This window comes from Chanos chanos, chromosome 2 (assembly GCF_902362185.1).
Source record: "Chanos chanos chromosome 2, fChaCha1.1, whole genome shotgun sequence".
Taxonomy (NCBI): Eukaryota; Metazoa; Chordata; class Actinopteri; order Gonorynchiformes; family Chanidae; genus Chanos; species Chanos chanos.
The window spans coordinates 20,607,153-20,679,241 of record NC_044496.1 but is presented as its reverse complement, the minus strand read 5'-3'; the positions used below and the strand labels follow the sequence as shown (position 1 = coordinate 20,679,241).

The following is a 72,089-nucleotide window of genomic DNA, read 5'->3' as shown; positions in this document are numbered from 1 at the left end:
ACTTAACTGGAGGTAGTAACCTACTGCGGTGATCCAATCAAATTGCAGTTCACGCTGCCAACCTGACCAATCAGAGTGTTCCACTTCTTCTCTTCCACCACTCTCTGCAAAGTTCCAACCCTTTTAACCATTCACAAAAAGCTGCAGGCACCTTTTCATGTCTCAATTGTTCTTCATTGAAACTATTGTGCAACTCCTTTAGAGGAATTGGGAACTGAAACAGCCAAAGCGGTGTGTGCCACAGTGCATGTACCAACAACTTCCATTTGAAAAGATCAGACTGAACAAGTTACAAAATATGTCAAAATCTTGCAATATCATTGCATTCACTTAGATTACATTTAATATATGTTAGTTCTCTATCATTACAACTATTGCTCTCCAAATGGGTAAATCTTTAGAGAAAGCCATAATGTAGTGGTTGAATTAATTGATTGATATGGAAAGTATAGTTTCCATTCAACCACATTTGATACTTTACTTCAGTTTATAAATTCACCAGAGAGGTGCACTGGCATTTGGAGTATTTATTAAGGGAGCATTACACTCTTTGATACTCTGCATTTAATTGGGACCCGAAAAGCACGTAACCTTATCAGAAACAGCTCTCATCAGCATGGCAATTTAATTTCCTGGGTTTTCAGGTCAAAGTCCTCCAAAATACTCCATGACGTAACAGATTTTTCTAAAAAACTGAATGAATGGAGCACCAGAGAAAGCATACCTTCCTCTATCAGCAGCGTGAGAATTCACATATTCTTTAAAGAATCAGATCTCCACTTGGCCTCAACCAAAATGGGAACCCTTTTCCACCACACTGTCTGGCCCTCTCATGCAACAAACCCACGATCAGAGTGAAGAAAAAAGCTAAATGACCAACTCAGCTGTTATAAGCGGAAGGATTCTATAGGGTTGATGTAGGAGGTGGGTTAAAAACCAGAACAATCTTTGCAGGGAGCGATTACAATGACACATGCCTAGCAAGTCTGGAGTCAGTTTGTACATGCACACATCTGAAAATAGACATATTTGATGATATTCATTCCAACAAATGAAACTGAAGCACCACTGCATCACTCTGCACGGTGGAGAAATTACAATAAGCATGGTAATCTCCTAGTTCAAAGAATGCAGAAAGAGACAAAAAGCTTTGGAGAGGCAAGAGAGCATACACCACGTTTTTTATTCTACAAATCTTAACAAAAACAAAAACTGACACAGAGGAGGAAGCCCTTCAGTCTGAGCTACAGATATCTATTATCCATAAAATCCAATACAACTCTGATTCAACTCTGACTCCACATGAAGTTCTGAAGCATGATGGTTTTTTAAACTATATATATATATATATATATATATATATATATATATATATATATATATATATATATATATATGTGTGTGTGTGTGTGTGTGTGTGTGTATATATATATCATATCAGAAGTTGGTTGCTGTTTGCCCCACAGTCTTCTATGTTGTGGCAGAATGCTGGGGCATGCGGTAGAACGTGAAACAGGCCTTATGCTGTATGCTAGGCCAAGAGCACATGGCTTGGGGGAAAGCTTACGTGGGAGCATTACCCTGCCTAGTGTGTGGGCCGGGAAGCCTTTGTTGTAGATTATCGTCCCATGAGAACCCAGAGAAACAACCAGCCGCGGGGAAACAGGCTGCGCAAGGGAGGGGTGTGTGGAGACAGACATGCACTGCCCTAGGAATGCATATGCCCCCCCATACACACACATACAAACACACACACATACAAACACACATACACACACACACACACACACACACACATACACACACTCACACATACACACACACACACACACACACACACACACACACACACACATGTAAATACATTTAAACACACCAATGCACAACAACCAATTTTAAGAGTGTTAAATACAATGACAAAAGTGAAGCAACATCACAGGATGCATTGCTCTGCACAAAGCCACTTGTAGAACATGTGCACCATAAGACAATAAGGCACATCGGGCACTGAGGTAATTGCAGAACTTCAAGACAGATATTCTTGCCTGATGAAAGATCAATGCTTGAAATTCCATCGGATTTGGTCCTGCTTAAGGTAGAGTCAACGGCAAAAGTCTATTTATATGAAGGGCAAAAAGCTGGCTTTGACTAAAGCTTGAAGTTCATGAAAACTACATTCCACGGCCCGTTTGAGGCTATGGAGGAATACTGAAGCTCTCATTGACATTGCAGGAATAGGGTCTTACTGCCCTTCGGTCAGTATAAAGAATGGTTTCAATTCATGGTTACGAATTCATGTTATGATTAATGAAAACTGTGGAGGGGTTTATAAAAGTCTGAATGGGTTACGCACCAAGATAAGGGGCCAAAAGCCATTGGCTTCTCATAATGTCCACAACAACAATACTTATCACTTTTTCAGTGTTCTGGCATGACACCTTTAGGCTGTCTTTCTGTTACGCGGGCTGTCTTGTAGTCATCAACGGCAGCTTTTGCACCGATGCTCATGCGTCTAAAGGCTAACTCATGGAACTTCTTCCCAAGAATGTGCTGAGGTGTGTGGGAGTCAGGTTTTTGTTTTCACATGAGATCTGCAGTAACAGTTCTAACATGAGCGGTGACTGAAATTCTAATGCATAATTCACAGCAGGGACAGCAGAAGTCTAATGGCTAGGGCCTGACATTCTCTTATTCTCTTATTCTCTAGACTGAGTATACTGGTTTAGACCTCCCATTCTGTTCCTGACCTTCAAATGCAACTGGAATTTAAGCACCACCTAGCGGTACTGGGCCTGAACTACACCTCATACTTCTGAGGGTTCTAGTCGTGTGAGAGGACACTCATGTTCTCTGTCTTTCCCTGAAGCCGGTATTTTTTGAATATTGGTATTAGTTATTTCTATACCAAAACCTTATTAACTACAACCATCAAGTGATAATATACACACACATTAGGGAAATTCTGGTTGACTTGAAACAATATTTCTACTGAGTAGACAAAACACAGCCAGGACAGTGTGAGGAATAGGTAAAACATAAACAAATTAAACAACAGAGGTAGAACATGACATTCACAAGCTGCTGTCTGCACAGAGACATGATTGGCTATACATAAGGTGCTTATGATGCGATTAGCCATAAGAATTCTTCAGAAATATTTTTAGGGATTTAAAATAAGTGCATATGTCTATCTTAATTCAGCTTCCAAATGTAGGCAACGAGGTCATCCACATTCTCAGAACAATTAAGTAATAAAACTTCTCTGAACTCTGACTGAAACAAGCAAAACACATTATAAAGGAAATGGTAACCAGGGTGTTGTCCACTTTAATGATACCTATTAAGCATTCACAAGGCCATGTTATTATTAATTAAACTCATTTACTTTTTTGTTGGAAAGAGTGTAGTACTGCAAAGTTGCACAACTCAGTGTAAAACATATAGGTTTTCCATTACAATTTTCAGTAGTCATTTCTAAATTGCTAGTGATTATAAGAGACTACAGTTACGATATCAACAACTTGTTAGTTCTCTAAGTCATTAAGTGAGTTTCAGGTTTCTCCTATTTCACTACTAGCATTGACAACACTGAGTTTGGGGTTGTTGTTTTTTTGTTTATTTGCAACTGACCTCATACAGGGATAAAGCATTTGTCTGTGGAAGTAAATGTCACTAAATGTTTTCCTAAACTCATGGCAAATAATCAGAAACCAGATATGAACACAGCAGCAAAGTACCAACAAGTCCTCTTCATCTTACTGCGACACTGCCAACAGAAACCTTTACTTTGTTATGACGGGACGTAATGGGGATCATCTTTTTTTTTAAGTCATTTTCATTTTTTGCGACAATTTCATTTCATACAGTCGTTTTCCAGAGCAGTGACAAATGGCCCACATCTGTCACTCTCTGATAAGGACGAAATGTCCAACACCCTGTTTTTGGGTTGTTTTTTTTTCTTCCGAGGGTGTGCTTATAGTTTACAATGATATGGCACTAATGATGTCCTGACATAACATCCTCCATTCAGAGTCTGTGTTAGGGGTGAAGGAGCTGCGCTGCATGAGGTTCAGTATTGATAGCTGTGCCTGAGACTCTCTTCATTATCATAGCCTCCAAGACGTCAAATCAAATCTGCATCAGAGATGATTGAAAGTGACAGGTCTCAGGCTAAGGACCTGTGAGGCATTGTCTTTCACTGCATAAGAGGGAGAATAGTATTGTGGGTGCTATTTTAGCCTGAGCCCAAACATCTAGCTGTAACACTGGGGCACAGAGGAGAATGCAGACTCTTTCTTTCTTCTTTTTTTTTTTTTTTCAAATTTTTTAGTTTGCTCTTGTTACACCCACAAATATCTACTTTAGTGCGTTTCACCCCCCGGACATCACTTTAATGCCATATAAGAGAGAAGAAATGGGGTGAAGCAAAACCTATGGCCTGTTATAAGGAATATTAATAAACCACATGTATGCAAGTAGTGGCACAGATATTCTGATGATTCAGAGGTTTCTTCTGCCAAACATTTGCAATGAAGTGCCTGCTGTTCTGCTTGTGTGGGTGGTCATAATGGCATTACTTAACCCTACTTTTTTTCTCAACCCTGGCTGTATTGTGTAAAGAGCCCTAACTGGTCTAGGATCAGTTCCTGGAGGTGGATATTATCCTGAGTGATGGGACAGTTGAAAGCTCCATCTGACCTTAAGGAGCGTGCATGCACCTGAGTGTGCCGGGAGGTATGGGTGTTTCCACTACAGTCTCCACCTCTGGCCCACAGACCCCACAGGTCTATGAAAACAGAAGAAATAGGGAAAGAGCCATAGAGACCGTGAACCACCAAACACTGGGCTGTATCTTCCAGCTGAACCAGGTGCAATTTGTCAACCCAGGGGTCACAAGATCAGGCTCTTATTTGCTTAAACACGAACCCGAGTCATTTGTTTAAGGCCCATCTCCGCGCTGCTTCCATTTCCGTCTTCCAGTTATTTGTTGATGACTCAACTTTCAAAGAATGAAACAAAAAGAAATAGCAGTGGTAAAAGAAAAACACCTCCATCATATCCTGTTCACGTGAGCACGACAAGGACTTTCCTTTCTGTGTGGACAGGCTTATATTCCCTTCAAAGTTTTTTTACTGGTTTCATTCTTACAGAAACAACTCTATAGCTCAGAGTTGCATGGATTGCACTTACTGTTATGACTGGGTTTGAGGTGTTGACATAAGCTTTCATTGCTGAAAACAATGGGAATACTGGAGGTTGAGACATGATGAATTTTTGACTGGCATGGTGATTTTGAGGTGTAAAGCTTGTCTGAGTCTCAACCTAGTACATCCCTATTCACATCAACCCCTACATCCAAATTAGTTCACCTAAAATGTTTGTTTTGTGCTCCCTTTAATGCTCATAAACAGAGCTTGCCATACATAAAACGTGTCAAAGACACATGTTCACCAAGATAAAAATGTTCACATGAGTTAACAGACCTGCTAGGTGATTTAAAAGAAGTCAAAAAGAAAAGGGCAAGAAGTTTTTTTTTTCATTCTCATATCAAGGGGTTTTACCTTAAGTCTCCTCCAGCAGGCAGCTGTCAGAGGTGATACTGCACTGTTTATATTTATTTTGAACTGCCAATCAGACACCTTTAGTAGGAAATGAGCCATAGGTAAACACTGATAATACATAGGAGCCTGAATAGTAAAGTTCCGCCATCTTGGTGTCCACCCCTGTTTGAACAGTTTAGGGTCAGATGACTAATGGTATAAATATTTGTGAATGAAGGAGTGAGCTTGTGATATGGGAAAGGCTTCATTCAAGCATTCAAGGCTCCTGTGGTAACATGAGCCAATGGGAAGGGGTGGACTTAAAGGCTCATGCAACACAGACACTGGTTGTCAATCTTGAGAAACTGTAGATCGCTGATCAGAAGCACGATTGATAAGGTAAAATTAAAAAAAAAAAAAATTAAAATAATTTCCAGATTAGTGCATGACTGAGTGCAAGTTTGAATTAATACATGAATCTATTCATGCATACATTTTTTTTCTATTTCAACTGCTGTCCAAAACCTACATACCATACAGAAGAAGGCATGTTACAAAGTTATGAGAGATGTCACTCAAAATATTTAGCTAAAATAAAAACAAAATCTTATCATTTAATAAAACCTAAACCAAATATGATAAAATATTAATTTGAAAAAATGAAATGCTGACAGGACAATTCAGCTGAGTAGTTATGACCATTAGTTTGCATAAACTTAGGCTCTCATAAACAAACATGTATATTCCTCCAGTCCATGACTACAGAGTGAGTCTGTTTATGACACGAACATCTGCCTGCATATGGTTGACAGCGGTGTTTTGTCCTATTGTACAGTGTGAAGGAGGAAACCAAACTCCAAAGCCAGCTGTTGCCCAATGGGTGTTCCAAACCCTAGGGAACATTACTCTTCTCTTTGGCTCTACTGCTATGAGTTCTGAGGTGCAGTTTATAAAAACTGGGCCACAGTCTCTACAAACCAGCTCATTCCTGCACTCCTGCCTGACCTCCCCAAATTTAACCTTTGACCCGGAAGGCCAATATTAACTCTTGGCCAATTGTCTGGGGGCTCCCGACTTCCCCTGCGCAGTCCGTGAGAACATTCCTAGGGTGGTTGCCAGGCAAGGCTGGGTGTTTGAGCATTGACCTCCAATATGTCCCGGGTTACCCTTGATCTTCTTTTCTACCCCCACTGGCCCCGGATCCACACCTCCCTTGCCTGTCCTTTTTAGTGAGGCTACTGCTCAGTCTCAGACACAACACCTCCAGTCCTGTCAACTCAGTTCCTCTGCACCCTGAGCTTTATTTCATTCAGTTTTGAAAGTGTTTTTGAGATATTCCCAACAATTACAACAACTTAAAAAAAGAAAAAAAAGAAAAAAGTGCAGGCACCACCACATGCTTCAACTTATGACATGTCAGTCAGTGATTACCTGGGCATGGTATCACCTAGACAGTACATTATTTGAGCCTAGCTGACTTCTTTCCACATATTTCAAAATCTTCTCTGGCTTTTATCAAGTTTAGTTAATGATAACCGCACCCTGATATGGGAGCTGAGCTTTGATGTGTCACAGATTAACTAGAATGGAATTGCAGTGAGAACTCCATAATACTGAAACTAAAAGTGTGATGTGCAGTCACTGTTTTCATGTCCTTAGATATTGTGTACCACTGCTTTCATCATCCTTTGAAACATATGGATTTGTTAATCATGCAGTTGACATGCTCATTCATTATAAAATTGATGCTTGGTAAACCCATCCAGTCCTGTCAACTCTGTTTCTCCACACTGCTCCCTCAGGTCATCCAATCAACATAGAACACCTGTAGGCATTTCCTCCTTTAGCACGCACACACACTCCAACAAAAACACACCTAGTCACACACCACTGTGTACCTCCTGTGTTTCAGTGCAAGTTTACTCCTCTATAGAGTTCTCATACAACTAAAATTAGATTAGGGTCATTGGTAACTAATTTCATAAAATGACATCTTATACCATGAATAAAATAAATTACCACTGTTAAATGATTTAAATTTCATCCCAAAACATTCAAAGAAACTCAACACATATCTTTAATTGATACATAAAGAGTGCAATCAAAATAAACTGCATACTTTATTCAGGCTAATCTCCTTCACTCAGGAACAGATAAGAATGACAAGGCACACAATACTTTATGAATTAAACTTTGCCCTCAGTCAGCTGTTATGAGCTAGTTTTCACTTGGTTTTGTTTCCGTCATATGAAGGTGACTGAGGAAAGTTTTCTTTTGTCTTTCACTATCCCAGAGTGAAGGACCCGGGGGTGGAGACTTTGTGCTGAGTCACTGGTGTCTGGGAATGGGAACGACCTCGCACAACAAAGGCCAATGCCGCCATATCACTATGTGGGTGGATGAAAGACCAGTCGCTATCAGGACAGCACTAAGGGCAGCTGCACAGAGCTAAGAAAACACTGTCAGAACATGGACAGCAAGGCAAAAACAGCTATACACCACGTGGTTTTTTCTTATAGTCAGGGGGTAACATCTACTTCACTAAAGTTTCAATGATAAAAAGTTTCAATGACAAAAAGTTTCAATGATGAAATTAAATGCGTCTGCAGAAACGTTTAGTTTAACCATAAAACAGGGTCACAATACAAAGCAAACAAAATCAGTTTCACCACTGGGCTTCACGGTGGCTAAGTGGTTAGCACTGTTGCCTCACAGCAAGAAGGCCCTGGGTTTGAATCCCGGCCTTCCCAGGTCCTCTCTGTTTGGAGTCTTCCCATGTTTTTCCTCTGGATGCTCCGGTTTGCTCCCATCACAAAGACATGCAAGGATTAGTACTCCTGTCAGTGACCTTGACCAAGGCAATGGAGTCCCCAGGCAGCATACTAGATCAGGGGGTTAAATGCAGAAGCTGCACTTCACTGCTCGGTGTGTGACAATTAAAGTACATCTACTTCTACCTCTACCAGGGATTTGAGAACATCAAGTCCTTTCAGTAGCTCAACACCTTAACAATCATTGATATCTGAGCAGAACAATCCTGCACTGACAAATTACAAGCGCTAAATGAACATTAATCAGGCATTTAATCAATAATGCCAGAGTAAAGATTACTTATCAGATTTTTCAAAGGCAGAACTCTATTCAGAGTCTAAGGGGAGTCAAACTCCAAGTGTTTGTGAAACCCAAGGCGAGGTGAAGTATCAGAGAGCTCTATGGAAACTGGAATGCTTTTCACATTTTGTTATAACACAGAAGGAACAAACTGACCTCTAATCCACTGTCAGTTTACATACTTCATTGTTCAGTAAATTAATGTAACATATGAACGTATTTACTTGTGCATCTATTTCGAGATGACTTGGAATCTTACAATGCAATAACACTCTGAACAAATATTGTTATGTGGATATCCTGTTCATATTTTCTGTTCCATTCTGTTCTGTTCTCAGGTGAAATTCCAGCCCAAGCACTGTTATAGAAAGGTTTGCACGTTGTTGAATGTAACTATCAAAGCTAGCTGTGTAATCAGCCATGCCAATGGTGAGTGTGCAGCTTGTTAACTAGTTAATTTAGAACTACATCTAATATAAAACTACTTAGCAATGCCTCAAATCTTTGAAAATATGGAAATGGTTTCACCTAAGGTTAACCTGCTGTGTTTTGTGAAAAAACTGATATTTTACCCAAGACGTAAGAGGTAAGCTAGCAAAATTTGGAGCCATGCAAATAGTTAATCTCTACTTTAACTCTGGCACAACATCAAAAGGAAAAAAAAACTGCATAGGGACAAATCCAAAGCTGTAGGACCTCACTACCCTCATTTGAACTTCCTGACATTTTTGGACTTGCAAAAAAAAAAGTCTCATCTGAAACTAGGGTGACCATATTTTGGTTTTCAAAAAAAGAGGACGGGGGAGGGGGTAGCGGGGGGGGGGGGGGGGGGGGGGGGGGTTGGTGATGTATTCCCCTCCTAACTTACAGGGAAATTTAAGTGTATGTCACTTTTGGTTCCTGTCGTTGCACATGTAAGGCTGATGGTTGACAATGTAATGTGAAACTGCATCTGGACTTCACTGCCGCAATATATGGAGCGCTAGTCTTAAATAAGACAAATAACTACTAGCATAATAACAGTGGCAAGATGACCTTATTTCTTTCCATTCAAGTTTTGGTGGCATTACTTTCTTAAGGTCTCTTGGCTGTTGCTGCAGTGTTAACGGTAATGAATGAGATGCTGTTTAACCAATGTTTATGGCATGATAGTGTACATGACCATCCATTGGTGGCATATGAGAGGGCGGGACCTAAAGAAAAAGGTCAAAGCAAAAGCCAAAGCCCGGACATTTTTGGCAATTTTGAAATCCCGGCCGGATGCATTTTTTAGGTCCGAAAAAGAGGACATGTCCAGGAAAAAGAGGACGTATGGTCGCCCTATCTGAAACATTTCAAACAGCTATTGGATTCTACTTTTATTATCCGTAACCCCAACTTTAACATTTACCCTGTAATACTGAAGCTAAAAGTGTGACGTATAGTCATTGTGATCACACACCCACATATGGCATAACACTGCCTTCTTCATTCTTAGAAACATTTGGATTTGTTAGTCTTGCCGCTGATATACTCATTCATCGTGTTCTTAATGCTTAATAAAAGTGAGGGAGAAAGAAACACTTGAAAAAATGTTTGCTCACATCCACTGAAATAAAAAGCTGATCTGACAATAAAGTTTTTCATCCTTGCGAGAATGACACAGTAGACTTGGGATGATCAGGTCTGGTTCATGAGAGCTCAGAGGCTGATCTCTATTTGTGAGGCAGGTCTATGGATGTTAGAAACAAAATCTTACAGCACCGATGGACTTGGGGCCTGAGGTAGACTATAGACTGGCATTTCAGTTGGACTAGAGGTCTGCAAACCAATTTGAACCCAACACTAGGCATGGAACCAGGTTACTGCTTTTCCTGTAATTACAGATTAGCATGTACAGCTCACGCTTGCTACATATGGAGTTTATAATGCAGCTTAAACATAGATATGTTAACTAAACTGCGCCAGTAGGCGATTTGTTATTTTTTAACAGGGGGGATGGCCCAGTGGCAAACAAGGGAGATGGCCCAATGGTCACTGATGCTACTCTATAGAGTTTATAAGACAATTTAACAAGGAGGATGCATTTTGGTCATTTTACTGAACTGTACAAGCCAATAGACAGATGCATACTATTCTCTACTCATTTTGCTAGCTTGTACACTAGACAAGCAAAGCAATACCAGTGAAACTCTGTGTGTGTGTGTGTGTGTGTGTGTGTGTGTGTGTGTGTGTGTGTGTGTGTCTGGTTATGAATGAAGAGAGCATCCTATTGTAACATAAGTTTTTGAATCATCAGCATTAGGGCTCATGTTTCAGCGTAATTTTAATGGCTTAAACTGTAAAATCAAGGTTTAGGATTTAGGGTCAGGTCATTCTAAAAATTTTGGAGAGCACCAATGGGCTTGGTTAAGGATGGGGTCTGAGTGTTATTGGCTGTGGTGGTGCTCTATTCAAACCTTGATGACAAACGACAAATATGTTTCATTCACATCTCATCCAAAAGTGTAGCAAAAATGGTAAGGGTTTTCAGTTCTCCACGGTCAACAGCAGTCGATCAAAGGTGAATGACCGGCAGACTATGAAGAGGCATCGCAGTTCTGGCTAAATGCATTCAGAAGGGGAATTGTGAGTCAGCATGTTCAGTCGTGGACCACTTGTAGTGTCAGTGTCCTGGAGAGTAGAGCCATGATCACAGTGGAAACAAGGTGTGTGCTACAGAGTGATATGAGTGGGCAAGAAAGCCTTGGTTCTCTGCCTCACTCAGGTGTGCAAGTCCCTTTGATCAGAGGAAGTAATTGTGCCCTGAGAGATCACACTCATTTTCATCAGTATATCACTATACTGAAGTATTTTTCTGATCTTTGGGGTCTGGAAGATGGCCAGAATTTTGTAGAAGTTGAAATTTCCTTGAAAGAGAAATCTTTCTTAAACTATAACACATTCTGCTATAACAAAGACTTACAGTATTTTCAATGTGGCGTTAAAAATGAACGAATGCACGAATGAATGAATGAATGAATGAATGAATGAATGAATGAATGAAAACCAGGGAATTAAATTATTAAATGTTAGAAGCATATGCCATGGGACCAACAGAGGGAGGAAAGAGTCAGTGAGAAAGTGTGAGAGTAACATCATGAGAAAGCGATTAAAGAGCAAAGGGCTCCCACAGTTCAGAATGAGAAAAGCTCAACCCTTGTTTGTTCAGCCAAGAATTCACTGGCCAGGTGAGAAATATCCAGTGTGTCAAAACTCACAAGGGCACAAGTAGGCTGTAAGAAAGACATTCCTGTGGTCAATGATTGAAAAGCCAGCAGTCTTTGTGGTGTCACTGTCCTTTGCGAGGGGAGCTAACTTAGCAGTGCTCAGCAGTTTTTCTGTGAAAATATTTATGTAAATTTAGTTATGCATATTGTGACCTGATTTATTTCATTATTCACACTGGGAAAATGAAAAAGAGAGCGTGAGCTCATTTTCATCTTTTGCACAAAATACCGACACAAACACTTGATGTCTTGCACAAAGGTTGAACTGTTTTTTTTTTTTGGTTTTTTTTTTTCATTTTCTTTATTTGTCTCACTTCTTTAAAATGGTATCCATAGAGACTATTTGCAGTCATCAGGACAACATAAAAAGAAGAAGTATCTCACTGTGTTACAGGATTACAAGTCTGTCTCCATCTGCGAAACTACACATTTTCCAAGGCACTTGTGTTTTATAACTCAGTTAGATGCACCAACATCTAACAAGAAAACCGAAAAAACACAAATAATCTAAATGATGCTCCTTGAGAGCTCTGAATAACTGATAATTTAGAGGGTTTTACCTTTTTTCTGTATAGGCTACTCAAAAATCAAATTACCTGTTGCTATACTTTGTAGAAGAGTGTAATGGCCAAAGTGACAGATAGGCACTTAGTCTGGCAAGTCTAAACGGGGAGAGTGAAATCTTATGTACACATTACGCATGCGTAGCCTGTCCGAATACCCTCCAAAGCTCTGTGACTTTAGCTTGTCCAGAAGGGAGGACCGAAAATGCATAAGGTGAAACCTGAGGTGACTACAGGAATTACAATGAGTAAAATATCTAATCTTTTCCATGAGAGTTTGATTTTTCACTGGATTTTATAGATAGTTATCTTATTTTCCAAAAGTTTGAAAATTAACCTCCTAATAGCTGAGAAGGCGCATGATTAACGGATGGGCAAAGTCAAGTTTTGTTTTGACGAGTGAGGGTGCTTTCCATCAGCTAATGTTTACTTAAAGGGGAAGTTCACATCTGTTGACATACGGGCCCTCTTTTTAAAATTCTCTCCTTGTAATTAAAAGGTTGACTTGATCTTTCTGATAAGCTATTTCAGTTGACCAGGATGTTCCAATGCATTTTGTTGTTTACATTTTGAAATCAATAGATGCGTGGCTTTTGCAGACCGCCACAGCAAAAATAGCATTATATCCTGTCTTCAAGATATGTAGTAGAAGATGCTTTGTCTCAGTCCCTTTTGGAGTAAATGAGGACATTATCCACAGATAATACACCTTATGGAATACCATGGGCTAGCCGGAAATACCTCTTTGTCTTTATTTATTTGTTTGGTTGCACTGGACATTTTATATACAATTTATCTGGAAAGTCACCATCAACTACCACTATTAATGTCATTCTCATGACAGTGCAGTGTTGAATAAATTTTATGATAATGTACAAAGGCTGTATGTCAAAAAGGGTGAATTTCCCCTTTAATGCCTCTTTGAAAAAAGCAACCAGTCAGTGAATGCCTCTGCATTACTAAATTCCACAGGTCTGGGTGACATACAGTGCTGAACTCAGCCAGACACGCTGAATGACATACAATAGGGATCTAACACTCCCACAACCATCATGGTGCTCAAATAAAAAATAAAAAAAAAACACAATTGCATTTACCATCACTGGAAGTGAAACTACTACTATGCACACAGCACACAGATTAAATAAATGTTTTTGAATGATAATGAAATGAAAGTATGACTTGAAAACCATATGTGGAAATTCAAAAGCATGCTCCCTATTAATTTGGTTTCCTTTTTGGGCTATCTGATACCTATCAATTCAGCCTAATGTCTCTCTGGCAGACTGAACATGAGAGAACGTAATTGAGAGGGTGGAGATATCCCACCCCTCTCGTTGTCAGTGGCAAAAACCCCAGATGGCAAGGTGTTCATGTCTTAAGCCTGATAATTATAGACCACCTCCTCTTTCTGTGCCTGAGATGGGTGGGATATTTATCAGGAACAGAAGATGATAGCACATAACTGTTAGTGGGAGGACTCTATTCCTTTTGCTGATATGACTTTATCAGAACTCCCAAATCAGCCCTCTCCAGCAAAAAAGGGGCATCGGGCAGTAATGGTAGAACAGGAAACAACTGACAGAATGTATATCAGAACTTGACATAAGAACAAATATAAGAATCACTACAACTGCTGAAAATAATGTATTTAAAGGAACTGAATAGATATTATTTGTTGAACCTGACTAATATACTCAGAACAGCCAAGGTCACTTCATGCTCTATAAATGTTTACCCACAGGCAGGTGTGAACAGGATTGTGACAAGTGTCTTTAGAGGAAGTGGTTGAAGATAAGGCGAGCAAGGAAAACAGAAAGAGTGAGTGATCTAGCAGTTCAGCTTCTCACCCAGTCCTTTGCCGTTTATGATCACAAGGTGTTCTCAGTGAACTAGACATAGATACAGACCAAGGGCTTAAGGGATGTCCATGCATTCTGCAGACACTGGAGAGGAAGCATATTTGCTGTTGTAAAGATAGTAGAGCTAATCAGGTAATAAGTAAGGAGCCTGCTACTACTAGACTACCTGTGTCACAGCTGAACACAAAGGAAATTCTTATATATTCTCTAAATCTATTCTAGAATGTTCTATGGAATTTTAATTCTTCCACTGTGTGGTACTGAATAACTAAATGAATGGCATTTAAAACAGAAATTACGGGACTTTTTTTCATTGGTCCTTGAGGTGGGTATTGAAACATGAAAAGTAAAAATTGTCTTCTTTTGCAGAATTTATTTTAGTCGAATTATTCATAAAATAACTAATTAACAAAACTCGAAGGATGAAATCCATGAAAAAGCTCAAACAATTTCAAGACTTAAGCTTTGAAGCAGTCAGTTCTTTGGAACTCTGGATCTCCTTTTGCCCTTCTGTGACATATGAATAAATGCAACACTGAATCAGAGCAATGTACCAAAGTGTCTGTGAAAAGACTATTACAGCGGCCAGTGACCCAGAAATGACAAGTGCCATAGGTCAGAGCGCCTGACCTAACCCAGAGCATTCAGGGAAAATGAGGATGGCCCATGGGCATATTGGACTTATGTTGTATCCACATAGACAGATTTTCCAACATGTTTATGTCAAAGATGATACAACCTGAGAGAAACACATAGACAGTGTAATACCTTGTGTGAGTACAGTTATGTTGAAACTTGCCATCATGCATAAAAAAATTGCACTCACACTAAAGTGTATTGTATACAGATATATTTCTATATGTGTGTCAGACATCTTCACTGGGTTTTGTGCCCACTGATAGTACTACAATAAAGCCACCTTTCAGTCATTTGAATTTTATAAATGTTTTACACCATTAATTTTACAGTAATCAAAGAAATGTTTGCCATTAAGGTTTAGAGTGATCAAGTAGTCTTTATGTCAAATTATAGCTATGGATATGATTTGTGTTCATCAAATTTGCTCAGATATTTTCTTTTAATTCTACAGAACATATATGAACTCTGAAAATATTTCTTCACTGTTTAGGTCTTTGCATGTTAAGAAAGATCAGATCCCCCCCCCCCCAGTCTTTATTTGTATAGCATGCTTTTGACTCTTCCTGTGTTCTGAGTGTCCAAAATAGAACAGGTGGCCAGCAGTTTGGAGAATGAAGTAGTTGACAGATAGTCATATTGACAGACTGTAAACTCCTCTTTGGTTTTTTTCATGAAAGGAAATTTACTTTAGTGAACACCTGGCACTTCATTCACAAACTCTAGATAATTCTGGGTTTGTGTGGGGCTATGTGGAAGTTCTCACACTGAAAGAGGATTACATAATCATAAATCAATAAAGATTTTGTTCCTCTTTGCAAAGAGGAACTTCTGCGTTGATTCATCCAAAACTTGTAATATGCGTATTTTATTTTGTGATTTTTTTTCCAAGTCTAGAAACATAATATGGTCTCAATATTCACCACCACATCATAGACAATTGGTGAACGCTTTGAAAGTATTTCACACTACTTTTTAGGTAGCTTCGTGACTTAAAGAAATCATTATTACATGCTAATGCATGCCTAAAATCTACATAGTGAGGGTACCAGTACCAGAGCATAGCACAAGCTGACAAACACATTAGACAGATGTATGCTGACCGTGTCTGTCCCTCCAGAAGGGCAATGTATGCTTTCTTACACTGATATGTTTATGGTGTTTTTAATCCTGTTATATAACCTACAGTACATAATCATGCAAACTCAGCTTCAGATTGCCATTAGCTCCCAACCACCCACAGAGAGAACAATTAAAGTGGCAAAGTTTCCCGCTTTCCCTGACACAATCTAAACTGTCATTTCAATTTCAAGAAATGCGTTATGGAGGATTACTTCTGGCTCACTGACTGCAATCAACAGGTTATAGTTGCTTACGGGTGGTATGTCTCCATAAAGACAGTCTTTCTCACTCACTCTCACATGCACAAACACGCACACACATAGCTTATACTCACAGCGATTTGTTTATTTAACCATATAGTAAGTATGTGCATTCTCTCCTCTATTTCTTCAGAGTGGGTCTGTTCGGGGCAGCTGTCCCATACTGTGTATTTGAGTGTGTGTTTTTGTATGTGAAGATGGACCAAGCAATTGGGGCTGCTTGCCACTCATATGTCAGGGAACAATAAGAGAGCCAGGGCAGATAGTGAGAAACAATGGTCATCTGTCTAGTCGCCCAGGGAAGGCACACCAGTAAAAAGCCTGTCAAAACAATTCCAACTGGTCTCATGTTCAGGCAGGTCTCATCATCTATGACATTTTTGGAAGAAGTTTGTAATGGTGCTCTAATCTTCAAAATGTAGTCACGTGTTTTAAATAGTTTGAAGCTGTGGACGTTACAATCATTTGTGTTATATTGCTGTTTGATTGCTGCCGTGCTGTCTGACAAAGCAGACCGTTTGAATGCTTGGGTGAATGCAAAACTCTACAGTCTCTTATCATGCCAAGCGGTGTTCAGATCTTTGAGCTATATAGCAAACTATTCACACTTTGGCATGAAGTATTCACGCTGTCTGACTGTGTTGCAGGCTTCCACTCTACGGCATGATACATTTCATGCACACATTATGCTCTACTGTCCTGAGCAATGAATACATTTAACTCCCTGCAAAGCGCTACACAATGAGCTCCACACTTGTACAGCTGCACTCCAGGGCACCATGGTTACTAGCAGCCCTCTCTCTGTGCCTCAGCAATCAGCTTTGGCCTGTTGAGGTGAGTCTGCAGCCTGGGAACCGTGCAGTATGTCAGAATATTCCCTACCACCAACAAAGGGCCCCTCTCACCCCATAACACACATTGTTTAACAATTCTGTTGCAATTCTGATAGGATGATAGTATGCGGATAAAATGTGGACTGTCTTCTGTTGCAAGCTCGTGGAGGTGGGGTGGGAATCATTCCTCACCTGGGAACTTGATCCCTGAGGAATGCTTCCTTCCACGACCGGATGCGTCCATGGCCTCTGAACCTGGGGAGGCAGTCAACTGAAGCTGCCGGATTGAATTCACCTCTGATTCGCAACACAGATCCCTCTATTGTCTAAAGATCCCTACTTCCAAAAAAGCGGTCTGAGGTAAAGAAACTCGCGAGACTATATGCTGCCCCGGCTTGAAAAATCAGCAGTGTGTTTCATATGGCGATTTATTTTAACTTGCATTCCCTTAGTCTTAGTTTTTTTCATACCACGTGTATAACCATTCAGAAATAACCTCTACTTCATATTACATCCAACAAACAAGTTACCCACTGTTAGCATTCAACAAAGGAACAATGAAGAGGTTCATGGTAGTAATGGTCAGGCAAAGCCAGGGCATCTAGTTTAATGGTCCAGTGAATAATTTCCTCATTTTCAGCTGCTACATTCATCACTCATCACACTGTCCTCTGCCCAATATTATGAAGTCCAATTAAGCCCCAGTCTGGGTATGCCACTCTATGGACAGAAGGACCTTAGTTCCAACTAATTGAACACCTTTAAACTTCTCTGATGTTTTTGTTTGAAAGTTTCCCAATGCGACGTGAGGCCAACGCGTGTCCCTCATTAACTCTCTGGACACTGCCAAGCATCTGTTCGGCTCCCACTAACTAAGCCAGGTCCCCTTTTCAGCCTTTTTCCGAGTGATTTCCATGACATGTCCTCCGAAATCTGCTTGGCCAGTGTCCACTTACAACCTTAACCCCCCCCCCTCACTCCCTCCCCTAGTTAAACCTGGCCCTACCCTCTGCACCCTCCACTGACAGGAGGTGCTTGGCCAGTCTGGTGTGTGTGGCACCTTCTCCTCATCTCCCATCTGTTTCTGGCTGCTGCCACACGCTCCAGTGGCCCGCCAATTGTGCCAGAGCCTCACGGTCATTCATACACACCAGCTTTGATTCCCTTTGTTGCTGTTAACTGTACTGAGTGGCAGACATTTGTTCTGGAATAAAAGAGGTCCTTGTATCTTTACTCAAGGGTAGGGCTGGGGTGCTGCAGAAGGAGGAGATGGTGGATTCACACTTGTTTTATGTCTGTTTACCAGCACTCTGTAGCATGTATTCCCCCACCTCTCAACATTTAGAAACAAGATCTTTGTTTTGCTCTCACGGTGGCCTTTAAACCAAAGATGCACTTCAGCAATTGTGCCTTTCATGGATAGTTCAAAGGCTACTGTCACTGTAAACAAGGCTGGTGGATGAGTTGACTAGATAACTTGTGTTGCATGTATTTATTGCTGACTGTAGAGGCCGTTTGCACACGAAAGGTGGCAGAGGGGCATTTTAAGCTGTCTGTTTGTTTTCCACATGGCCAGGCACACCCTGACAGAGTACGAACTTCATTAGGCCCTAAACAGAGACTGTTGAATACATGCTACAGAGCTAAACACGGCACTCAGTAGCTTTCACAATGATGCAAAAATTTTCTTTCAACACACTTATTTCTCTTCTTGATACAGTCCCCTCACAAAGTTGGCTAAAATTTTCAGCCAAAAATGATAAGACACTTATAGTTTAAATTCTCAGAAGAAGGGCCACCACAATGACATCAGACTCCATGGGGTCATTATGATGAAGCAGCGTGTTTGTTAAGTATGACCACCTCCTGTTCGTAACTGAACAAACCCAATAACTGCATCACAGATGCATGGATCCATACAAAAAGTCTATGGGTGGTCGGACTAAACTGTTTTAGCGTCCCTCAAGAGATATAAAGGACAAACTCATAAGGAGAAAAACAAAGGCAGCTGATGAAAAGTACAGTACAACTGACTCCCCTCCTGCTCCCATCCCTCTTTTTTTCAGTCTCTCCCTCCTTTCTCTTAAAGCCAAACTTTTCTTTTTGTACAGCTGTGCGTCAAGTGACGGGATGGGGGGAATAAGGTTTTGGAGAGGGGACTAATAGAAGCTAAGGCGGAACAAGGGAGAATGAGGTCAGGGGCTGGGGCTAGGATGACCACCCCCCATTAAGCAGCACTGACCAGCCTACATCTTGGGCCAAGCATGCTCCACGGTCCCCCACTGGGTTCTGTCATATCTGCTGGAGGGGAAACCCATCAAACAGCGTATTGGGTCTGTGAATGCTTGGCTATGTGGGAGGGATCTTAAATGGCAGGAGTATACTGTATGTACCACATCTCTGTGGCTCAGAAAACTTTTATAACAATAAGATAGCTTGCTTTCACAGGGTTAGAAAATACGAATGTGAAGACGATGAAATTGGACACATTAAATTATTTAGCATAGCTTTATGGCTATAATCAGCCTGGAAGAGGTTCAATCAATGTCATGATGATCATCTCCAGAGGAGGATGTCGTGATTGTTTGAAATCTGGCCACCTTTAATAAAACACAAATAGAAGGTTACACAGGTCTGTTTGTAAAACAAAACTAAGTCACAAGTTGTATCAATTTTGCTGTTTGATCATCATGTCAGAACCAGGGGTATTCTGTCTTCGCCATCTCATAAATTTTTGATGACACAGAGAAACTCCTCTAACTTCTCCCGTCCAGACTGTCTACAGCCTCTGATAGCTCAGCACTATCAAGCCAACGAGCTGAGAGACAAGGCCTGGGCCATTGTCTGCAATTACTGCCCTTGAGACAAAAGAAGCACCTGCCAGATTAGTTCCCTTATGAGCCATCAGTGAGAGCTTCTTGTGGCCTCACACTGCCCTGACATGCGCCAGACACAAGGCCCCGTTGTCAATTCAACAACCTCACTTCTCATTTACAGGAAGGTCTGTGGCTTTTAGAGGGTGGAGGGTGGTGGATACAGTATGACTCACCAATGGGTCACATTGGCGGGAGATTATAGTATGTGGCATGTTGGCTTTCTATCTGCTCAGTTGTGTGTGTGTGCCAAGAAAAAGACTCCCTCTGGGCCACTGACACACTGTGGAGCATAGAACACATGCAGCCATCCTCCCCTCCACAAGAAGCATAAAGGACTGCATTATGAGAGCGCACAGACACTGTACAACGGGCCAATCTGTTCATGGATGTTCTCTGGTGTCCATGTATTATGGCAAGGCACAAACCCATCATGTGTAGGTGCAGGTGTCATTTTCTCGGGTCACAGCCAAAAATGGCAGCATGAACGGAGCACATATGGCGCAGGATTTGCCATGAGTCTGTCTGAAGGAAGCTGTGTTAGACACTTGTTGCACATCTGTCCTCCAACATAATAAACTACACATAAGAAATTCCTTATAAGGTCTCTCTTAGTGTGTGTGCTCGATTCAGGATATGTAAAGTGACCTGTAAATCATTACAATTGTAATAGTTGAAGTATCTTTGCTAACTCATTCATGCCACCCAGTAAAACATCCACTGAGTCAGATTCCTGTACAGCATTACAAAGACATGAATAACTGTCAGATTGTTTCATTTGGTCATTTTGAAACTGAAGCTAAATCCTTCGGATGCAACATATTTGAGCTCACACACATATTACCGAAAACATCTGAGTGATTTATCTATAAGCTAAGGTAATTAAACAACGGGAATGTAAATTGATCACCATAGCTTTTTTCCCTTGAGTTTGTGAAAGATCAAAAAAAATGCTCCCATTTTCAACTAGGGTTAAAGAGGCTGTAACTATACCTTACATTGCCCAAATTCCTCTCATTCCCAACACACTCCACAATAATTAGATTGGCATGTGTATTTAATGGGGATTAGTATTCAAAGATAGAGGGATTCTACCTTTAAAAAAAGCAAAGTATAAGCGTTTGAGCTGTTGTGCAAATGCTAATTTTAAATTGAAGCAGTTCATTCCAGTGACTCTTCCCAACAACCCCAGTCATGTCTGCTATTTTAATTGTTGTCCATTTTGGTCAGTTAGTGTCATAAATATCATAAAATTTTCCACTTTAATCTACTTTGACTAGATAAATGGCATCTGTTCAGAGATGTCTCTTAATCAGAATGCTGCTTCCCTGATTATCAATAGGGAAAAACTTTGAATCAACACTCAAAATCCAAATGAAAACAGAGCACGTGTACTGTGTGAATGTGAGTCTCCACAACGTGGAACTGCACGGTGAGTCAGCTGATAAGCTCAGGGCGGCTCAGGGTAACAGCGAGAGGTCAGCTTGCACCACCGACAACTAAGGTACATGCCTGACGCGCAGTCCTGCCGCCCACGCCATGACCGCAGGTTAGAGGGTGCAGTCAGCATGGAGCCGCTACAGCCGAAAGCCTGTTTGTTTTGGAGAGCAAATAAAGACCAATTACCATGCGGCAACTTTGATCAACCTCCAACCTTGTTTGGGTAAACGGGAAGAAAGAAGGTTATGAGGTTCCCAAGCCTATATTGATGGATAGCTACTCTGACACAATTATTGATATCAAGAGATTTGAATAGATACCACATATTGCTGCAGTTTAAGTTTAAGTAAATTTAGAGTCATTTTCACTACCATTTTCTAATTGCTTCCTGACTATTGCTGACAGATAATGGGAAAGATATTCATAGGAGAGAACCTGATATGACGAACTCTCACTCTTAGACCTTTACAACATCACTTAAGAGAGATTAGAGGCCACTTGATTGTTGAGAGAGTCACTCAAGAGATCATTTGGTCAGAGCAGAAGCACTGATAAACCTAATAATTAAAGGTAAAGGCTTTATACAGTTGGAATAAGGGAGGATTTATGCAACTACTGAATGCCATTTTCCTTTGTGAGTGAGCACCACCCATTGGTAGACTGTGGCACTGAGCCTGCAGAGACTTCCACCTCAAAAGACAAATTGAGAGGGGCATCACTGCTGAGCTTTATGTACCATGATTCTCAGCATCCTCACACAAAGCTCCCCTCACTTTGAGGCACATTTAAAGAAATAGCGGCCTCATCAGAGTTTCAATAGAGGCAATAGCAGGGTAGACAAATGTGCTTTCATGAGAGGGAGTTTCTGAACGCGTAAATCCTCCATGCTCTCTTTGATAGGGCTTGAATTCGGGGGCTGCTCGTGTAACTGCAACAAAGCACCGACAACCTCTGCACCCCCACTGTCACCGTATGAAAAACATAAGATCTTACGATAGGCTTGAGACCGAGCCAAAAAGAGTGCCATCTTGAGATGTTCACACAATCGAATTACTCTAATGCAAGTGGACAGGCAATCTATATACCATAGTCAACAAGCACAATGAACTGTAATTACTTATTCACAAAATGCAAGCATCTAAAATGTAGGTGTAAGACAACTATAGGCTTCGAAAACAGAAAATAGGCCTAGTCAGACATGCAAGAAGCCTAAGTGATCTACCCTTAGCCCCCTTCTAGTAAACTGAGCCCAGTGTCCTGTCTGAATAGCTGAGAGTTAGGCACGATGCTGGGTTCAGATAAATAAACTGGTTGGGAAACTCTTACACCCAAAGGTCAGCAATGCGAATTGAAAGAGGCCCAGAAGTTTACCATAGGCTGTGTAATGCGGGTGGTTGAACATTGTTCGGCTTTTAAAAAGAAGAAGTGCTTTGCTTTCATCAGTTGAAGAGGGAAGAGTAGGCAGAGGAAGTGAAAGGATAAGTTATAGCTGGTTATAATGGACTAGTACATGTGCCATTCAAGATCAGATCCACTCAGCAAAATGCAAAACAGACTTTTGCTTCCTTTTACAAAAAGGACCCCATAACCAAGGTTTAACAGTACCAACAAGTGGTTTTGGTACACACACACACACACACACACACACACACACACACACACACATACATACACACACACACACACACACACACACAGAATTATCAGTCAAAATAAAACTGTGCAGAGAAAAAGTTTTAATCAAACAAAGTAAGATTTAGGTGGGATTAATTACAATAAAAAAAATCACAACAGGTGTAAATCATTTCTAGTAGACCGACTAGTAAACCGAAAACAAAACCTTTCACGCTTTGTGACACCATGGTGAATAATTATTAATAATAAGAATGATGACGAATACTGTTTCAGAGGAGACTCTTCAGTCACTCCCTGCTGTGTCACACAGTTGCAAAGTGAATATACTTTAACAGATGGGTGCTCTGCTAAGCTAAGCTATGAGGGTGTAGCCCTTGTGGTGCAAACACCAAGAGATGCAAATGGAGGCAGCCGGCAGATGTGGCTTTAAATAGCTTCACACACAGTCCTACTACTGGAACCCACAGTGCTTAGGGCAGGACTGGGTGGGGGAACCTCCGACATGAAAATAAATGGATCTCTTTAGGATAGGGCTGATTTAAAAGTGCTAGGGCCTCTGACTCAAAGGCAGACGGCTAGCTGCAGGGGAAGGGAATGGTGAAAATGTGCATTTAGCGCTGCAGTATAAAGATCTGTGGAGTTCAGTGGCTGAGGGGGGCAGGGTGTTCCCAGAGAAATGAAATGTGAGGTAAGGGGTACATAGGATATCAAAAACGATGTTTTTAAGACAAATGAATGAGTACATGAGATCATATTCACATTAGACCTTTAGCAAGTCCTTCTGTTGGCTTTGTTTCGATTTTAAATGAAGGTTCACACAAATGAATCAGTTTATTTTAGACTGAGAGGCATGCTAGTCAATGAAGAAAAAAAAACACATAGTGGTGGAGACCTGAACAAAAGCATTACTCTAAAAGTAAAACTAAACCTGCACCAGGAAGTAGCAGGAGTTAAATAAACACCTCTTTCTCTAGCAGCACTCTGTCATGGGACTCTCAGATGCAGCTTAAATGAGCCGAAAAGACTTTTTTTCCCTGCTGGAAGGAATTTTCATTCACAAAAAAGGTGAAGTGTTTTAAAGCTGAGAAAGATTCAAGTGCTGAAGCAAAACATTTCATGTTAATTCATTCTACAATAAAAAGCCAGCATTAATATGGAAATACTATGCAAAACCATGCAAATAAGCTTCATAAGTTCATAAGTTTACCATGCAAATCTACACAATATATACCGGAATGTCTTGGTCTCTTTTACAAAAACGGTCTTGCAATCGCACAGTCTGACAAATGCACTAAATGCAGTTAACCCTGCTAAGTTAACTTATCCTAACCTTATTCACATTCCAAAACAGGTGGTATAAGATTGACATAAACTGTAATATCAATCAGATCAGATGTTAAAAAGATATTAAAATCATCTGTCTCTGAATATTTGCCTTCTTATTCTTAGATTTAGTAAAAGACTGATTCTGCAACTTTGGCAATTCAACTGACAGACAGAAAGTCAGATAAATAAACATATAGCTAGAGTACATGACACATTTTGCTCTCTTCTTTGTAATCCAGCATGCACATTATTTAAATACATACATTTTGGGGGGGGGCACAAAACCTCAGAACAGGTCTGAGATGAGTACATTAAATGATCTGTAAAGAACAGAACAAATAGGATAGACTTTGACTTTTTAGGTTGCATTAATCTTTACAAACACCGCCTTGACACGTCAAAATAATACTTTAGAATCTTTAACTTAGAAACATAGCAATAGTAAAATTTTTGAGTTGGGTATGTGTCTTGTTTGATGTCTGCAAAGTGCTGGTATTGATTTAAACGTGGTGTTTTAGCCCTGAAGCCATCTGTGTGTTGTTATAACTCAAGTTGTGGAAATTTCCAACAATGGGGGTTACACTGAGAGCCCACACAGAAAATGGGAACTACCTCTCATCAATCTATTTTCCAGCAGGGAGAAGGACTACAGACAATAGCAATATATTTTCAGTTGTTGCATAATATTTTTATCTATACTATATTTGCCAATCACGTTCAGTGAACTGAGACTTTTTACAGATATTGAAACCTCTTGACTAATCTAAAGGGGTGAGGTGAATTATTGTAACCTCACATACAAACTATATAATTTTTCACCTTTTCCTTGCAAGATCTAATATATGACGGGTAGCACACCAGAATTTGCATGTGCTATACTACTAATACTCAGTACTTGATAATCTGATTGGAGGAAAAAAGGTTCTTCAAACAACACTTCAGTGGCTCTGTGCTGTTGGTTGCACTGTTGCCCCTACCAACCCCCTGAGGTGAGAACATTGACACATTTCCACGCCTGGATCACCTAAACAAATTTAGGAGATGATATGACACCGATACATGAATTCAGAAGATAAATCAAGCAAATAAACTATGACATAACATTCAAAAATGAGCCTAATTGTTTATTTATTTGTTTATTTTTGGAAGATCAAGAACTTTTCTCAATATATGTGCTCAATACATTGATGTGCTTTAAGATGGTGTAAAAATGAATGGACTCTTATAAGAGCATGCAATAGTTTTTCTCAACATAAAGGATTCTGTATCATTACTGATACAGAATCTCATTCACATTAGTGTTGTAAGACTGGAACACAGTGTATCCTGTAGTCTGAGAAGAAGCAGAGGGTATGTTTACAGACCAATTTTGCTGTGGGGAGCTGCCATCTCTGGTGGTCCCATTAGGGGCCATTAGTTTTACTGACATTTTTTAAGGCCTTGGCATCTCACTTGACCTGGAGCTTAACTCCAGGCTGGACACCACCATCGTCAGAGCCCTCCTATAAACACGACTGGAGACGAATTCCATTGAGTCGGTATGCAGAGCCAGCCCATCAAAGCACTGGGGAGTGTCCATTTTGACACGGCTAAGCCTTGGCATGTGAGGAATCCCTTTCAGGACTTTTATGACTGGAAGAGGTGACAAAGACATCAAGACAGCACTAGCGGAAGTGAAGGTGACCACATGGCAGAAAGTAAACGGGTTAAAGGTCGCCAGCAAGATGATGGTCAAGTCCAACATGTTTTGCATTTTTTGTTTGTTTGTTTTATCTCTGTAAGTATTCCATTCAAATATGCATATATCCAGACAGGATTGTCATGCTGTGTTTAAGTATTCCAACACCCACTTCAATAAATCTTCAACACGCATTTCTTCATTTTTGTCATCTTTTGTCATATATCTTTAAATGAATGTTTACTGGTCATACTAAAGAATATGATGCAACGCTGATAAATAAGGACCCCGGTTTCATATTTCATTGTGTATATGGTTTGGGTTATACTGAATGTTATATCAAACAATGATACTTGAGCTCTCAAAATTGTTCTGCTAAAATCCTTAGAATCCTAAAACAACAGAAGATGCTTTGCAACCACAAAGAAAGAGCGTCATATATCCCCTAAATTTTCTCTCTCAGCTATCTTGTCCACAGCCATTTGTGTTAGCCTTTAAATCTGAAGGACCACCTAATCTTACCTGCAGGGTTGGAAATTCTCTTTCAAAGACCAGAGAACATTCCTAAAGCTTGTTGAGCACTTAAACACCATCCCCCTCCTTTTCAGCTTCCTTTTTTTTTTTAGTCCTCCATGACCTGCTCATCTTTTCATAAGTCATCTTCCATGCACATCTTCCATGCTTTTTACTCTAGATCATGCACAGAAACTCAAGGCCAAAATTTAAACACCAAAACTGAGTTCAGACACCCACTAGAAAAAAAGTATACTTCAGTGGCACATATTAAAGAAATCCACAGCTCTAAGGTAGCAACAATATCACTACATTTAAAGTTTTGATCTAGACAGCCTGTAGCATGGCCTCATCTTCGGCTGTGAGATCAAGACACTAATGAAAAGAGCTAGGAGAGGGTTGATTGATGGCTTTTGCCTTGACCTCAGTAGACCATAGCAGACTCATCATGACTATTCCAGTGGGGCTCGTCTCTATCTCCTCTCCTGCCTTCTGAACCGTAGGGCCTGAGGGGATAGGGAACTATGTAAACATATAGGGTAATGTTGTGATGACAGGCTCTAGCCTGCTGCCTATGCACCTTTGGCAAGGCAAATACCCTAAGAAGAGTAGAGAGGGCAGTCATGGATCAAAGGCCAACCCCAGGACACAGGAACATCCTCAAGGCCCACCACAGACTAAATGTATGTGCATGTGCTTGTGCATGTGCATGTGTGTGCCTGTGTGTGCCTGTGTGTGCCTGTGTGTGTGTGTGTGTGTGTGTGTGTGTGTGTGTGTGCATGTGCATGTGTGTGCGTGTGTGTGCGTGTGTGTGTGTCTTTGTCTGTGTGTGTGGAGGGGGGGGCTGTATTGTCAGACCACCATGGCTATCATAATAGTAATGTTGTGGCTCTTGCTTGATACTGCAGTCGAGCACCCCAGTAACAGAGTGGAATTATGAGTGACATTAATATCGCAAATGCCGAGGCATTGTTGAATCTGTACAGTATTCTAAAGACAGCAGACAAGAACAACAAGTTTTACAGGACCAGTGACAGCAGAATTAAAACCTTTAAACTAAACTTTCATCTACGTATGCACACATTGTTGCTCTGCACATAGAATGTGCAAATACCAATAACCCAGTCACAATTTTCCTCACATTACCTATAGACCAGGTTTCCTAGTTAAAATACAAATACAGTCCACATCATGTATGAAATTTTTAGCAATGGGTTCTGTAGGCCCCTGTAATGAGATTAAGTTATGGTAGAAGCTAGAGGAGAAGACACTAAGGATGGGTCATTCACATGACAAGCCCTTGACTTTGGGGGGCAATAAAACAATAAAAGGACTCTAAAACCTATCAACAAGGACAGGAGGGAGGGCTGGCAGTCACACCCTCCATGTCACAATACTTGGTACCTCTTGTTGTTCACTTGGAGCTGCATTGTTGGATAACTGAGGGCCAGCGTCACCATATAAAAATAAGAAAACAGAAAAGAGTGGTCATAAAAAGAGAGCGCTGTCGTACAATAGAGCTATTCTCAGCCTAAATGAGATATAAATGCTCTGAAAAGCCATTTGAAGGAGAGGACCTTTCAACAGAATAAGGGTGCATTCTTGTCCTGACATCCTCTCGTAAATGTGTTGGTTCTTTTTGTGTGACTTATAACGCCTTGCTTATTCACTCTTTGGCTTACTAGAAGCCAAATCTACATTGGAATGTCCATCAGTGGGAAATGAGAACATGCGAAAATTATGGCACATGTTAAAGCCCCCTGATCTTCATGCTTAGATGTGATGAAACATGGCTCAGCAAATCATGCCTGTTTCATGTTAAGTCAGTATTTGGTTAGTGAGTATTAAATGGGTATTATATGACTGCTCTCCTGGTTGACTTGTATCTCACCTTTTAGGATCTGCTGGACTATATCTAAATATAGCCTACTGTAGAAATAATAACAGTTGTTTTTTAAGGGCGAGAGAATCAAAACGTTTAGCAATTAGCGCTTAATTGCAAATTTTTCTTCAGACAACAGAGATTCCACATTTTCTCACATTTGGCCATTGTTGGGGGTAAAGAAGCCTTTTTGCTCTGATGGAACAGACCTGAATATCTGGGAAAGTTAGCGCCTGTTGCTGTAATTACAACCCTCTCAGAGAAGCAGCTCATGTTCATTAGAAAAGGTGTTTGTAAGAACTACAAACTGTGTCTGTCAGAGTCTTAAAGCCATTAGTACATATCTTAAAAATGATTTCATTTTAATTATTAAGTCAGCACTTTGAATTCAGTGGTCCCTGGTCAAGCTGCTTTGACAGACAATTTTAATAGTGTGACTTTCATCACATCAGCATTGTTTGGGAGAATACACTATAATGTTCGGAATTACAGGGTTGACTGAAGTAAAGCTATTCAGTATGTTGTTATGCCTCAAAATGACTTCATATAATGCATACATACACATAACAAAAAGAAAAAAAAAACATCAGACACAGAAATAGCACAATGACGCGCACGTTTATTTGATACACTCCCAACCTTTTTGTGCGAAAATGCCTGAGGTGTTGACACTGAGTCATAATGGAGTACTCCCACTGTTCACAGAGAAAACTCCCGACCCACAAACAACATTTTATATACTTACAGATAATGACTCACAAACGTGGGACAAAAAGTTAGAAATATTGATTCTGCACAAAAAAAAACAAAAAAACATTTGGCAGAACAAACACAGACCATGATCCTTTTTGTCTGATCCTTCAGTCATTGTTAGAGTGCTTAGAAGAAAAACTTTGATCAGAGGTCACACGCAATGCAAACCTGCTCCGCATTTTAGTCGGACGGTTTGTTCCGTCTCTTGGCTCTGGGTTTCCGATGCAACAGCTTGTCTCCAATGAGGAAACAGATGCCGTGCCATAAGAGCCTGCGTGTGAGCAGTAAGACAACCACTACCACCATGAGAATGCCAGAAAACATGCTGGAATCACACACTGCTGGCTAATGCTCCTTTAAAATAAAAAAGGAGCCAACCTCCCCTCTTATAATTCCTTCTCTTTTACTATCCTTTACCCCCTCTGTCTCAGTTCCTCTATTGGACGGTCTCAATACAGATGCCTGTCAGGCAAACAGAGATGTAGAGGTATTAATTCCAAAGGAGGGACAGGAGTGGGTGCCCCAAGCAATGTGATCTCAGCTGCGTGCCATCCACAGGAGCAGCTGACAGGGCCAGGTTGGGTTGCTGGGCTGTCAGGATGTGGTGGTGGGGGGTACAGTGTTGGGGAGAGTCCACAGCACTATTCAGCCCTGGCTTTACCCACTTCAACCCACTAACAATGACAGCTCTGTCCAAGAGAACTCCAGAGCAAGCCCCGGCCCCCCCTCCCTTAATAAGAGCCCTGATTTGTGGAGTGTGCCCCGTTCCCTTCTCCCTCTGATCCCTTTTCTATCCGTCCTTCGCTCCTTTCTTCCCCCAGCACTGATGTAATCCAAAAACATCCACAGGAGCAGCTGCACAGCGAAACTGTCCTCTCTAACTCTCCCTCTCTCTCTCTTTCTCTTGGTCGCTTTCTTTCCTTTCTTTCTCCAGTGGCATGCAAGGCCGTCACAGGGAGGGAGCAGTGGGGAGCAGAGACAATCAAAGCCTTTCTCTCTGCTAAAATGGGCTATCACTTCAAATCTCCTTTGCCATCTACCTCTGTATCCTGTTAGAAGAGGCTTCGAAGACTGGTTCATGGAGAAAAAAAAAAACAGTTTGAAGGTATGCTTTGGGCAACAGTTAGTAGCATATGCTCAAGTTAAAAAAAACTGTGATGAAATCAAGAAGTCTTTACATTAATTAATTATCGTATTCATGTTGAAAACCTCACCTTAATGTCCTGCAGAAGAGAGTTACTTTAAAGTGAGAAACACTGCTAAGATCTGCTGTTTTTATCCAATGTCAAACTCTGCATCCTTATCGCGTAGGTGTGGCTTTCAGTCCTTGGTATGACCTTCCTTATATTTAATCAGTGGTATACAGCGCTAAACAGAGAAGATATCTTATCTTTTTGAAGACAAGAAATTTTAAGAGCTAAATCTACAGTTACACTTTATAAATAGACTAACTAATGTTATCATGTGAATGACAACATGAATATTACATTTTTTTTAACAACTGACATAAGCTGGAAGCTAGGACATCTGTTTCATCAACCATTTGAAAACTACGGTATCCAAAAACAAAGTTTGGTTAAAAGTCAAGGTTCTCCTCAAAGGTGAGATATTAAAGTATCATTCACCACAGAAACATATAAGTGAACTCAGAAAGAAAACCTGAGTCACAGCCGGAGCGTGGGGAGTGCTGCAGTTCGAGAGGTACAGGTTATCAGGTTAATGTCTAAAAAAAGAGGTCAATCAGAATGCCTGAGAATGTCAGTGCCGGAAAACACAACAAACATCACACTTTGACTCCCAGCCATGTCCTTGTTATCTTCATCCACATCTGAAAAAAGAAAAACTTGAGTTCTGACATTTAATTTGACCCCATTTAACCTCTTCTGGTGTCAATGCCTGTGTAGTTTCCAACCTTTAGTAATGGCAACCAGAGGAAAGGAGATTTCAGAGCACTGGAGTGGCAACAGGTTAGGCCACTTGGGCTGGGACACATGACCCCTGTGTAGCTGGAGGGCAGGAAGTAGTCTACTCTGTCCTAAAAGGAAGGCAGATCTATGGTAAATAAACATTGCTAAACAGCCACTCCATCCACATCTCAAACAGCCTGAGAGTTGGGAACCACACTGGAGCAGACATATGCTCTTAGGAAGGAAGGGTTTGTAAGATTATAACGGTAACTGATTGAAGGAGGGATGGCAGAGCCAATGATAAAGCAAATATCAAAAACCTATTTATTGTAATAAACCAATAAATATACTTTTCAGAGAATCTTTGGAGAACAGTTGGCATCTCAGAACTTTTAATACACCCTAATTGCCTATAAGCTTTTTTTAAAACCATAGAACTCCTGCTTCAAACCCTATTTTACACTCTTTATATGCCCTGTTTAATGTTACTGCCAGTGCACAACATGAAAAGTCCCTGAAACAGTTTATAAATGAGGTAACGTTGCATTCCAGTGAGACATTTAACTATCCAGCGAAGAGGAAGGCAGAATAACCCTGCTTGTTGTGACTTGTTCTCTTATCAGTGACTGATCTTTCTGCTCTCCTTCTATTTCAGTTTCTTTACCCTCTCACATTTTAGACCTCTAAAACTGACATTTCAGACCTTTACGTAATGTTGGGCATCAAAAAATAAAACAAAATAAAATAAAATGAAATAAAATAAAATAAAATAAAATGGAAAAAAAACAACTTATGTCTGTGATGACATCTCTTGTTCTCAAAATTCTCTGTCTTATTGTATTCAGAACAATGCGGTTTGACTGGTCTGGGTGCCCACACAGCAAACATAGAGTATTTATCCAAAGCATTCCCTTTGGAACAAATGAATCATATTCAAATGAAATGAGAGGAACAGCCCACTAGTGTAGTAGGGAGCATAACCTCCCTAAAGAGGAAAAGGGGGCAAAAAGAAGAGGAAATGGCACACAAAAACCATTCAGCTGGCAGAACGTGACATAGTACAGGGGCAGTGTTGTGGAGCTGACAGTTACCTTGGTTCCAATCCAAGCCACTCTGAGTGCCAAGTATGAGGGCGCAGTACCCAAGATGTGGGCAGTGTGGGTGGGCTGACTCCATCTCCCTATATGTCTGGGCCACCAAGGGCTCTGCCCATGGTATCACATGGTTCAACCCAGTAGGCGATTTGTAGGGGGATGAGGGGGGATGCCATCCCCTTTGTTAGCAAAATTACCAAAATGCATCCCTCTTGAAAACCTGCCATCCTCCAATATACTCTACAGAGTGGTGTCAGTGACCATTGGACCATCCCCATCGTTAAAAAAATAACAAATCACGTATTGGTTCAACCTACATTACAAGTCATGGTCGATCAAACATTTAATTCTATCATTTAGTTTTTAACCATGTCAGAGCTAAGAAGGCAATGGCTACATGGGCATCTCAAAACCCCCGCAGGACCCTGGATCGGATAATTCATCAGCTTAAGAATCCTGTACACTGAAAAAAAGACCCCACTTTTTATTTTTCTACTGACCTATACATACATATGCTTTAACAAGACAAATAGATTATGTGTAATGCACCACGTTGGCTTGTCTATGATGATGTGTTCCAATCCAGTCCAACAAAAAAAGAAAAAAAGTCCAGGGTTCATTTGTATTACTTACGTGGCAGCTTAGCACTGTTCTATATGAGGCGCCAATCACATAAGCCGCCTCAGCCAAATCTGTTAAAACCGATAGTAATTTGTTTATCACAGCACTGGGAGATTGCACTCCTCAGTTCATCAGGAATTTGCAAATGAAAGCACCTACACTTGAAATGTTCTACTCATAGACATATCGCAAATGGTTATGCCATGAGGTAGCTTTTCCACAGTGAACGCAAAAGAATGAAACTATGAGGACATTCACTCAAACCCAACAGTACAACTCTAAAGGCTAACAAAATACATTTATGTATTCCACTCATTTACTTATTTATATCAGTCTGATCCCAATAAAATGATCGCTGTAATCATTATCTCCCGATGATTTCAAACAGAAGGCTCCAAACTACTTTGTAACTGATAGTCAAACATTGATCCTGTTCATCTGGCGCCAGGATTACAGAATGAACTTGGGATTCATTCTTATCGTGATATCAGGAAAGACAGTTTTTCACCAAGCAGTCATCATCTAACAGACGTTACTTTATGCAAATCATACCTTTTCCTCTGAAACCAATCAAAATCCCTGCCATGCCTGTGTGACTGAGACCTTTCCAGGGTTATTAAGGTTTAGATATGTCTTTCAGAGTTGACAGTAGCAACTGTTTAGAAGATGACTAGAGGTTAATGTGCTCTGAACAGCAGTTGTGGTCCATGATATTGCAGACTAGAAGTCATGTTTCACTGTCTTTGGTTTAAAAGGAGTGGACAACCATACAGAAATCACTGTCCTTGAAAAGTTCAGCTCGAAGCTCAATGAGCTTCCCGCCACAGTTTAAGACTGTTTTTGTTGTTGTTGTTGTTGTTCTTCTTCTTCTTCTTCAAAATCTTGAAGCAATGACGAAGCTTAATATAGGGTGTGTGTGTGTGTGTGTGTGTGTGTGTGTGTGTGAGAGAGAGAGAGAGAGAGAGTATGGTTATCTGTATTCCAGTATAACTCCAATTTCATGCTATTTAACAGATGTCTAGGTAATCAAAACTAATACAGAAAAACAGGGCTGATGAAATCAGTCCCACAGAAGATGATTTGAACTTGAATTGGAGGGAATTCCTTTTGGTCATTTCTCCAAGTCACTTTCTGTCTGAATGGAAATAGAGTCAATTTTAAAGAGGAAAATCCCTGTTAATGACATGTCTCAATTAAAGGATACAACAAAGCATCAGAGTCCTGTAGTCCCCTGCAATTTAAGTTGTATTAGAAAATCAATTAAAAAAACAAGAAAAAAAAAAACACGACAAACCAGCATACAGAATGTGTGGCTAAGTTAGCGAAGAAACCTGTTTACTAATCATCAAACCCTTATGTTAATCACCATGATTCTATTTATGAGAATTATCTGCTTCCAGCCATTCTAATTGAGTTCTATACATTGGGTCAATATTGGACTAGACATTTTAAATGGACTTATGAGCACTGGAGTGAGGGGAGGGGTGCAGAGCAGGGGTGGTGGTGGGGGTGGGGGGTTTCTAGGGAAGCTAGGGTTATCGACGGGCAGGGTGCAACGAATAGCTGGCGCCAGACGAGCTCCACAAGCCTGGAGAAGATTTAGCGCCAAAGAGAGTGGAGTGTTGGAGTGAGTGTGTGTGTGTGTTTGGGGGTGTGTGTGAGAGGGTCAGGCTGTGAATGCAGAGCTGTTCAGGGCAGATTTCACGGCTGGCTGATCACAGGCGTCCATGGCCCGACCCTCGCGACAGCTGCAAGGCCCCGCCGGCAGGCCCGCAAGCCCCCCTCCCAGCCCTGGCACAAAGGGGGCCCAGCCCAACGCTACTCTGCTCAGCCCAGCACACTGCAGTGCCTGACAGGCCGCGGTCGCCGCTAACGATGGCAACTGTGTGAGGTATGCGTGTGGGGGTGTGGGGGGGGGTGGGGTGGGGGGCGTCATGCTAATGGAGCGAGCGAGCGGGAAACAGAGCAGCCCCCTTCATTCCCTCTCTGACACAGTGAGAGACTCCCATTTCCATGAGATTATTTCTCTTTCTTCCCTCTATTTGCTTTACCCATTTGTTTCACTAGCATTATTTTCTCCCCGTCTCACATCTTTTATTAAAAGCCCTCCCTCCATCTGCATACCCCCAGAGCCATCCCTGGCCCAAACAGAACTCTGAACTGCCCTCTCCCAACCTCTGATACAGGGAGACTGTGCCCTTTGCACAAGGGAGCTTTTCAGGGAGCCAATCTAGGTCAAAGTGCAGAGGAGAAGCGCCGGCCGCTTGGACCGCACACCTTACAGTGCTCTATCTTAGAGAAATGGCAACAACGACAGGCTGAAAGAACGTAGTAGAGAACTGATTAATGATTCAGGCTAACTGATTTATGATAAGTACGTCAGTGATCAATAAATAGGAATTCCCGGGATTTTTTTTGAATATTCCGAAATTTGGCTTCCACGTTATTTATTTCTCGCGTTCATTCTGAATGAGTTCATTTTTCCTCTTTTGACTTGAGTCATTGCTTAGATTTATACACAAACAACTGCTCGTATCAGCACGCACATTTGAGGTAGTTAATTACTAACAATATTTCTAACAGATTAGGCTCTGATGGCCTTATGAGAGCTGCCCATTGTTAAGTTTTCCATATCATTCTTCCTCTTCTATTTCCCACGCTGTTAAGTCTAATCGAGTCTTGTACTCACATGACATCAGAGGCGTCATCAGCACGTGGAGAGCACCAGCCCAACAGGCACCTCCTAGAACACAAGCTACAGTAGAGCATCTGTCTCCTCAGTAAGACTGTCAGAATTGGTCACCCTTTCATGCCTCGTGTTCATCGTAGCCAAAGGGCCTTCCCCTGACCTCATCAGGCTGACACCAGGACCCTTCAGGGTCACTAGGCTTGACTGTTGGCCACCACAATACGACCCAAACCACTGTAATGAGCTTAGACCAGCCTGATAGCTACTGAGAGAATTTACTAGAGCGCAACTAAACCACTAACAGCCTTAAACTGCACTGACATGGGCTTAACACAGAGTAATCCTTTTCTTTAACAGGACAGACACTAATGTACCAAAACACACCCACGGCGAATACTACCACCACCACCAGACAACGTAACTCAACAGCTCACCTGTACTTGGTCTGAGAGGCTTGCAGAATTTTACTAAGAAACAGTCAGCGATCATTGTAAGGTTGTCTGTACTTCTTTATATCGCTTACATTTATCTACCCCTAATAATCTGGAATTTCACGATTTATCCAGACTTTAAGATCATGATAAAATAACGATACACATGCAGCAGAATCAAATGCAGCTTTTAATCTTGCAGAGACTGAATATACATAATCCTTTAGACACAAAGCTTTCCTGTTACAATTCATGTGACAGCAAGACATGTGCTGTGCCCAAAGAAATCAACCCCATTGTGCATTCCACACATATTCAAAAGAAGGATCTGCAGAACAGAGAGAGAGAGAGAGAGAGAGAGAGAGAGAGAGAGAGAGAGAGAGAGAGAGAGAGAGAGCAGGTAGCTGTATTTCACTGCTCAAGACTGGGCTCATTGTCCTGTCTCTGTGGGAAACTCTGAGTACTTCCTTCAAGGGCGATTACTAGGAAACTTAAGATGCTGTATCAATGACCCTTCTCACGTTTGTTGTTAGAATGAAGAAATCTGCACTCATATCTACATACCCACACATACAAGCACACACACATGTACACACATGAAAAAATGAAATGATGAAAGCTTCCTCCATTTGTTCAAAAAGATATAGCATTTGTTGAGAGCATAATTACCTCAATCATCCCAAAGGCCCAAGTCAAAACTTTAAGCCCAGTCCCTCACTAGGATCACCATCAACTGTCTAAACTGACCAAAGGATTTCAACAGGGAGACAGATCAGAGACAAATATAGTTATGAAAATGGAAACCGAGACAGATTTGAAAGCGTTAAAGTATGGGAGCAGTTCTCTTATGACTCTAAGAAAAGGTGACACCAGGCTAAGCCTCTATTTCAACCCAGCTAATTTAGTCTAAAGACTTGACTATACAGAGTTTTGTTCTGTATAAGGTGTGAATCAAATGTAGGGCTGGACTTATTGTACCAGCGGAATCTTCCATAATGGTTGTATGCCATTGGAGAAAAGGATGGGTTTGGAAAGTTCTCCTTCTTGAGACAAAGCAGTATTTTCATGGTCTTTGGGCATGTAAAGCTTGCTCAATTAATCAACTGCTTCAGCGTGCTAAAAAAAAAAAAAAAAGGAAAAAAAACCCTTCCTCTTTGTTTCCTTGCAACAAAGAGCATGGAATGGTGTAAAGACAGAATTCACCACTTGTTGCTTCTGAAATGGCACATACTGACATCTAGTGGCAAGTCCATGTGGGCATGAGTAAGAGCTGTGGTGATATGGACTAATGGCTCCCTTTGCACTAATGACAGAGCAATGCAGACAGCTGCCGTGCAGTCCCATTAAATGCCAATATCGACCCAAACATTTAGGGATGAGGAAAAAACCTCACTTCACCTCTCTCTCTCTCTCTCTCTCTCTCTCTCTCTCTCTCTCTCTCTCTCTCTCTCTCTTCCTTCTCTAAGAAAGTATCTCTCTCTTTCTCTCTCTCCATTCAATGCTCATCACCCCATCCCTTTCTTTTCTCCAGGCCTGCTTCTTTTCAGTTTTCTTCTTCTCACCTGTATGCAAATTGGCCAGCATTCTGTTTCATTAATCTGAGAGAGGTAGGGCGAGACAGCAGCAGATTGCTTCCGCTGTAGCAGAATGTTCTCCGCACTTTGGCCACAAGTTAATTTATTACTGGAGGGTTTGGAGCGCCAGGCACACAGGGGATGTTTGTTAAAGATCCTTTTCACTTCATTCACTCTGTCAGAGCACGGCGCTTTGAACCCCAGCTATTTTCCCCTCTAAGAGTGCCCATTCAAAGAGAGTGGACCAAAACCTGAGGAAAGAGATGGAGAAGGAGTTCTTCACAATCTCTCTGTCTCTGTCTCTCTCACTCTCTCTCTCTTTCTGTCTGTGTATGTGTGTGTGTGTGTGTGTGTGTGTGTGTGTGTTCAGTGTGGGAGGTGTTTGCCTACCATCATATGGACCAAATAACCCCACGAGGAGACAAATACCTGGAAAAAATGATTTAAAAAAAGTATCTAAAGGGGACATTTTGCTGGCCCCCATTTGCAAAAAAACAAAAAAATCCGTAGAGATATGTCTACAATACTTAAGACAGAAAAAGTAAAAAAAAAAAAAAAATTTAGTGGTGAAATAAAAGTTATGGTTATGGTTAAGTTTTAGTAATCGTGAGATAGAAGTCAGTGGGAAGTCACCACAAAAATATAAAGACAAGTGTGGCGTGTGTGTGTGTGTGTGTGTGTGAGAGAGAGAGAGAGAGAGAGAGAGAGAGAGAGAGAGAGAGAGAGAGAGAGAGAGAGAACAGTTCAAAGAAAATGCAACATGACATAGAACTTGATTTTCTAAACAGCGTGAAAAATGTGAATAGCAGTTGAAATGATATGTATAGGATTACAGCACTCATTATTATTCCTCATTAGTCTAAATGTAAAGGGAAGATGGAAAAAAAATGCTCTACGTTGATGCTTCAAAAAGGTAACATGTGTGATGCTGCTATCCCTGAATTCAATTCTTTATAAAAGCCCCTGTGTCATCCCAGGATAATACTGAAATACTTGGACAATCCTAAATTACTTTAAAAAAAATCTCCAATATCCTCTCATCACAAGAGAAAAAAGTGTGGAAAAACTCTTCAGTTTCACAATGCTGTATGCAGACACACACACACACACACACAAACTTACACACACACAGAAACAGCTGCTGTTCACAAAAGAAGGGCAGAGAGAGAAAAAGGTGTGGGCTGAGCCCTGTGGAGTGAACTGGAGTGTCCTGAACTTTCTCTAAGTCTGTCCCATTATTAACCAACCTCCTTATCCCAGGAAACAAAACAGGCGCAAGCAAGCGGGAACGGCAAGGTGATAAAGTGGCACCTGGCCGACAGGTGTTTTAAGAGACACGACCAGGGGTCTGAGGATTAACGGCACGGCTCACCTGAGGTGGAGGGCCAGCCTCCCATTTGACAAGAGTGGGGAAACAGTGGGCAGAGACTGAACAGACAGGTGCATCTGCTGCCACTGTAATGGAGAGAGAGAGAAAGGCAAAAAGGGGTTCGGCACTGTAAGCCGGCCACATAATTACAGTCAGGGAGGCCTGTAGAAAAAGCTCTGAATGGAAGTGGTGGAGATGAGGGAGAATAGGGGGAGTAAGGGGAGTAGATAGTCCGTTCTCGAAGTGTCAAGCCTGGGACCTCCCTGATCCACACGGTGGCTGCATTGTGTGGGTGCAGTGACACCCTCTCCCTTTCTTTTGGTGTTCCCTGACAGAGGGTGAGGATGAACTTCTCTTTCATTTTTATTCCACCACAGCCAAGATCATTGTTTCACGCCCACAACCCCTTAATTACACACCACAGCCGAACTTTCTGCAAAAAAAAAAAAAAATATATATATATATATATATATATGATTGATGGCCAGGTGCAGGGGGCCTCAAAATCAAAGGTAATGATAAGACCAGAGAGGGAAAATCCTTAGTCGTTTAAGAGATAGGTAGCTATGCCCCAGCTTCCATTTAATGCTTGATCATGAGCTGTAACTTCAGTTACACAAACCACATTGCTGGCAAGGAAATATGCTGTGTAAGGCACAAACTTTTATGATTGTTTTATGATAGCACTTAAGAGCAAATTACCAGCAATCTTACATCTTCGCTCAGATCAAAAAGACTTTCAAAGGGAATCGGCAGAATAAGCTACAGGTAAAAAAGGTAAAGGTGCACATGAAATAGGGCAATCTTTAGAGCAAACAGGCAGGTGAGAAGTTCCGCCGGAAAGGCCTAATATGGTCTGCCGTGTCTCCCGGATAAACAGCCGTGAGAAGCAGGTGAGGCTGTGGAATGCTAGCCAGACCACCTGTCAGCTGAGATAACTCAACTCTCACCTCCTTTCCTCCTCTGAGGCCAGCGCTCAGTCTAACTCCTGCTGATTAAACAGTGTGACAAGGTAGATAGTCTATCACTGAGGGCAACTCTTTCCCACTAAACCACATGCATAGACTATTTATATGATCAAAGTCTTATTTATCAGCTCTGCACAGACAGCCAGTTTTCTTTCTGTCGTTGGCCCGACGTAGATGTGGTTCGCTTGCATAAAAGACACCCCTACTGGTTATTTGAATCCGACAATGCAGTAAATAAAAATGGACTGTACAGACACCTTCACTCCTGTTCAATTTGCATTTACACTGACATTTACAGTTCAGAAATCTTAATACGTGTGTTTAGAGCTTCAGAGGGGTTTGGGTTATAGAAATCCATGAACGTGTGCAGTCTGCAATCTGCCTTTAGGACAATGAGTGATGGACTGCACTGAGCTGACAGGAGAGGGCCGTTTGAGATAAGACTCCAAAAAATTCAGTGGGAGGTCGGGGCCTTACAGGCTCAGACGTTCTTGAGCGAACATCTCAAAAGAGGTAACGATGGGTGGGGGGGTGGGGGGGGTCTGAGTTATCATAAGTGAGGTGTACAGAAAATAGGTAAGGAGAGGACAGCCAACTGGCTTTGACATTGTGCACATACCAGTGCAGCAGACATCGCCCACATGGCCTTTGTGGCTGTCATAACTCACATTCCTGTACAGGGGAATGACTCTGTGTGACACAGACAGCACTCTGTCTGACGGAAAATACACACGGTTAACTGCTAACCTCACGGAAATGGCCTCTAATAACAGACTCGGTGGGTCAGGATTTAAGACGTCTGACCAGAAGATCCGTGACGGCGAAAGGAAACGTGGCAGGGTAAGTCGTCTATTTACTGTCTGTTCTGCTACAAACATTCACTACCTCTGCTATAAATCCATTTGCTATAACCAACAACCATCAATATTTTTGTCTCAATTCATAGTTAAATGAAAGTATATATTTGCCAGGTTTTCATTTTTTTTATTCTTAGCCAAACGCATGTTTCACTGACACGTGGACCCTCATTACTGAGGGATGATATACACTTTAGCATCCTGAGTAACACCATGATATGACTAACAAACAGACCACAGACTTCAAACTTGCAGTGGGGGAATGCCTCAATCAAACGCAAACACAACAAGAGGAAAAGTAAACAAACAGTGGAAGGAGGGGACAGTTTGTGTGTGTACTTTTGGGGGGGGAGGGGGGAGGGGGTTTTGAGGGAAATCACTTTGATGTGTGGACCTCGGAAGGGTCAGCCCGTCAGCATGTGTATCACAGCCTGTTTTGAGTAAACATGCCCCGTGCAGCAGTTTGTGTTTGTGTGTATGCTCCATTAAGTCAACCAGTGAGGCTGTGTAAGTGTGTGGTGTGGTGTCCCTCTAGAGGGTGGAGTTCTGCAAGTGAGCTCTTGAGGTATGACCAAGGAATTTCTAAGTGGTGAGAAGTTGCTCTGTTTTAGGTAACAAAACAGATAAACCCAAAGAAAGAAAATGTTGGTTGTCTTGTTGATTGAAGGTTTATTTCTATATTTATTCAGGACAGTTGAAAACTCATCTTATACCGGCCAAAAAGTGACCAACACTGACATTCTTTTATAGTCTTCATTTAATAATCATGATAACAGCAACAAAGGTCAAACGTTTCTGATGCATACGTTTAAAATATTTCCATATGTCACACATTTTACATAGTACTACAAAAGTTTCCATTAAAATTCTATTTACATAAATGGACAGTATACGCACAAATCATAACCGGACACACAGTCTTTACAAACACAATCCATTTCAGACAGAGTGACAACTTATACACAATCTCTCATTTCTCCATTTCCTAAAGACAAACACCACACAGTAACAAACATGGTCCCTTTTGCTTCCTGTATATAAACATCTTTACCATAAAGTTGACATAAAAGAGAGAGTGGCTTTATCTAAAACCTCTGCTTTCATGACATAGTGATTGTTGTCAAATCTTCAGTGGTTACAGAAATATAAAAGCACAACTAAAGCATTTATGAACAAAAGCATGATCAGCAGTTACTTTGAAAAAATGTAAAAATGGACAGTAGATCTCTGATCTCAAATATCATTTTGAAAGGGAAACACGATTGCAATAGCAGTCTGCTTTGAGTTTAAAACAAACTCCCTGAAGTACAGGTGAACAACAGAGGCTAAGATGAGCAATGAATTATTACATTTGGATGAAGTGTTATGTATGACACAGCATTCAGAACGGCATAAGAGAAGAATTTGTTTACTAAAAAAAAAAAAAAAAAAAAAAGCCATTTTTGCAGGAATTTGAAAAAGATGCTTCACATCTGAAATGCAAGTTCTGTTCTAACCTTACCCAAACTGTGTGATCCTAATTCATTTAAATGGCACTTCAGTAATAAGCGGTGCAGAACAGAGCTGAATGGTTCATCTGACTAAGCAGCACATCCTTTCACTCTAATGCACTATACAACCAGAACAACAGATAGTATGAAAACTAATGTGAAACTTCAAATAAATACACATAAATTAGTGGGGTTTTAAGGAGCAAAGCTCCGTAAACACAGATTTTACAGTGTATGAACACGCCATCGATTAATGTGTCACCCAGTTAACAGTTCTTGGGGAGCACTACACTTACTGCTGTTCATAAGCATATGCTGCTTCCTTTCCTTAATGTGTGGTCAGTCAAGCAGACATGGCCTCATGTTATATTTGTCTTCTTATTATTTCTAGATCACTGTATTAGTATTTTATATTACCACAATCTGCAAAAACATGCATAAAAACACTGGCGCTGCATACAATATTAATGTCTCTCATCCATACTCCGAAGACCCGGCACTCCTAGACAAGCTTCATAAAAACAATGAGTAAAAATTAAAGTCTGACCAATGAAATACAGACAAAATTGGACACGATCCCGTGTGTTGTGCACTCAACTTGTTTTGCAGTTACCACTCAGAACCAAAACACCACAGTCTCTAATGCCCATTAAAGAGCCTAGGACGCCAGTGTCAATACATTCACAGGGATGAAGAACACTGAAACTAACACTAAGTCCACTAGCCAACTGTTCAGTGTGACAGACTTCAAATGTGTCCACTGGTCTAGGTGAGGCAACAGTGTGAATGGCAGAGTAGCCTAGATGTAATGTGTGTGTGTGTGTGTGTGTGTGTGTGTGTGTGTGTGTGTGTGTGTGTGTGTGTGTGGATGGTAGTGGGTCACAAGCTGAGGTGTAGATGAGGGTGTTGTTGGAGTCTGGTCAGAAGCTCTTCTTCCGTTGGCTCTTGGACGTGCTCTCTGAGGGAAGTGAGATGGGGTGGGGAGTGGGGAAGGGGTGGTTACAATGGGAAATGAAAAACAAGTAAAAGCCACCCAGCACAAAACGTATAGAGCTTAAGCATTCGCATATTACTGGACAAAATACTACAGAGTCAATGTATTATCAAAATCAAACCATCAAAGGTTCACATGTAGTTAAATTGTGCAGAGCTTGTGTAACCTATAAATAGATTTAGATGATATACAGAGTGATTACTTAAAAGTCATCCTAAATACAGCAGGGTCAGGTCATGTTGAAAGTCATATAACGAGCAATAGAGGATATAACCAATCAGTCTGTCACACCATGGCCAGAAAAGCAGCATACAATACCACAGAACAGCGCACATCTATTTTAAATAATGCTTCTGTCAGTGCACTCTTAACAAACACATGACAAAACAGCACAGGCCAAAGTCACTGCTTATACCTTAAGCTTGACCATTTCCATAGTATACATGGAGCAACAAGCACAAAAACAAAGACCAAAGAGGCAAACAGCCACAGGATTAAAAAAAAACCAAAAAAACAGCATCCTACCTGAACATCAGCTGTACCGTTGTCTGATAACCAGTTCTCTCCACATCAGACACAGTGAACGTGTTACTTCGGTCCCACTTGTAGGTGAAATTCTGCGGCAGAAAAAAAACAAGTGTATTCTAATCCATCTATCAAAGAGGCAAGAGCTCTTTTTTGTGAAGAATGGACTAGAGTCTTACCTCTAAAATGAGAGCCACAAACAGGTTGACCCACATGACAGAGGAAGTCAACCACCAGCAGACAAAATACACCTTTGACCACCTAAACAGCATGTAAGAAATTAATGAGCATTCCCCAAAAACGATTACAAATATCTAAGAGAAGGTAATGCTTGCTGGTAGGTATGTTTGCTGGTAGGTATGATCCTTAATGTGACGTTAAGTACATTTAAGTCTTGACTTACTCATTTGTGAATCTGGTAAAAACATCCAAGAAGACCTGCCAGTTATTTACCACCATGACATTGTACAGCAGGATCAGGGAAGACTGAGGGAAAAGGAAAAAGGACAGAGGCCAGGTAATTAGAGACTTTCAAAAAAACAAAGGTGAGTGTATGGTTCTTATCTGTCAAGCAAATCCTGCATGGTGAGATGATACAGGTGACATGGTTAAAAGCTGCTGAAAATCGATCTGACGACAAAAAGAGACAAAACTTACCGCAAAGTCATCAAAGTTATTTGGCCAGTAATCCAGCTGTTCGTAAGAGCCACACTCCATAGTGAATTTGCCAGTAGAGTTCTCCAAACTGGAATTAATGATCGTACTGCAAGAGGAATATTCAGAGACCATAAGAATACACAAGCATACATTATCATTTAAAACTGACAGGTATTATTAAATTCCAAGCTCTAAAAAAGAAGCATTCTGAAACACACTACTCAGAACAAGGGTGTTTGGGATATATTTGTTTTTGCACCATTTGACTGAAAGAAAGCCAAACAAAGTTTAATTTTTGGGTCTTAGCAGAGCAGTACCTCATGTTTGCTGGAGCTGTGATAGCTCCCTCAAAGAGCCAGATACCCAGAACAGCATACACATAGTAAATGACCTGCAGTGGGGTGAGGGTGAAAATAGTGTGACAAGGTCACAGAGATGAATGTCAGAAAGTATGTCGTTATTTGAAGGTGTGCTTTGTTTTTAAAGGCAACTCACCACTAAGATTCCAGCAAAAGCACGAAGGTTTTTCACTAAATCCACCAGTGTGCTGGCCACAAGAGCCATCAACTACAAAGAGTCACAGGGAAAATGACATCATTCACAACCTCTAAACAAGTCCTTGATAACACATTTCCCAGAACTCAGCTTAAACTGGAGTCTCAAGCATTAAGTATGTCACTCTTGTCTCAGTATACAAGTAAAGCAAATACTGCTGCAGCTGAAAACCTTTTTTCTACCACAAGGTGGTGCCAAATTCTAATTTTAGAATATAGGCATGCAGTGAACTACACATATTAGATGGCCACTGCTGCTGTCCAGCACAAACTCTGGATATTAGAGCTGCTGACCTTGATGTCGGGGATAATTCTCAGGAAGCGGAAGACGATCAGCATGTTGACCAGACGTACCATCTCCCATAAAGACATAAGGCCCTGCTGCTCTGGTTTCCTGTTAGCAGCACAATCAGCATTTTTTCAAAATTGCTGATGCATTTTTATTAAACGAATAAAGAAAAGACTTCAAGGCAAAGTGTCAGTGTATTAACAAGAATACATACCATGTATGATATGGAATCCTATATGTGCCGACGATGGCCAGTTGAAGCACCTGATTCGATGACACAATGGGTTGGATTCATTTCAAAGCTTGATTTGTTGATACATTTCACAGAAAAGTAAGTATCAAAATTCAAAAACAAACTACACTCGATCGAGACAGAACATGCCTTGCAACAAGAATTCAGGCTTAGAGACTAGAGTCATGTACCCATGATCAGACACAGAGCATTTAGTAAATATGATATCTTTTTCTTTCATTGTGTAGAGTTATAAAATACTATCTTTCTGAACACAGCGCCTAGTGATAAGAATTTTGAGTAGTACACACATCACTACATAAATCTTATTATCCTGACATTGCAACAAGATCTAGTCTTATTTTTAGGATCATAATCTTAGAATCAAATCTGCAAACAAAACCGATATTTGCAAAAGACAAAAGATCAAATAATCTAGAGTTACCATTCCCAAAGAGCATGTCATGCATATGTACAAGGCCAAAAAATACTTCAAAATTCACAGTGTCATACCAGCAGAAGAACAGTGAGGAGTCCATCAAAGATGTTGTTTCTGTAGGAGATGTAGCCTTTCCAACCAAAGGCAAATATCTTGAGAGACATCTCCATCAGGTAGTATACAATGAAAACACAGTTGATAATCTAAAAGATTCAAAGATTGCAAAATCATTTTCAGAAAAAAATTTGATTAGTTTATGCATGTGTCAAGACAAATATCTTATAAACTAACATGTCTGACAATCTTATCCACCATCCATTTTCTGATCATGGTATAGTCTCGAATCAATCTGTGAAAGTAACAAAAGTATGAAACTCAACCCATCACGGTCACGAACCTCCATATAGTAGTCATCCCGCTGGGAAACAAACTTGTCTGAATTCAGAACCAAGATGGTCTACAAGATAAAATACCATAGATCCAAGATGTTGTCATTTAGAAATGTAGGACACACAAAAGACAAGCAATTTCTTTATTCCTCAGCACCAAGAGAAGTCCAGTTGTCGTAGAATTGCCCATATACTGACTGATCAGGGCCACACTGTATCCGCTCAGCAAAAACAAAAAGAAAAGTAATTTAATGAGACACAGTAATACTGTGACAGAAAATCCCCTCAGTGTCATTGATGTTATTTTTGTAGAAAGACTTTTTATTTAAAGCCCTAAGACAAACACACAGTGACACAATGCCACTTTCTTTGTTCCTATCTATCTATCTATCTATCTATCCATCCATCCATAGATCTATCACTTTCCTCATGACAGCACTACTGTCACAGTCTCTAAAGAATCCTTGTCCTTTTGCCACAAGTACAAAGGGTACTGGTTTGTATCCAGACAAATTCCAAATATTCTGAATTATCTATATTAAAGGTTGGTAATGTTTTAGGACAAAGCTGTAAAGGGCCACACGCATGAGATGGAGCATCATTCATAAAATGAAATTTGACTCCCTGTAACTCACGCAGATGCACATAACATTGGTCAGGGCGACAACATTTCCGACCACAGTGAAGTAGTAGTGACTGCACACGGTCTGGAGCTTCTGCAAGAATGCTGAGTTGTACTCTGGTTTTGGTGGGTGCTGAGTGGCAGAGAGAGAATTATTAAGACAAAAATCATTGTATTGGAAATTAAATAGGCAACACTAAAAAAAAAAATCAATGTCTACCCAATATTTGTCATACCTCTTTTATGTAATCCTTGTCCAGCTCATCAAATAACCTCTGGAAGGTCGCACCATTAATGGAACCATCTGTACACTGCTGAGCAGCCTAAGAGAAAGTGAGAGAGAGAGAAAAATAAAGAAAAAAGTCAGAATAGATCTCCTTCAATAAAAAAAATAAAAAAAATAAAAATAAATAAAAAACATCAACTCTGGTTCTTTTCTATTTACTTCAAAAAGATATGACAGTCAAACATGTTTTGTGCCATAAAAAAGACAGACCTTAATAATGGCATCTTTGTAGTAGGACTTCAAATGCACTCCCTTCATAACCTGAAGCACTTTGTCTACAACCACACGCTCACTGGACAGGCACAGAAAGAGAGTAAACGTTTGAAATAATCCACCCTTATCTCCACATACAGTGGGAATTGTTGTAACATGTGGAGGATCCAAGGATAAACAAATGTATCTGCACAGAGCAGACTGTCCCTTAACTGTACATAGTGTAAGCAGTAATAAGACGAGATGGATGTGACCTTACACATGCTCTTCAGCATGGCTTTTGTTGTGACCTCTCCCCTGGCAACAAAGAACTTCAAACGCAGCCCGGATACCAAGACGCCGTCTCAGGATGGAAGTCTGGACTGACATCTAAAGAACACAGATGTATAAACGGCAATTTTAAACAATTCCCATGACACTCAATAAACATGCATAGTTCAAACTTTGATGAAAAGTTCTGTTTGATCAAGTCAGACATTTACCAGCAGATATCCTCTGAACTGATTGTATATGATAGCAGTGAGTAAATTCATCAAAAAATAAGTTCCTGAAAGACAAATAGGAGAAATATGAAAAAGTTAGACATCTCGATCTCTTTGTTTCTTGTTGTACATCCAGTTATCCAGTTCTCTGTTGTGTAAAATAAGAAAGAAATATGAGCTCTATTTTGGATGTCTTCTGTATTTCTCTAGATCTGCAGTTTAACTTTTTTTATGGTTCTTATAGCTTGCATAAAATTTTGTTTAAAGAGTCAACATTTGACTAGTCTTACCAAATACACTGAAGAGGATGAAAAAAATGGAGTAGCCACGGTTTAAAGAGTATGCCGGAATCATAACTGTGGGAGAGAAGTCACTGTTAGGTAAACATCAAGATCTATATCTGTCTGTCCATATCTGTGTACGTATATCTATAACTGCATATGCATGTTCAGGGGTGGGAAAAATAAAATTAGAAGTGTTCTTGATTTAGTAAAAGTACTCTTAGAAGTAGAGTACAAAAGTGAAAGTACAGGTAAAGTATCTCTCTTGAAAAATACTGAAATAAGAGTTAAATAGTTACTCATTAACAATTTACAAAAACAGTTGTCAGTTTAACTCTACCTAAAGTATTTTTTTTAGCAAGAGTATTTCTACTTTTACTTTTTCCACCCTGTGTGTGTGTGTGTGTGTGTGTGTTTGTGCGTGTGTTTCACAATTTTACATTCACTGATATAACCACCGTAATATTAAAAATGAAAATCTGAAAACGTAGTATTAATTGGTTAACATGACACAGAGTTTCCTTAGGCACCCCACTCAAGTGTGTGTAGTCAGTGAAAGTCAAAGTGCTCATCACTGAATGTACCATCTGGATTGTTTGCAGTTGTGAGCAGCACAAGTAGAGAGGTCAGGGAACGAGGCAAATCTCTGAAGTAAGCCTCCCACTCCCCATTGCGTTTTGGGTCCTTCACACAGACAGACAGGATTGTATGAGACATGAGTTTATCATTTCTTGGTTTTTCATTATTTATCTCTAGCAAAGACATTTCCATCCTCACAAAGCTCATAGGCCATTTAACATAAAAAGCTAAGCACAGCAAGTAGGAAATCCAAGAAATATTTTTTTCTCTTAAAGTGAATGTGTCACTGAACAACTAGGAGGGAAATGTTTAAAACATGTTTTTACATGCATGTTAAAGACAACAATGCTGAGAAAACTGCGAGCTTTTAAACACTCTTTCAGAGGCAAGTAAAGATCTCTGCTGTTTACACGTGTGGGCAGTTCCCTCATTAAATATGACACATAAGAAACAAGGTGTGGCCACACATTACCTCAGATTTGGCAAAGATTAGCATACCAAACATGGTGAACAGGCAGAGGTGTAGTGCCAGCAGCAGAATGACACTGTTGGAAAAAGGGGGAAGGGTGGAGGAGAGAAACGACATTACCACACACAGCTAATGTTTTTGAACATAGTCCCATATAAAAAAACCAAAACATTCAATCTACATCTGAGAAAACACTCCATTAAAAAAAATCATTTCACAAATGGGAAATTAGTAAGGCTATGACACCCAGTAGTTATCAAATGTAGCAGGCAACATGATCTAGTACTAACATGTGTTGAAGTATTTATTTTTCTCTGTGTTTTGACTGTGTGGAAACCAAAAAATGGATTCACAGCTTCTCTCATTAAGTAATGTTATTACCTTGCTATTTCTGGGAGAGTCCTCTTGATGCACTTTAATGTTTTCTTCATAAGTGAAGAGTTTTGGAGAAGGAAAAACGGCCGAATGAGTCTCCTGACTCTAAATCTCTGTAAATTCATTCAAGTTCAGTTAGACTATGAATACACAAACAAACAAACCTTTCATTTCAAAAAGATTTTGTTTCATTTCCAATTTGTATTCCGAAGACCACACATAGATTCATCACCTTTCCTCTGCACCTATTAAAACTGGTTAACTGCCTCAAGTGTAAGCATTCTTGGATACAAAATGATATACAAAATAGAAAATTTGATTCCTTAAACTCTGTCAAATGTAATGGTTCAGCTGCCAAACAACACACTCAGTGATTTGACTTTCTGGTTTTAAGAATAAAACTTTTGTTAATAGTTCCACTAAAATAATGCACATGTTGATACTCAAAGTCACTTTATGTTACTTTGAGAGATGACTCATTTGTTCAACCAGTTTTCAAATGAACTGAACATGTCAACCTCATGTAAAAAAAAAAAAAAACTTTTAGAAATGAAGTTGATCTGAAAATAGCATGAATTAGGTTGTGATCCAGAAAAATAATTATGAAATCTCACCTCATTACATAACATGCTAATAGACAATGTCCAATCAATGACTGATGCTGCTATGACCAATATATATCCAATGAGCCATTTATTCCTACGAAACTCCTCCCATCCAATTAAATAGCCCTGAAAAAAAGTAAAGACTGACATCACCACATGACCTTCAAGAATCAAACATGAAAAGTCCCACAAAGTCTTATCTAACTGCTGTACTTTTCAGATTATTCGCATTTAAATAAAGAAAAGTTTAACCAAGCTAAGTATTTTATCTCAAGCTAGTTCATGAACTAACCCAACCAGTGGGCATTTACCTTCACTGTGATGTCCAGAGTGAAGATGCAGAGACACACCATTTCTATGGCCTCCGTCAGGCCGCAGGGTGGTTCCCAGCGGTCTATTCTGACGCGTAGGTCAGAGGTGCGGGAGAGGGAGGAGGGCCTCTCCATAAAGGCCAAAGCCAGGATCACAGCTATAGTGATGCCCAGACCCCTGCAGGGCCAAACACCGAGTGACATGGATAAAATTAAAAACAATAAGAAAACCTCAACGTCATAGGACAAACAGGCAAAGAGACAGACACAAATCAACAGAGCAAGAATAAAAAAAAAAACAAAACATCAATATTACTTTGAGTAAAGCCATTACAGTGCTAAGATACGGAATTATACTGGACGGTATTGAAATGTAGGTGAGTGAATGCACTTAGTTGTGGATGATGCAGCTGTAGGCGCTTACTCACCACTGGCAAATATTGGAATAGTACCATCTGTATAAATGCAATGATTTGGCATCAACCCTGTGGTTGATAGATCTATACTGCAGGGAAGAAAAACAAAAATAAAGTGATACCTTTCAAACATTGCACTGACGCAATAAAGAGTAATATGTACTATAGAAACCAGTAAAAAAAAAAATACAAAAGTTCCTGTAAAATCATTTCTACCTTTATGGCATCTTCAATGAATACAACAGCTTGCTGGATGTAGAGGCCCTCATCTTCTGAACAAAGATAAGGGAAAGATAGTTCTTATGACTATACAGTGACAAATGCAAGGGGGTTTGCGTAATGTTGTGAATTTTAAAAATTCATTTACTGTTGCCTCTACCATTCTAACTCAACTGAATGTCCTCTAATACACCACGGCTTTCACTGAGGAAAAAAAAAAAAGGAATGAACAGTGGGATTTGGTCAAAGGAATCTGTTGTGTGCAGCAATAATTACTGACTGAACGCATCTGGAATTCCCTAAGCAATCACCAGCACCTCAGAAGGGTTTTAATTTAAAATATCCTCTTAGGGTTATATTCAATTTAATGATCACAAGGTCACATGTGCAAGTCATGGAAGTGCTGTCGCACTTGTAGGATACTGAGTCAGATGAGACATTCTGTGAGACAGGCTTTTTAAAACTCAGTTGTTTGAGAGTGTTCAGTGTCAAGGTTTCCAATCAAACCATAAATCATAGGTGTTGTGAGATACTGAATAGTGAATCAAAACTGTGATTTTTTTTTAAACAGGTTATGACCAGGCATTTCCACACTGGAGCTGTTATCACAGGATAAGGGACCACTTCCATGGAACATTTATTCTTGCTCACGGACATATTTTCTGTGATGTTCAGTGCCATCCTGAACTTCTGATGTAGAAACATCTTTAAAATTTTGACAAGGTTTGAAACACGAAAATTTTTAACATCTGTTAAACAACTCATTTATATCTTCCTCAAATTAGTAAAGTAATTTAAGGACAGTTTAAGAAATGAATCTGTAAGAACTGAGAAACACATGTTATGTTAAATATGAAAAACTTAAAGATATGTTTAAGAGAATGAGACCAAATGTCACTGATCTCTAAGAATGTTTCACTCCTTTAAAATATATTACCCACGTAACGTTACCAGACCTAGACTTAGGTCTTTTATGGGCTACGTTTCGCAAACGTATGACTGCTGTTGCTGTTTAAAGCACCTGCCACTGCAACAGTTTTCTGCAGCAATAACACCTACCTTGGTGAAAGACGAACCAGTCACTGTCAACTATAAATATGAAGTTGTCATAAACAACAGCATTCTGAAGTTTACAACTTCCATAGATATACAGACATTGTATTTATTCATGAGACAGGACAACTGAGTAAAAAGTCCACAGTTACTGATGTAATAATGCACTGCATATAGATAGCAAGTATTGTCTGACGGCAAAATTTCAATGTTAAATATGAGGGGGTATAATTTTTTCTGAAACATCAACATGAGTGCTAACTGGGGCCTTGGGGGGCTGTCATGGTACTCTCACCTAAGCCTTTCAGAACAGCATAAGATTAGAGTCAACACTTCTCATCTCAGTTTGGGTTTTTTCCAGTTCATATGACAAAAATGAGTTTGAGTCATTACTTTTCCCCCCCTGAAAACATACTACTGCGGAGTTTCTTCCTGGATATTCTTAGTCTTTTAGATGTGAGTATATAATTCATTTCTCTGAAGCTAGCAGACATGTACAAGATATTGTGATCCAGAGAGAACTCTCCAAAAACACAATACAGTAGGGAAGTTGCGATCCACTCATGACCAGTTCCTGACAGTCGTTCAAACTGGTCTTTTTTTACATTTTAAAAATCAAAAGGGGAAAACTGTCAAGTTGCTAAGTCAGAGACAGATGTGTGTCATGTTTTGAGCACGCAAAGTAATTGCCAAGTGGTTCATAAAGGGTGACTTGAAAAATAATAAGAAAATGAGGGCCTATCCTGTGTATTTGTATCAGTATTTGCATTTAAATCCAATAAACAACAAAAGCTTTACGAATAAGATTTCACAAGAGGGACTACTACACTTTACGGATAAAGATCAGTCTGTGATTTTACCGAAAAATTTTACCGAAATTCCAATTAAGAATAAAATATTCGTGTGGCGCTCAGTGCAATTCAGTAGTAAACTCATGACAGGTAGAGAACAGGAGGACTACGGTAAAGATCGGCGCCCAACCGACATATATCGCTATGAAAGTTAAGTTTAGCACGCTTTTGGAGAGCTTGACTAAACGAAACCACTTAGGTACACTTCCCAAATTATCCTCAGGTGTACCGTCCGGGAATAGCCTACTTCACGAAGGTTTCGTATTGCTGAAATGGCTTACCTCCCTCAATGCTGCACGCATTTTCAGTCACCGAATAAGACAGTCGCCTTGTCGCTGGCGATGTCTCTTGATTGTGACCATTTTTCTGCTGAGATCCGTAATCGATTGAGCTCTCATCAGTGCTCCCAGATAGTAGTGGCTCCGTCTCCATCCAGTCTGTAAAAACTAAATAGTCTGCAGTGGCAAGTTCGTACTTTCGCCTGGCTTCCTGTATTTCTCTGAGACAAGGAAAATAACTACGGTAGTCCCTAAATATTTATTGTACCCTACAGACAACTTTACAGCGTCTTCCACTGGCAGTATTGCTTGGTACGTCAAATGTTAGACGTACAGCGACTTTTTGTCCTATCTTCCTCATACGAAAACTTTTTTTTAACATGTCAACTATCCAAGCTCATGGAAACGTCACACCACTCCTCCCATGTCTTCGTCTCACATATCACTTTTGCTTGCTAATGTTAAATCTGTGTGTAGCTGATAACACAACGCAAACGTCTGGCAACCTGCTCATAAATTGATTTTATCTTCAATTTTAGGCTCAGCTTCGAATAACACCTTGGAAATATAAAGAGCTGTGTAACATGGGCTAATCTCGTGACCTGATATGACACTGTTTTAGTTGTGAAATAACTGGGGGTCATGCGTCAGCAGTAAACGGAGACTGGGCATTGACTTGGGGGACCAGAAGTCTAACTGGTGCGTTCGTCCGGTCTTCAGTTTTACCTTTGAATTGTTCAATAACCGTGAAGTAGGCTACTTGTGATAAACATTGTATATAGTGTTCTAACAGACATATCTTAAAACGAGGGACAACCCTCAGTAAATGACATGTCGGTTTTTCATGTTAGGCGCTCACTTTTCACTCCTTTAACTGCATCGCCTTCAAGTAAGTGTCACATCGATACTTACCGTTTAGCGCTTTTCTGCGGGTTGTTACAACCGCAATATAAGCCACATCCTGCTTGCTTTCCGACAGATAGTCTACTCTTAGAGGCAAGATTCCTGCTCCCCTCTAGTAAGAATACCTATGTTTCATATCCTCGAACACACAATGCATGTTTTGTTTCTTGTCTGTTCAACTCAGGTAACTGCCAAACTAACAGATGTATTGTAAGAATTAGTAGCAACATGGATTATCACAAGTTTCTGCTGGCACTGGCACAATGGGCATACATCCTGTAGGTGGGAGGGAATCACACGGTCTCCTCCAGAAAAGAAAAAAGATCATTTCAGTCATTCTAAAAAAATCATCTGGTATGTTGATGATAGTGGTGTAAAAAGGTTCACGTTCTTCAGGTTCCACTTCAAATTTTTCATTAAGTGTTCAGTTGGGTTCAAACTGGGATGGCATATGAGTTACACCAAATTTATAGCATTTACCTTGCCAATTAAGGGCTTGAATGGACCACAACCATACCAAAAACATGCGCCCTTTACCATGGGAATCAAGCTTGGAGACCTGTAGGCTCCTTGTGACCCTACATGTACACTCATCCTGAGAACAAGCCAAAGGATGACTCATATGACCACATGACCATTTTCCACTGCTCAATAGACCACTGGCTGTGCTCTTTGTACCACTTAACTCAAACATTTTTAAGATGTAATAAAAGTTTATGCACTGCAATTCTACCTTAGTGCTCTCCCTGTGGCAGTGGACAGTTTAAAGCTAAACTGTCTGCTCAGACTGATAGATTGATTAGATTGATATTGGCAGTTGGCTATATCAGAATTGCCTCATTTACCTTTCATAATTATCACAGCTGAGGTGTTGGTGCTTTTGGCTTACGGTGACCCTAACTGCTGGTGACTTACCCCATCTTCCAAGACAACATCACCTTTGCCACTGGAATTGAGCACTCTCTCTTACTGATACTAAAGATAGATAACCTACTAAGCATGCTCTAGTCACAACTCTTTAATATCACTGAGATCTGTTGCCAAGATAAACAAAACAATGGGCATCTTGGGCTGTACATGATGGCTCTATGCATGTTGGAACATTAATTATTTAATTTACTAATAAGCACCCGCTTTCATTGTATTTTATGCTCCTAATTAGCTCAAATGTCTCCTTTATTTTGGCCAGTACTTGTACATTTAACATTGATAGAGCAGCAGCAGCATTGACAAGAGTCCATAAAACAAAGCAGTCTTTTAAGAACAGCAATTTAACAGAGGCGATACAAACAGTTTCTTGTGTAAGACTGAAGCTTTCTTTTATAAAGTTCCCTTCTTACGAAATAATTTGCCATCTCTGATTTACTTACCACATCATTTTTAGTCATATTTGATAAGAGAAGAGAAATGCACTAAAATTGAATATGAGCATAATTAGAGTATTAAGAGAACATTCAGGAACACTCTGAGCTGTTACTGTATCCACAGAGCAGAATCCTTGGCACAACTTTTCTCAGTGAGACCATTAACTCTGGTCAGATTCCATGGCAGGCAGCTGCGAAAGAAAAGAGTATGACTGTTACTGAAGCACACAGTTGTTTTACAAGACCCATGGATTCAGGCCTTTCTCTCAATAATTCTTTTTTGTGACTTTGCATAACAGCACATTCACATATACCTGATTATCAATGCAACGGAACTGCCAGGACCACAGTGTGTTGTAGAGGAAAGGTCGGAGGTCAAAGCGGTTATCATCAGGGCCGTAGCTCTCAGCATGGTAAGAAGGTGTCACTGTTGTCATTTTGTGTCTGTTGACTGAATACATCCTGAAGAAGTGCTTCACTTTCATAGCAACCTGGTATGTCAACATGACAACATGTTAACATGACACAGTCTGCAGTAAGGTGCAAACTGACATGACTGATTGGGAGAGCCAAACTTCAGATTTCTCAGGTAATCAAAGATTAAAAAGATCTCAACAAAAATTTGAAATAAACAGAATTTAATTTCAAACCAGTTAAAATATAGCAAAAAAAAAAAAAATCTCCCACGATACCAAGTTTGGCTGAACCAAGCGACATGTGGTTGTAAATGTGCATGAGAAAGAGGACATAAGTAGTGAGTGACAGCCATGGGTGAGTCAGACCTGTGAGGGTGAGCATGTCTCCCTCCACATGTGAATGAGTTTGCAGAACATGCTGTACGGGCCACACTTGGAGATCTTCCTGAGCCTGCCAATCACAGACAGCTCCGAGTAGGTCATCCCCATATCGGACTGAAAGCCAAAGCGGGAGGTGAGCAAGCGAGAGGAGATCATGTTACATCCCAACTTTGTTTACAACACACAGCCATGTGGAACAGACCGTGAAAACAGTCCCAGTATGTACTGTTAGTCTTACTTTTTATTCTGAAATCCTGTTTGGCCAGATCATCCTGACTCTTCAGTTTTATTTAATTGACAAGTCAGTTATACATGCATGAATATATCATGGATTGAATTCCATGGGTCTAATTGGTCATCACACTAATTGGTCATCACACCAAAAATGTCAAAACTTCATGCTCCAGGATTACTTTCCTGTTCTTATCAGAAGTGATCTATTATTACCTCATCAGTCTGGGACACCTGTCCGTCTGTCAGGGGCTCTAGCTCTGCAGTGGGAGGAGCTGCCATGATACTGCAAAGGGGTCAGTGATAACATGTCACCATGCGAAAGACAATGCAGCAGTTTCCCTGCTACAAGGTGACCCTGTCGGTCATGAGGATAAACATGAGGCCCAATACCACCACTAAGACCAGTATTAAGACTTACTGGTACAGACTGTTTACTTGGCCTGACTTTGTGACAGCTGTGCTGTGCTGCTCTGTATTTGTTGTCTGAAGTGTCAGTATATATTTATAATATACTGGATATGTTGTGTGCTGTGACTTGCAGTCCTGGTTGGGAGGCGACCTCCATACCTCTTCAGAGCACTGAGCTGGAAATGGTCTATACAGTACTGCAAGAAGCTCTTCAGATCCATCTTACTGACTCCTCCGATAGGGTTAATGTCAGCACTGGAGCAGTCATACTTAGTGAAGTATCCAGTCAAACTGTGCAAAAAAAGAGATGGCCATTAGTTACGCTATATTACAGTTATATCAGACTAAAGCATTCACAGTGCTGATATAGAGACTGAATGTTTGAATAGGTCTGGCAATTTTTTTTTACATGCTTTAAGGTTGTTTAGCAGATGTTTAAACAGTTTGGGTTGTATAAAATCACTGTATCATGCACAGCCACTGTGAGGAGAGTCAGAGCTGAATGCAGAGAAGACTGAAGTAACATAAAATGTATTTGCACACAATTAAACAACAGCCTCCAGAAATGACCCAAGAAATTAATGCACTGAACCGAAAGGGAGGATGAAACATGTATGAAAGTTAATGTAAACACCAATGTCCATCTGTGCCATCTGAAATGAATGACATTTAATACCCCAAAGACTACTTACCTCTCATCTACATTGGCAGAGCCAAGAACCAGCAGGCCTCCTGGTTTACCCTGAGCCCATAAGCAAAGTTGGGCAAAGAGGTAGGCCAGGACCATCCTGATACGTGCCTGTGCAGGACAACACAGCACAGGAGGAAGATCAACTGAAAATGTAACGGTATCTTTGATTCTGTGTTAAGAAACAAGGTCAGCGGGTCATTTTAACACTGCCTTTTACATTTTAACTTTAAACAACAGAGAAGACTACATTCCATGACTTGAATCACAGGTAGCAGGTTAAGGACAAGAATCCATGCTGAAGGAACTCAAGTTGAAACATCATTTATAGACTTGGGGGGGGGGGGGGGGGGGGGAAAGCTTGTTTTAACATAGATTTACATGTACTGTTTGCGCTTCTCGTAACATTCAAACTTAACAAGAGTCAACGAGTTCTTTCTCATAGTATGCACTTTTCATATGATGCTGGTGTGTCACAGAGGATAATGTTAACAGAAAGTCCAGACAAACTAAAATTTCTGTCGTGGTTTAACTGTGCCACGTCCCTGTGAACACTGTGGTGAGGTTGCGTTAACACACAAGCAAAATGCACATGAAAAAATGCAGGCTTAGCAAAAACAGGCATAGCTAAAATAAGTATGGTCACTTCTGGTTTCCTGAGCTGCTAAAGGGGTGGACATGTGATGCCGGCAGGGCTAGAGATGGTTTTTGGTTTTAACGAGCTACCTTTTCGAAAGCAACCTATAGAGATGTGATACAACACAGGAAAGGTTTTGGTCTTGTTCTGTCAGTGAATCAATGGGACAAACTAGTCAGGTCTAAACTGTTCAGCTTAACAGGTGTTGAGTCTTATGATCCGAGGTTGCACAGTCTGCTGAACAGGACCACTCTCCCACACTCAGTCACTCTCTTTATGCCACTGGAAACTCCCATGGCTATGTCTGTTCTGATGAATCATTCTGAAATATCACTGTTCTCACAAATCAGTCAAAACTCTGGCTTGATGTTTGAACAGAGTTTTCTTCCTACACTGTAAACAAAGTACCTTTTTTGAGGTCTGAAAGTTAGCAGGTCATGTAATGACCATTTTCATAACCACAGTTTAAATGTAATGAATGTCAAATTGTTCAATATAGATGTGTGGTGTTTTGGTCAAAAGTGAGGCAGGCCCTCTAGGAGGGACCTAATGCCTACCTGGATGTTTTGTAGGGCCAGGTTCTCCCTGCTGCTTCCCCCACTGGCACGGAACTGGGGCATCTTTCCAGTCACCATGGAAAAGATACTCAACATGCCTTTCACTGCCAGGTCAATGTTGATATTCAGGTGATTGCTAAATCATAAGAGGCCAGAATAAAAAGGAACAATCTCACACTGAAAATTTTGAGGAAGTACTGTACCTGCAACAGATAATTAACTCCATAATATCTTTGATCTCTTGTTGAGACAAAATGCATAATTCGTAACAATCTCCCATATAGTTACAGTTATCTGGTAAATCTCCTCCAGTTACAATTGAACTATGAGCTGAAGTGATGTATTTCTCAGTTCCACAGATGAGTGTTCTGAACAACTTTGAATGGATAGGGACGTGTATTAATTGTTGCACTTATAGGGACAGACTATTCCTGCAGTTTGTCCTGACCTGCCGATCTGGGTGGCCAGTTCTTTGGCTCGGTTACGTGTGTCCTCAGAGGAGTTCTCACTGGCCATGTAGCATGTGGTGAAGAGGCGTCCACACAGCTCCCGTGGGTCCTCAGGTCTGTACGTCACATCGCTCACCACCCTCTGAACATCCTCCAGAACCTGAGAGTCTGATTGAGTTGGAGTATCATTCAAAAGGAGAACTCTGTGGTTTACTTCTGTTTTTCATAAAACAATATGGTATGTGGATAAGAGGGTACTATGGCTATAAATAAGGTATTGAGCTCTACTAGGTGCTTTGAGATTGTCCTCTTTGAGTGGGTGAAATCTGATAGGGGTGGACTTAGTATATGTGTGACAGACTGATTTATAAACAGTTACATGTTATGTCTCTGCCGATATTCCATAAGACTAGATTAACAATGCAATTACAGACTGGTTAATGTAGAAGCCTGTGACTCAAGGACAGGTCTAATGAAGCATGATCAAGTGTGTCCACTGCAGTGTACATGTGCTTTTGTATGTGTGGTGTGTGTGTGTGTGTGTGTGTGTGTGTGTGTGCATGCACTGGAGGTCTTTGGGACCTACTTCCATCTCTGATGGCCTTGCAGACCTGCACACACATGGAGTACACAATACAGGCTGTGGAGGAGCTATCCACTCCACCACTGAGGGGAAGGAGAAAACCAGCCTAGTACAGGGCAGACCAGACTTCAGACAAACTCATTAACACACACATTCTCAGAGGACACACAAGCTGACAATAGATGTGCAAATCTGGACACAATCCAGCATGAAGTATAGTACAAAGAATATTTGCTCTTATTTGATCTTATGCACATGAACATATTCTCTATTGCTCTCACTTACTTACAGACATTTCAAGCTCATGTATGACTTAAGCAAATTGAATTAAGGACACTCACTTGACCACTCCTTCTCAAGTAGTCCCATAACCAGCATGCGGGACCTAGACTGAAAATACCAAAAATGCATGTGAGCGGTCAAACTTGTTCATTCAGAAGCAGCTAACTGTACATTTTCCATGACAAACCATTGCAATGTAACTGCACTGTAGCTGTGGTTTACACAAACTGAAGATGTTACTTTTGAGTGTTTTTCTACACTTGTCTAATCACCACACAAAGACAGGACAAAGGAGGCAGTCAGGGATAAATAACTGTTACAATTCTGGAAACTCCTCTGTGACGAGAATAGGACAGCCACACTCCTGGACTCGTGAAGTACATTAAGGGGAAGATTTGATTACATGGCTCAGGTTATTCAAAGTTTATATGGTGCTTGCAAACACCAGCTAAACATCTTAAAGAGGACAAGTTGCAGTTTTGACTTCTGTAACAAAATTGTTTTTTTAATTACCTGAAGGGTGGCTATGAAATAGTAGATATTACTAGAGATTGTGCGATTAGCTTCAATGTTCTCCAAACATAAGGAACCACCAATGCATATTTCATAATGCTGCTAAACTCCACTGCCATGGACTGGTGACCTGTCCAGGGTTTTTCCCCACCTTTTGCCCAATGAACACTGGGATAGGTTCCAGCACCCCACCTGACCCTAATTAGGATAAGTGGCTTGGAAAATGAATGTATGAATGAATGAATGCTCAACTCCACCCCTCTATTTCAGCTTCATTATTTCCCATGAGCAGTGGCGATACCTGGCAGAGACCTCGATATCCAGTGCAGAGTCAGTCCTTTCCTAAGAAATTCATCTTACTCACCTTGATTCCACTTTATTGCAAACCCCGAAGACTAAAAGAATATGTAACTATATATTGATGGTAAAGACCACAAAATGCAGGAGCTACCTGATCTCTTCTTCTGGTGTGTGGAACTGCCATTCTATTGGCTGGTGGGGGGGCAGGGAGACGTCCTCACAGTCTGAGAGGGAAAAGTCCACCTTGATCCTTTGAAAAGATTTGTGATCATAATGCTGTAAAGAGAAAGTGAGGAAAGACAATCACATCCTACACAGGAAATACATAAGACAAAAAGTCATAAGTCAAAAAGCAATGTTCTCAGAGCGGGTCTTACCATGTGTGGGTGACATTGCTCTCCACGATAACTACGCACATCCTCCAGATCAAGAGTGGCTGTGATAACCTCCTGAAAGTAACCAATAAAACAGGTGTATGCCTTTGGTAAAATTACCTTGGACTAGACTATTTGCTTGTGTTACAAACAGTTATAGTGTAGTACATACTGAGCAGAAAAAAACAGTAATAGTACAGAGGACTCTTACCACATCTTCAAGGGAGAACTGTGTTCCCTGGGCAACAATGTCTCCATTAATGGCTATCATAGCACAACCATCATAGTACAGACGGTCTCCATCACAACCCTTCTGATTGGCAAAGAGATAGATCCCCCCACTCTGTACCAAACAAGATCTACATTTCAGTAAGAGATGACAACTTAGTAGACCAGTCAAAACAAACAGCAATCTCTAAATCTAACAAATTTTTAGAAACTGGTTCATTATAAGGCAAAGAACATTTAATTATGGTTCAACAAGATGTTTTGCATAAGTTTCACCTAAAAAACAGAGAAAAAGAGAGCCCCCTAGTGGCAAGAAGAAGACACATTTGTGAGTAGTCAGTTTTAACCTTAGTGGTGGCTGATTTGACCAGGTTGACTCTGTGGTCAGCTTTACGCAACTCATGGTAGCTAGCTGAGGAGTTGGTAAAGATCTCTATTCCATCCAAACCCATGTCAATGTGAGAGCTGTGGAGCACACAGATTTAAAAACATAATAACTTCTCACATCAGCATTCCCAAACAAAACAAAAGCTTTCAAAGAACTACTGGATCTTTTCCTGTTTCCTACAAAGAGCTAGGGTAAGGACAGAACATAATACTTGGGCCATATACAAGAGACAGCCCCATCTTCTTAGAGTACGTGTGTCTTTACATAAATGAACAACAAGCACTTTACAGGACGCCTCAGTACTTAGATGGCAGGTCTGGAAGTCTGGAGAAACAGAACAAGTCGATGTCGGGGGGGGGGGTGTCAGTGTGGAGCTAAGATGATAGCTGTAAAGTAACTTGACAATGCCATTTTAGTTGTCATAAGCTTGAATATCAGTTAAACATAAGGAGCAGGCAGAGAGTGAATGCTGAGATCAGTACCTCCTGGGGCTCCACAGCTCAGCACACATCTCACTTCCAAGGCAGGTGTCTTTAGTGGAGAGGACCCCGTCACCAAATGGCACTGTCGTCTTCCATGTACAGTATCACAGAAGGTTTGTGGTCATTTAGAAAGACAAAGAAAAACATGTTGACCATTTAAGAGTAAAACAACCTAAGAATAAAATAAACTAACTGTGGATAATCAAATGGAATGAGTGAAACAAAGCCTGTGCAAAAGAAATTTCAAATAAACAAAATTCTGAATGTCAGTCATTCCATAAGAACACCGACCAAAGATATTGTCAAAGATGTTATAGCTCTTATTATCCAAACCAGTGCACAGACCAGAAAGATATTCAATACCACGTCCAAATACAACACGATTCTCCAGAAACATATGCCATTCATTTAAACATATAACCAATTATATGGGTTATATATTTATAACATAGCCTTTAAAATACTTTTTTTTAACGGTAGAGAAAATTACTGTGTTTATTACCTTTATTTAACAAAGAGAGCTATTATTAACATTATAAAGATGAATATTTCTCTTCCCACCGCCATCATTTCATCTGATGTATTCTCTAAACGAAGAACAAAGTATGAACAATGCCATGCCCATAACGAGATCAACAGGTGTGGCGAACATTGTGTTGAAGGAAGACGAGGAAATGGCGACATATAAAATCATCTTTGACTGCCTTCCTGACAACACCTAGTAACCTCCCTCCTCCATACAAGGGTCCTGACAACCCTCTCTGACTTCTTCTAAGCTGATACAGTGCAGTCCAAACAACAACATACTAAAGTAGTGTAAGACTAGTGCAAAGGTGAAGATATCTTGCACTAAATTTTACGAGATGATACTTTTATAGTTCATGTAACCTGTTTATTTATTTGTTTGTTTGTTTGTTTCTTTAGCAATCACCTTTCTTCAGCAGGATGTTTCCATAGTGATTTACAAAAAATGGTCTGAGATTTACCCAACACATCAAATTTTGATTCAACCAACATGTCTCCCAACAGCTTGGCCTGGAGAGAAAAGTATTCTTGAGCATGTACTGAGTTAGTTGTATTCCTGGTAAAAGGTTCTTTCCCCTTAAACAGTATGAAGTTCACATTTTAAATCTATAGGATCACATGATTACAACAGAATGCTTTGATTGCCTAAGGTGAGAAGGCATTCCTTACCTGCCCGGTCACATCCTGTATGATCCGAGGCAAAAAGTACTCCTCTACATGCCTGTCAAAAGTAGACAATCAAGTCAAAAACGCTTATCAAATTACTGAGATGTGTCAACATGTCCCTCTGTAAGGTTCTCTCGGTGTTCTTTCTTAATAATTCAGCTTTCAACTGCCTTTATGAAGGTAAAGTGTTGGAAAGATGCTGCTGAAGGATGCTCTCACCTGGGCTGACTCCAAGCTGAAAACCAGCGAAATTCCCTGTTGTTGCCATTATTTGCCAGAAGCATTTTAGGCCGAATTAATAATATCTTCCTGTACAAAGAAAAAAATATGCCTTTGTCTTTCCAGGAGGTATACATGTCTCAAGATGCCTAGACATTACAAATGAAGCGATGGTATCATTATCTTGCAAGTTTCAAATATATATTAAAAATCTGTGCATTTTTTCCCAAATTAAGAAGAAAACCTTACTTGTTCAGAAAAATGACCCTGCAGTTGTAGCGAACATTGTGATGCATAACAGGCCTTGAAAAGGACGAAAAACGTTATTTTTAAGCACTTTCCAACACCACGTAAACTTTAATAGCTATGAGTGCATATACTGACATAGCATCTACAACTAAAATGTCTGATAATATAATCTTTTGGGGCACTCACATGCCAACATCACAGATGATGTCCTCAGTCACAGGTGACTCTAAAAGCTCTTTTAGGACTTGAAAGCAATGAAGAAGGGTGTCTGACTCATAGAAATGATCAGCACAGCCATATCCACTGAATAACACACAGTAAAACAGAACACACAGGACTTAATAAAAATCTAACACCTGTAAAACTTAACTAGCGCATTATCAACAGTGAAAGCAAACATGGCACATGATTAATGTGATCAATACACTGTTAATGAATGAATTTATGTGAAGTACAGTCTACCAGCTGATTCATGACAACTGAAGCATTACAATGCCATTATGTATAGGCTGAACCTAGCTTCAAATAGTGTAACTACTTGAAGAAGAACGCGGGGAAGAGCCTACCAAATTTCTAATTCTGGTCCCAGTCTGTACTTGGCTCCTTTGGACTTAGCCTCCTCAATACCTCGAAGAAAAAGGTCGAATACTTCAGGTTATGTTAACTAATGGAATGCATTTGTTTTTGGACTCCTCTTTCTTTATAAATGTATTCGAATCACGCAACCATAAACTGCTCTCTGCAGACACAATCAGAGCAACTGTTCTGGGGCCGTTTGTATCTCTCGTGTGGTACAGCGACTGTCATAACGAAATGTAAGGTTGTGCTCAGACCTGTCAAATATTACCGAACTTACTTCTCAGTATCCTTGATAGATTCCCGTCAAAATCTAGAGCCCATTGATTTAAAGAGCAAGTCGCTAAAGTCACTTTTCGACCCATAGTGAAACAGTGTAAGAAGTTTTAATTCCTCGTGGTATGCAAAGCTGTTATGGCATAAACTCCAGTGTTGTTATCCTAACCCCACTTAAGTTACAGCCGATTGGTGGCAGTTTACTTCCGGTTCAAAAATTTAACGTATTGTCAAAATAAAACTCTAATGTTTGAGGGACGTTTTAGAATTGATGAATTATGAACAATCAGGACACTTTGGTGTTTTATAATGTGTTGGTTATGCCCACACTTTTGCCCTTTACAGCAGCAACACTGCGTAAATGCCCCGCAGTTTGTTGCTCTTGGCAGTACCATTCGTTCATTCATGGTCACATCAGGCGCTTGACGTTGTTGTCCAATCCACGGAATGGCTGCCTACCACGCTCGAATTTGACTGGTCGAAAAAAACCCTCGCTCCGTTAATGGGCGGAGCAGGCCCTAGATTCTGTAAAAACCTAGACCCTTAGTTATGTCATGAACATCTTTGGCAGTGTAAAAAATACTACGCTCTTCACCAGATATTCACGACACACTTGTGAGTACTACTTGAAATTGTATTGAACTACTTCGCCAAGAATTGTTTTCTCTCTCGTTATACTACTAATTACTAATTACTATATACTAATTTTAGTACTCCTTGAATAATGTTTATTTATGGGAGCATATCACATTTTAGGGATTGTTAAATTTACACTCTTTTGAAGAAAATATGAGGGATTCGACCACATTAGTACCAATGTAACATGATTGTTATTACAAATGTATATAACAGAAATGTATGCACAATGTAAGAGTCAAACCCAATCATGGGCCTCTTGCTGGGTGTGATACATGGCTCAGAGTGCATGGTGCATTTATGTCGTGCACACAGCTTAATTTGGTGGTAACGGAGAGCGGAAAATCTCGGCATAATATACAGCCAAATAAGTGGTCTTGCATACAGAGAAAACTCATCAGTGGGTAAAATATTGCAACTGTAGCAAAAGACGATGCTTTAAAAGAGTGCATTTTATGTAATCCCCTATTGTCTCACCGAAACAGCAATGTCAAGCGCTTGCCATATGTGGCATTGTTTGAGTGATGAACAATGGTCAGTAGAATAACATTTCACTTCCCATAATGTTACGGATTAGCTGTGGAAAATGGTAGCCTGTCTGTCAACACCTGCATTTCAAGTGGGTTATGTAACATGGGAGAAGTCGGAAGACTGCTGGACTCTTATCTCCTGTCTGCCCCTTTAACCGCATGTGTGTAAAGTTTGACGAAACAGCAAACATTTCACCCTCTTGCCCAATTTCTTTGCGCTAATTGTTGACTTAATAAAAGATTACTATGACAAGATATGTTTCAATGACTTCGAAGAAAGCAAATTCTTAATTTGCGTAAGAATATATTGTGACGTGCACAGCTCTGTTTACGAGACACTTCATACTTGAAGTGTGTGTGCCCATTTCGGGTTATATTTACAGTATGTGGGTTCAAATAACTCACGGGCATCACAAACCTGTAACATGGCAACAGACACAAATGACCTGAAAACAGTTTGCAAATGCATGTGTAACCATGCTTGAAATAAGCCTTCAAATTGATACATTTTAGGTACCGTATTCACCAACCGTGCTATCACTCTAACTCCATCAGCACATACAGATATGCTGAAATGAAGGGGTAGAAGCTTACAGAAAGCAGGTGTTTTCACACGTAAATTAAGCAATTAACACCCCATCACGCCTAGAGTCTCACACATATACAAAAACTCTGCATATGCCTTGTTTTTGTGTTGGCTGGTACTACCAGGGGAAGAGATCTCAGACGCTTTTTGAAAGAGGGATGATCATTGGGTAGAGTTTCAGTGATGAGGTCTGTGCAATTTGCTGAAGTTTCGCAAGAAATAGGTGATACGGTGATGATGACAAGGAAAAACATTATTACCTGGAGTCAGCAGAGTTGAGTTGAAAGTGAATATTCCTTGATGTGAGGGACATCCTATGGTTCAAGATGCAGGGGAAAAACAATTGTGAATCAGTTATTAGCAAATATCAGTCAAGGGCCTCAGAAAGCGCTTTCAAGAACCGTCCAATATGAATTTCACAGAGCTGGATACTGTTGCCATGGCTCCAGTGTCTAAACCTTACATTACGTCTAATAATAAATGTTTGCAGGTAGAATTGTGTGCCACCTGAGAGAGCCACCCTGAGCAAAACACTAGGTTATGGAATCTTGAAGAAGAATGGTGTCACAGTGCCCTTTAAAGATATTTTACATTGGTGCTTCTTGTATTTTGGTAATGACCTGTACTTTGAACTGTATGTTACAGACAGATTACATGTGTTATCATGGATCCTCAAGGACGTGTTATGCACTTTGAGTTCTCATGACACCTCATTAGGAGTTTCAGGCTTTAATGAAAGTTGTCCCCATAGTTTCAAGCTTGTCTTTCAAATACACCTCTGATCCTCTCTCTCTCTTCCTTTCACTTCACTCTTTTTCACAGACTAATGACTACGGCAGAGACTTCAAACGCTGTTAGGCAGCGTCACAAGGCCAGTTCCAATGGCACTAAGTCTGAGGAGAAAGCAGAGTCAGGGGAGCTGGGACAGTGGGGCAGGGCTTGGTAAGTCACAGTGCTGCTCTGAGCCTTAGTGAGGTTGGGATATTGTCTGTGGTAAATATATCGTTTGCCAGATCATTTTTTTAGTTAACATTTTTTAGGAGGCCTGTTATGCTGTTTAGGGGTTAAAAAGTATATTCACTCTGGGTTTATGTGCGGTCCTGGTCGCAGCAGTCCTATAACATGAAAAAAGCACAGCAACTATCACAACTAAATGAATGTACTTGATGCACTGAATATAACATTTTTTTTTTTATTTCCTGAAGAAAACAGATATCTGAACCTCTGTTTTGCGTCTCGTCTCGTTGTTTAGGGAGGTAGACTGGTTTTCTCTGACCTCTGTAATCCTGTTGCTCTGCTTCGCGCCCTTCATCGTATTCTTCTTTGTCATGGCCTGTGACCAGTATCAGTGTTCTATCAGCCACGTGTTGCTGGACCTGTACAGCGGTGATGCATCTCCGCTTTCTATTTGGCAACGTGCCCCTTCCTTAACATGGACCGCCTGCAAGATCTACGCTTTCTGGGTCACTTTCCAGGTACTGAATGCTCAGAGGGCGTTGACCTTGAATAACCTGTTTTTTGTTGTTTTTTGCCTCATGGATTTTGAGATTTTTATTGACAGTACCTCTATGGCTTCCCCACTAGGTGGTGCTGTACATGTGTGTTCCAGATGTTACCCATAAGTTCCTGCCAGGCTACGTGGGTGGGGTTCAGGATGGAGCTCGCACTCCAGCAGGTAAACGAGTATAGGCATGGAGAATACTAGATCCTACTGGAGCTTTACATTGGGTAAGGACTGGTCACATCAAGTCACTGTAAGCAGCACCAGTTCCTACTATAATAGATCAAATGACATGTTGACTTATTGTCACCTTAAACTTAACCATCAGGGAAAAATTTGAACAAATTCTCTCTAAGTACAAAAATGATAAAAGACAGATTTTTTTATTCTCTTTGATTTGGTTCTCCAAGCTGTGCGCAATTCCTTAACAAAATTATGCTGGTAAAACCAACACACCACAGTGGTGGAATCTCCTAAAAAAGAAACTAAAATAAATAAACAAACATACTATAATATTTACTTATGAAAGTGTTATGACAGTTATCCATTTAAATAGTCCTGTAATATTTCCTTTTAAATTTAACCAAGGTGTGTAGAACAGGACCCACTTGCAGAGGTGAAGATCACATGTTACATCCAAATGTTACATCCAGATATTCTTATGATCTTTCACAGGTCTCGTTAACAAGTATGAGATCAACGGCCTGCAGTCTTGGATTATCACTCATGCTCTGTGGTTTGCCAATGCTCACTACTTCCATTGGTTCTCACCGACCATCATCGTCGACCACTGGATTCCCCTTCTGTGGTGTACCAACATTCTAGGTTACGCCGTGTCCACCTTTGCTTTTATCAAGGCCTATTTATTCCCTACCAATGCAGAGGACTGGTGAGGATTCGTTTAAAGATTTCCTTCATTTTAGCTGGTTATCAAACCATTTTCAGTAACACCTATTTTTTTTTGGTGTAATTGGTCTCAAACGTACCTTCATATTGATATTTTATTTTCAGAAGAGAGAGAAAATTAGACAGACTGATTGAATTAGTTTATCCTTTGTGGTCCTTTGCAGCAAATTCACTGGCAGTATCTTCTATAACTACATGATGGGTATAGAGTTCAACCCACGCATAGGGAAGTGGTTTGACTTCAAGCTCTTCTTCAATGGGCGTCCAGGTATCGTAGCATGGACTCTGATTAACCTCTCCTATGCAGCCAAACAGCAGGAGCTCTATGGCTACGTGACCAACTCCATGATTCTAGTAAATGTCCTCCAGGTGAGTCATCAGCCACTAGGTGGCACTGGTCAATCACCTCTTGCTTTTCAAAATAGTTCTTTTTCTTTTTGAAGGTTTGCAGCTGTGGAGATGTATAGATATATAGATGAATCTCTCAAGATGAGAAATTAAGTATCAAACAATCATATAATACCTAACAGTATGCTAGTTAAGAAATCTGAAGAAGGCACTGTCTCTGACCAGTTAAGTTCACAATATTTTTCTCAGGCAATCTATGTGTTGGACTTTTTCTGGAATGAAGCTTGGTACCTGAAGACCATTGATATTTGTCATGACCACTTTGGCTGGTACCTGGGCTGGGGAGACTGTGTATGGCTGCCTTACCTCTACACACTCCAGGTGTGTCTCAACCTCTGTACAGTCTGGTCAATCATAATTATACTCAAACATTACCACTAATGAGGAAAAATCCTGACATTTAAAGTATTGCTTACATGTAACAGTTTGCTGTGTTGTGAAACTGTGCATTGTTTTTCTTTGGCGTTTGACACTATGACTCTGGTTATTGAACTGACTGGAAATTTCTAAATGTTTTAATTGCACATTAACGATAGTTTTTACCTACACAGTCGCTACTGTGTACAATTTGTTTTACCAGTACAATATATTATAGATCAGGGTCTTGTGTGTTTGCATTCTTTGTACATTGTGTCTGCTTTTGGATCTGACTGGTTCTTGTTTTCAGGGCCTGTACCTCGTCTATAACCCTGTTCAGCTCTCCACACCTCATGCTGCTGCCGTCCTCACCTTGGGCCTGGTCGGCTACTACATCTTCCGTGTCACCAATCATCAGAAAGACCTGTTCCGCCGCACAGAGGGGGCCTGCACCATCTGGGGGAAGAAGCCCACTTTTATTGAATGTAGCTACCGCTCCGCTGACGGTGGTACACATCGCAGCAAGTTGCTGACTTCAGGGTTCTGGGGTGTGGCCAGACACATGAACTACACGGGAGATCTGATGGGCTCTCTGGCCTACTGCATGGCCTGCGGAGGGGCGCATCTGCTGCCGTACTTCTACATCGTCTACATGACCATCCTGCTGGTTCACCGCTGTGTGCGCGATGAGCACCGTTGCAGCAGCAAGTACGGCCAGGACTGGAACCGTTACACTGCAGCTGTGCCCTATCGCCTGGTGCCTGGAATCTTCTAGAAAAAGACGCAGTTAGAGGAGAGTAGGGATAACATCCAAAATGGTTGTGAAGGTCTTGTTCTCACATATTCCAGATTACTGAGAGTCTTATGAGAGTGTGCTCCCACTCTGACTTTCAAGACAGCCTTAAAATTTGGTTTTGACTGTGCCTGATATGGTGCGTGCGTGTGTGTGTGTGTGTGCGCATAAACAATGACATTATGATTGCTTTGAGAAAAGGCAGTTGAATACAAAATAGTTAACAAGAATGATGACCATGACGGTTTTTCTAGGAATGACCTCTTCATTCAAAGTACATTCAAATGATGACATGACAAAAACATGATGTGTGTTCATTGCTCCTGAAGCTACACCAACAAATATATTCATAGATGCTATTTTTTAAATAAAGCTGCAGACAGCTCATGTTATGTCACACTCAAAGAGGGACCTGTAGTGTGCAGCAGATATGTTGGCATTACATATACAAATATAGATGCAAACAGTTTGATCCTTTTGATTTTATAAATATTTTATAAATAGACTTTATGAATATTTTATGTATTCAAAAGCTCAAGGAATTGCGTTGTTGATCACCTCCTCTGAGTACAGGTTTACAGGATCCAGATATGTAACTGAGTGTAGTTATTTTAAGCTATGGATTTTAAGCTGTTCATATACATTCCTTCTACGTTCTGACCTCCAGTAATACCATTCATTTACATGTTGATTTTTATTTCTTTCACTTCAATTTTCATTTTCTGTTCCGTATTTTGGCAAATACACTACCCAACTTTCCCTAAAACTCATGTTTTGTTTTTACATATGTGTAGAGATAAATAAATATGAGTGCTCATGTGTAAATTTCCAGAGGTTGGAATCCCATGTGTCAAGCTGCCATGCTGCTATAAACACTGCTCTTCAAAAGTCTGTGGATACCTTGGCTTTTTGCATTCTTTCAAAAGGTTATGTTTGACTTTTTCAATTTTCGATTAAAGGAAGAGAATAATGCCTCCAAAGATTTTGTTAGAACTGTGCAAAGAGCTATTTACTAATACTGGGTATATTTATTTACAACACTCATCACAGTCTCTTCTTTGATATGAAGATTAGATTTTGCCTAAATAATTTTTAAACTGGTTTCTTTCCCCGAGCTATTGTTTAAACTCATTTAAAGTATTTTGTCCCAAAAGTGAAGCCTGAAAGTTAGCCACTGATGAGTGCTGACATCTCAACAAGGGTATCAGATGGGTGGGGTATATCATTGTTCCCAAGGCTGCTTTTGTCAGTTGATCCTTCAGTTTTGTAGTTTTTGCCAA

General features: G+C 40.5%; 3 protein-coding genes across 3 annotated transcripts; 1 reads left to right on the top strand and 2 right to left on the bottom strand.

The window, feature by feature from the left end:
- Positions 1 to 43,135: 43,135 nt before the first annotated feature.
- On the bottom strand, positions 43,136 to 53,675 carry tpcn2 (two pore segment channel 2). The gene is made up of 25 exons (XM_030766437.1): positions 53,398 to 53,675; positions 51,210 to 51,265; positions 51,006 to 51,082; positions 50,578 to 50,755; positions 50,276 to 50,392; positions 49,668 to 49,774; positions 49,290 to 49,362; positions 48,823 to 48,922; positions 48,248 to 48,313; positions 47,958 to 48,022; positions 47,735 to 47,844; positions 47,473 to 47,554; positions 47,213 to 47,299; positions 46,990 to 47,109; positions 46,363 to 46,422; positions 46,040 to 46,168; positions 45,509 to 45,558; positions 45,300 to 45,399; positions 44,947 to 45,018; positions 44,769 to 44,842; positions 44,452 to 44,539; positions 44,198 to 44,280; positions 43,974 to 44,055; positions 43,795 to 43,886; positions 43,136 to 43,233 (listed from the first exon to the last, which is right to left on the bottom strand). The coding sequence occupies exons 1-25, from the start codon at positions 53,546 to 53,548 to the stop codon at positions 43,155 to 43,157; spliced, it is 2,298 nt and encodes a 765-aa protein (XP_030622297.1). The 5' UTR covers positions 53,549 to 53,675; the 3' UTR covers positions 43,136 to 43,154.
- A 2,044-nt stretch (positions 53,676 to 55,719) lies between these two features.
- Positions 55,720 to 65,214, bottom strand: nadsyn1 (NAD synthetase 1). Its single transcript, XM_030766438.1, has 21 exons — positions 65,097 to 65,214; positions 64,807 to 64,867; positions 64,427 to 64,543; positions 64,241 to 64,294; positions 63,992 to 64,081; positions 63,776 to 63,827; positions 62,582 to 62,670; positions 62,059 to 62,176; positions 61,695 to 61,826; positions 61,487 to 61,558; positions 61,261 to 61,385; positions 60,356 to 60,404; positions 60,018 to 60,120; positions 59,431 to 59,599; positions 58,983 to 59,118; positions 57,793 to 57,899; positions 57,260 to 57,391; positions 56,906 to 56,975; positions 56,444 to 56,572; positions 55,976 to 56,152; positions 55,720 to 55,852 (listed from the first exon to the last, which is right to left on the bottom strand). The coding sequence occupies exons 1-21, from the start codon at positions 65,179 to 65,181 to the stop codon at positions 55,823 to 55,825; spliced, it is 2,097 nt and encodes a 698-aa protein (XP_030622298.1). The 5' UTR covers positions 65,182 to 65,214; the 3' UTR covers positions 55,720 to 55,822.
- Positions 65,215 to 65,640: 426 nt separating this feature from the next.
- On the top strand, positions 65,641 to 71,706 carry dhcr7 (7-dehydrocholesterol reductase). Its single transcript, XM_030794356.1, has 8 exons — positions 65,641 to 65,707; positions 67,667 to 67,786; positions 68,097 to 68,319; positions 68,429 to 68,519; positions 69,021 to 69,234; positions 69,416 to 69,620; positions 69,849 to 69,980; positions 70,327 to 71,706. Exons 2-8 carry the CDS (start codon positions 67,671 to 67,673, stop codon positions 70,789 to 70,791), a joined length of 1,446 nt encoding a protein of 481 aa, XP_030650216.1. The 5' UTR covers positions 65,641 to 65,707; positions 67,667 to 67,670; the 3' UTR covers positions 70,792 to 71,706.
- Positions 71,707 to 72,089: the final 383 nt, after the last annotated feature.

What these genes read in the sequence shown, in the direction of transcription:
- dhcr7 (XM_030794356.1), top strand. Translation starts at nt 67,671, where the DNA reads ATGACTACGGCAGAGACTTCAAACGCTGTTAGGCAGCGTCACAAGGCC. An exon ending in GGACAGTGGGGCAGGGCTTG is followed by an intron (nt 67,787 to 68,096) that starts GTAAGTCACAGT and finishes CTCGTTGTTTAG; the next exon opens with GGAGGTAGACTGGTTTTCTC. An exon ending in TTCTAGTAAATGTCCTCCAG is followed by an intron (nt 69,621 to 69,848) that starts GTGAGTCATCAG and finishes TATTTTTCTCAG; the next exon opens with GCAATCTATGTGTTGGACTT.
- tpcn2 (XM_030766437.1), bottom strand. Translation starts at nt 53,548, where the DNA reads ATGGAGACGGAGCCACTACTATCTGGGAGCACTGATGAGAGCTCAATC. An exon ending in TGCGTGCAGCATTGAGGGAG is followed by an intron (nt 51,266 to 53,397) that starts GTAAGCCATTTC and finishes ATCTTTGTTCAG; the next exon opens with AAGATGAGGGCCTCTACATC. An exon ending in TCCTCACTGTTCTTCTGCTG is followed by an intron (nt 45,559 to 46,039) that starts GTATGACACTGT and finishes TCATCGAATCAG; the next exon opens with GTGCTTCAACTGGCCATCGT.
- nadsyn1 (XM_030766438.1), bottom strand. Translation starts at nt 65,181, where the DNA reads ATGGGTCGAAAAGTGACTTTAGCGACTTGCTCTTTAAATCAATGGGCT. An exon ending in CTGGCCACCCAGATCGGCAG is followed by an intron (nt 59,119 to 59,430) that starts GTCAGGACAAAC and finishes CTTATGATTTAG; the next exon opens with CAATCACCTGAATATCAACA. An exon ending in TGGCCCTACAAAACATCCAG is followed by an intron (nt 57,900 to 58,982) that starts GTAGGCATTAGG and finishes TGTCCTGCACAG; the next exon opens with GCACGTATCAGGATGGTCCT.